This window comes from Aulonocara sp. 'chitande type north' Nkhata Bay, linkage group LG11 (assembly GCF_057382095.1).
Source record: "Aulonocara sp. 'chitande type north' Nkhata Bay isolate Kocher_YH1m ecotype deep benthic linkage group LG11, A_spYH_male_GT1.1, whole genome shotgun sequence".
Lineage (NCBI taxonomy): Eukaryota > Metazoa > Chordata > Actinopteri > Cichliformes > Cichlidae > Aulonocara > Aulonocara sp. 'chitande type north' Nkhata Bay.
The window spans coordinates 39089748-39161836 of record NC_141354.1 but is presented as its reverse complement, the minus strand read 5'-3'; the positions used below and the strand labels follow the sequence as shown (position 1 = coordinate 39161836).

The window sequence follows — 72089 nt, the reverse complement described above, 5'->3', positions numbered from 1 at the left end:
GATAAATATAAATCAAGTTGGCGCTCAGCCCAGCAGCTAGATTTATATTTAAAAGACACAAATCTAATCTGGACATTTACAAAAAACGAAACAGCCTGCCTAAACCAACAAACGAACACTTCCAGGACGTTCGCTCTTATCTGAAGCAAAGAATTCCAGCAGTATCTTCCCTCTGAAGACAGATTAATGAGAGGATGATGTATCCATACACCAGATATTTGGCTGAAATGCTGCTCAGTAAATCACTGACTCCACGTTGAACTCGGTCATCTACTTTTACAGACCAGTTTCTGATCATCTCGGTCTTTGATGGCAAAGCTGTGTGAGCTTAGCAGCTGCAGGGCACCGACATGTTCATCGGCCTGGATCTCCCTGAGCTGTCCAGCACCATGACCAGCCAGCTTTATTACAAATAAATTACACAACAGTGAAACTAAAGATGTGAAAGTTAGCACCATCCAAACACCATGATGCACAAGCATCGTGGTGTTTACTACTCATGGTATGAGCATCAGTCGTTACCGTAACAGACGGCACAGCTCTTGACCCTCCTCAGGTCAGCAGCCGGCTCCTGTGGCCTCCTCAGCACCGTGAAGATGGAGTTTCCTGTGTCGTCAGCCTGAGAGGAGACAGCAGCTACCGTTACCGACCGCTTCGCTCGTTCATGACAAACAGAATTCCTCTTCGGTCCATCTGTCTTGTATGTGCTTTATAACTGACAGCCATGAGAGAAGGCTTCAGGCACCGCAGCTGTTTCTTCCTGTTGTACACTAACTTCTGGCTACACACTGTAAACATAACTGGAGCCGCACAGGGAGACTAAGTGCACAATGAGCTGGAACGACTTTGTGCTTGCAGGCCAAACAGGCTGGGAAAAAGGCCCTCACATCATGTGCTGAGAAGAGTTTAAAAAGGGGATGATGACCTTTAATGAAAGATTGATAGAAAGGGTGTGATTAAGGGCGGGTCTAACTTTTGATTAAGAAGTTCCTAGCCAAGGTGTGTGTACCATCCCTCACTTTCTCACTCAGATCCACTCCACACTGATCATGTCAGAGACACTCCTCACTTTTTATCACTAAAACATGGTTTATGATGCTTCGTCTCTTCAGTGACACTTGTGCTTTCTTTTTCTAAATCTCAGATGAAACATTGGAGTTTATCAGCCGCTGTTAAGCCAAACTCGCCTCCATCGCCTGATTAATCGCAGGAACGTTCTAGTTACAAATGACTTCTGTTACTCAGTAAAATCCTACAAGCAGTTGGAGACATCCGTCCAAAACAACAGTTTCAGATAAAAAGGTGCAAATATGTTACTCTTGTCCCGATGATCTCAGTCAGTCGGCATCTGTGGACAAAGTCTTTGCACTGTGCTCACCATGTTTGTTCTCACTAAGAGGAGACGTACGTACCGTGTGAACAAGCTGTGTGAAGCAGAAACATATTCACTTATCACAGCGCAGTCTAAGGAGCTTGGAAAGAAAAGCGTGTGGACTTCTTTAAGTTGCTTGAAGACGCTTCACCTCTCATCCAAGAAGCTTCTTCAGTTCTAATGGTCAATTTGGTCTCTCGACGTGGTGTTTGCTGTACAGTGCAGCGAGGAATGCCCAGACCTCTACACTGGAGAGACCAAACAGCCACTTCACAAGCGCATGGCACAACACAGAAGAGCCACCTCCACAGGACAAGACTCAGCAGTCCATCTGCATCTAAAGGTCAAAGGTCACTCTTTCGAGGATGCCAATGTTCACATTTTGGACAGAGAGGACAGATGGTTTGAAAGAGGAGTGAAAGAAACCATTTATATCCACTGTGAGCGACCATCTTTGAACAGAGGCGGGGTTTACGACACCAACTCTCTGCCATCTATAATCCAGTTTTGAGATCCTTCCCAGACGCCTTAACGCCCACTCACATCCTGGGCCATCTGACCTCAGGAATTCACATGATAAGGTGGGGCCAGGTTTCACAATGAACACACCCGAAACTCTGGCTGATTGGGACTAGGGTTGCAAAATTCCCGGAATTTTCAAAGATGGAATCTTTCCATGGGAATTAACGGGAATTTATGGGAATAAACGGGAATTAACGGGAATTTATGGGAATAAAGTGGGAATTTTCAAAATTGAAGGTTGGCTCTTCTTAGGGAACTTAAATATAGTTGAGCAAAGTATATTTTAGCATAATATTGACAAAAACAAACAAATGCAATTCAAATACACTTGAATATCCATGCCATTCCTTAATCACATGTACAGAGCACAAGCTTGCTGCATGGCTATTGAGACCACCTACTGGCACTGTGCATGCCTCCATCACATGTACACATGGACCACACTTTTGAGCCTGAAGGACAAAGAGTATTAAAGGCACACATTTGAGCCTGTGGACTTAACAAGTGAGGTAAGTTTTGATGATATTATGGGAAAATATATTCATTAAATGTTTAAATTGTGAATATCACATAAAATGTATTAATCTGGTAGATAGCAATCTGATAAGATGCTAAATAAAATGCTAGCATCTGATAAGATGCTAAATAAAATGCTAGCATCTAATCAGATGCTAAATAAAATGCTAGCATCTGTTAGATGCTAAATAAAATGCTAGCATCTGTTAGATGCTAAATAAAATGCTAGCATCTGTTAGATGCTAAATAAGCCATAGCTAGTATAACATAAAGAAGATGCTAGCTTCCTCATTTGGTTGTTTTGTTTTGAAGATCATTCCAGTTGTTTAGCTAGCCTTACTATTTATATCTGTTTATTATCATATTGCAATTGTATTATTACGATCTCTTGCATTGCATTAGCATTTTTACAAGCTCTTGTTTTATTTTACAGAAAAATGCCACGTGCGCTATCTGATGTGTGGAGACATTTTACACCAGCTAATGTACAAGGGAAATCTGTATATATGTGTAAGTATTGTGATAAGACGTACGTGAAGAATGCCACAAAAATGCAGCAGCACATTGCAAAGTGCAAAAAAATTCCTCAAGGCCCAACACATGCAGCAGCCAGGAGTTCCACTCAAGGGGAAAATGAATCTGTTTCAGCTGTATCAGAGTCAGATACCCACTCATCAGCTCCTGGTCCCTCTGGCATCAGAGGATTCTTTGATTTTATGGATGACACTAGCCAGAAAAACGCAGATGAGTGTTTCGCTCGTGCAATCTATGCAACTGGCTCACCCCTGATGCTGACATCCAATGTGTACTGGAAGAGATTTTTGAATGTTCTCCGACCAGCATACATTCCCCCAACCAGACATGCATTGTCTACTCATCTACTGGATGAAGAGTTCAGTCAAGTTCAAGCAAAGGTGAAACAGACCATTGACCAAGCTGACTGTATTTCAGTCATCACTGATGGATGGTCCAATATCAGGGGACAAGGAATTATTAACTACATAATCACCACTCCTCAGCCTGTGTTCTACAAGAGTGTAGACATAAAGGAAAACAGACACACAGGCCAATACATTGCAGATGAGCTAAAAGTGATCATCAATGACCTTGGACCAGATAAGGTTTTTGCACTGGTCACTGACAATGCAGCCAACATGAAGGTTGCCTGGGCACATGTGGAGGAGACCTACCCTCATATAACTACTATTGGCTGTGCAGCCCATACACTAAACCTTCTCCTAAAAGACATAATGGCACTAAAAACAATGGACACTCTGAATAAGAGAGTGAAGCAAGTTCTGAAATATGTTAAAGGCAAACAAGTAACTTCCGCTACATTTCTGTCAAAGCAAAAGGAAAAGAACAAGAGTACTACACTGAAGCTTCCCAGCATAACGCGATGGGGTGGTGTTGTTATCATGTTTGACAGCCTTCTGGAGGGAAAGGAGTCTCTGCAAGAGATGGCCATATCCCAGTCTGTAGGCATCGACAGTGACATCAAGAAGGTCATCTTGGATGATGTGTTCTGGGAAAGAGTATCTAGCAGTCAGAAAATCCTCAAACCTATTGCAGCAGCAATAGCGAAGATAGAGGGGGATGGTGCCATCTTGTCAGATGTCCAGTGCCTTTTTGCAGAACTCAAAGAAGAAATCCAGACAATTCTGCCCACTTCCCTACTACTGAAAGCAGAGGAAACGGCTGTGGTCAAGTCATTGGAACAGCGGAGGGAGTTCTGCATGAAGCCAGTGCATGCAGCAGCATACATGCTGGACCCCAAATATGACAAGGGCATACTTTCCGGGGAAGAGATCAACGGTGCCTATGCGGTCATTACAGCCATGTCTGAACACCTGGGTCTCGATAAAGGCAAAGTTCTAGGCAGTTTGGCAAAGTATCGAACAAAGCAAGGCCTTTGGAAAGGGGATGGAATATGGCAGTCATGCCAGCACATATCTGCAGCCACCTGGTGGAAGGGACTATGTGAATCTGAGGCCCTTGCACCTGTAGCCTCCATCCTCCTCCAAATCCCACCATCATCAGCCGCCTCCGAGCACAACTGGTCACTGTTTGGGAACACCCACACAAAGGTTCGCAACAGGCTCACAAATGTGAGAGTGGAAAAGCTGGTCGGCATTCGGGCAAACCTACGGCCCTTTGAGCCTGACACAGAGCCATCCTCAACAAGGCTGGAAAGTGACACTGAAGAGGAAGACTCAGAGTTGGATGCTGAGGAAGTGGACATGTTGTTGGATGATGATGAGGTCCAGGAAGAGTCTATTGACTGAGCAAAAATGAGAAAAGAGGATTGCTTGAAGGAAGATTTGAATGTTTAATGGGGCGTTTTGGAGGATAAGTGGCATTTTTCATTTAACCTTTTGAATGGGACTTTGTGGAGATTTTTGGACAGGGGGCATTTTTGAATGAGCGGGGTTAGGGGATGGTAATATTGAACTCAACATTTCTGTTTTTATTCATCCATGAAACAAGTTATTGAAACGTGTTCTATTCTACTGTACTTACAAATAAATCTGTTTAAATATCTGTTGAAAACATTTTGCATGGAGGTTTTCTTATGATTTCTGTTTATATTTATGCTTGGAAATAATATATTCCCAGTTAGTTCTCCTAAATTCCCATTAATTTCCATAATTCCCATTATTTCCATGGACAGTTTCCAATATGGAATATTTCCAAAATTCCCAAGCTTAACTTACCATGGAAATTTACCGGAAACTTTTCGGAAATTTACCGGAAATTTTCCGCCCCTTTGCAACCCTAATTGGGACCCACACCCAGTTTCACACCTTGGCTCAGGCAATTAGAGGATCATCAGGGGTCCTTTTGTCCCTCTGTGGGGGGAAACTCCCACTAGGTTTATATCTGGGACTCTCCACCATTTGACCTTAGAACTGAAGAAGCTTCTCGGTTGAGAGGTGAAACGTCTTCAAGCAACTTAAAGAAGTCCAGACGCTTCTCTTTGCAAGCTCCTTTGACTACGAGGACTGAGAACCTTCACAGACATATCAGAGCGCTCATACTCTGCAGTTTGTGTTCAGATATAAATGCTTTTTCTTAATTTCCATATTTAGAATGATTAAAATGACCATTGACATGATCATTGTATCTCAGGTTCATCAAAATTTTCTCATGATAGTCTTTCTGGTTTAGCAATACTGTGCACCTACCCTTGTCTGCCGGAAGGATGATAATGTTGTTGACATCACTAAGTGATGTGCCTTCCTCTCCTCCATGGTGATGTTGGATGCTGGGGGCTTTGCATTGCTGAGACAGGCCGAAACTTTCGTCCGTAGTTGCTCTGCTTTCACTTCTGCAATATTGCTGTTTTAAATGGTTGTTTCTGTGGCTGTGATCAGTTCCACTAGCGGGATTTGTCTCGGTGTGACAACAAAGTTAAACCCTTTAGCAAGGATGTTTTTCCTCTGTTTGGCTGTCTGTCAGACAAATTCTTCACCCACTTGTCCACATCCTCAGTGTGGCATCCTTCCCTCTTGAGGACACTCTCCGTATTTTGCTGTGGTTTCCAGCGTACAACAAGTAAGTCAGACTTCCTTTGTTGCCTGGTCTTAGACTTCTTGTGCTGTGCTAGACAAGCCTTCTTGGTGAATTCAAACACCTTTTTATAAGTATTCTCATCTAGAAGCATGGTAAGTCTGTCGGATCCGCTCCTCTTTAGATTTTAGAACGTCGATGGCAAAATGTGTTTGTCTCACTTGTTCATTAAGCAGCTGGTGCTGTGCCTTCTGGAGATGTTATTGCTCGGAGGCCACTGACTGAAGAGCTCACTTGCAGACTTTTAGGAGTAATCCTGTTTTGTCTCAGGTTGAATCTCCGGTGGGTCCTGTAATCTGTGATCATATGTGCCGTTTGCTCATACTGATGTACAAACCTTAGGCAGTCCTTGCCAAAGTGGGTTAACATATCTTGATGCATGCTCAATCATCCAGGTAAGTAAATCCCAAACGGTTGATTCTGGAGGTTTTCAGTGGGAGAAACCAGCCCACTGAAGGAACAATGGGCTGTGAGCTCAGTTCCTTGATCATCGATATGCAAATTGTCATGAACATTGATCAACAACGAATGATCAAAGGCCATGAGTACCATTCACATAGAGTTGGTGAATGGCTGCAATCTGAAGAAGTTGCCTGGATGAGTGATGAAACGTTTCTCCTAGTGTGGAATAAGGGAAATATTTTACTGCTACTCATACTCATCATTATTACCATTGCATTAATCAAATTAATCATTTCAGTAAAACATTTATTGAAGCTGTTGGCATTACATTAACCTTTTTATTACAGGTACAGCTAAGACCATTTTATACACATTGCATTTTGTGCTTATCAAAGAGTTGGAGCTCGGTCAATTAATTGGAGGTTGTGAGCCTCGTTCGGCGCGATGTCCGGACGATCTATTGCGTAAGTGACTTGGACCCTTGGACTTGGGCCCTTACGCCATTTACATCGGTAAATGGTAAATGGCCTGCATTTGTACAGCGCTTTTCTAGTCCTTAAGGACCCCAAAGCGCTTCACACTACATTCAGTCATCCACCCATTCACACACATTCACACACTGGTGATGGCAGCTACATTGTAGCCACAGCTGCCCTGGGGCGCACTGACAGAGGCGAGGCTGCCGGACACTGGCGCCACTGGGCCCTCTGACCACCACCAGTAGGCAAACATGGTTAGTATCTTGCCCAAGGATATTTGGCATGCAGCCAGGGGGCAGCCTGGGATCGAACCACCGACCTTCTGATTAGTGGCTGACCTGCTCTGCCACCTGAGCTACAGCCAACCTTGGGAGGAGGTTTTCTGGACTTTGAACAAGGCTACAGGCCTGAAACAGGCCTGATGTCATGTCATGTCTCAGTCTGGAAAAGATCCACTGCTCCATCGAGAACCAAAAGGGCACATTTGATAAAACACGGGGTCTTTTTCTGGAAAACGCCTCTAAACTTAAGGATGTTCCAGCGGACTAACGGATTTTCTTCTTTATAGTGGTCTGATGTCTGTCTGAGTTAACGGGAATGTGAAGCTCAGTGATGTTGTAGCCAACTTCTGTGTGGTTCTTATGGAAAGGGTTGGTTAATATCATAATCCCTCCTGGGTTGTGGCTTTTGTTATTTTGTTGAGGCCGGGGGGGTTGTTTTTGGGGTTTTTTTTGTTTTTTCTGTTGTTTTTAAAATTTATTTTATATTGTTTTATTTTTTTCATATTTTTTGTTTGTTTTTTCCTTCTTCTCGTTACTTGTCTGGTTAATATATGAGAGGAAAACAATGTTCCAACAAGTTCTGTTTTGTAATTATTATAAACAGTTTGTCAAAGGAGCTTGCAAAGAGAAGCGTCTGGACTTCTTTAAGTTGCTTGAAGACGTTTCACCTCTCATCCGAGAAGCTTCTTCAGTTCTAAGGTCAAATGGTGGAGAGTCCCAGATATAAACCTAGTGGGAGTTTCCCCCCACAGAGGGACAAAAGGACCCCTGATGATCCTCTAATCGCCTGAGCCAAGGTGTGAAACTGGGTGTGGGTCCCAATCAGCCAGGGTTTCGGGTGAGTTCATTGTGAAACCTGGCCCCACCTTATCATGTGAATTCCTGAGGTCAGATGGCCCAGGATGTGAGTGGGCGTTAAGGCGTCTGGGAAGGATCTCAAAACTGGATTATAGATGGCAGAGAGTTGGTGTCGTAAACCCCGCCTCTGTTCAAAGATGGTCGCTCACAGTGGACATAGATGCTTCTTTCACTCCTCTTTCAAACCATCTGTCCTCTCTGTCCAAAATGTGAACATTGGCATCCTCGAAAGAGTGACCTTTGACCTTTAGATGCAGATGAACTGCTGAGTCTTGTCCTGTGGAGGTGGCTCTTCTGTGTTGTGCCATGCGCTTGTGAAGTGGCTGTTTGGTCTCTCCAATGTAGAGGTCTGGGCATTCCTCGCTGCACTGTACAGCATACACCACATTGTTAAGTTTGTGTTTTGGCGTTTTGTCTTTCGGGTGAACCAGTTTCTGTCTGAGCGTGTTGCTGGGTCTGAAATACACTGGGATGTCGTGCTTGGAGAAAACTCTCCTGAGTTTCTCTGATACACCGGCTACATAGGGGATGACAATGTTGTTGCGTCTGTCCTTCTTATCCTCCCTCGCTGGTGTCTGATCTTCTTTTCTGTGCCTCTTTGCTGACTTTAAGAACGTCCATTTAGGATAGCCGCAGGTTTTGAGTGCTTCCTTTACATGTGTGTGTTCCTTCTTTTTTCCTTCAGGCTTAGAGGGAACATGTTCTGCCCGGTGGTGTAGGGTCCTGATTACTCCAAGTTTGTGTTCCAGAGGGTGATGGGAGTCAAAGAGGAGGTACTGGTCCGTGTGTGTGGGCTTCCGGTAAACTTCGATGTTGAGGTTGCCGTTCTCTTCAATGTGCACAGTGCAGTCCAGGAAAGGCAGACAGTCGTCCTTTGTGTCTTCCCTGGTGAACTTGATGTTTTTATCCACAGCGTTGATGTGCGCAGTGAAGGAATCCACTTCTTGTGTCTTGATTTTGACCCAGGTGTCGTCCACATATCTGTACCAGTGGCTGGGTACTCTTCCTTTGAAAGAGCCAAGAGCCTTCCTTTCCACTTCCTCCATGTAAAGGTTGGCTACAATAGGTGACACGGGGGAGCCCATGGCACAGCCATGTTTTTGTCTGTAGAAGCTTTCGTTGTATTTGAAGTATGTAGTGGTGAGGCAGAGGTCTAACAGTGTGCAGATCTGATCGGGGTTGAAGTTGGTCCTGTCCTCCAAGGAGCTGTCTTCTTGTAGTCGTTTTCTGACAGTCTCCACGGCCTCCGTGGTGGGTATGCAGGTGAAGAGAGAGACTACGTCAAAGGACACCATGGTTTCATCTGGATCCAGGGTAAGTTTCTGGACCTTGTCGGTGAAGTCGGTGGAGTTCTTGATGTGGTGTGGGGTGTTCCCCACGAGAGGAGCAAGGATGGTAGCAAGGTGTTTAGCAATGTTATAAGTGGCTGAGTTTATGCTACTGACTATGGGTCTGAGTGGGACAGCTTCCTTGTGGATCTTAGGAAGTCCATAGATGCAGGGTATGGCATCCCCTGGGTAAAGGCGGTGATATGTAAGGCGGTCAATGATTTTGTCCTTTTCAAAGTCTTGAAGGCAAGGTAGCTCCTTTGACTACGATGACCTGGATGACTGAGAACCTTCACAGATATAAACAGTTTGTGTTTTCAGTCTTCTTTTTGTCTGTGTAAACTATATCCATAAAATATTCAATTAAATATTTTGAATAAAAAACTTTGAACTTTGGACGCCCCAGGACAGGAAGCCCCAGAGTCTCCTCTGCTGCTGAGGGTAAACTCATCCGAGCCACCAGCCTCAGATTAGAGCCCAGATAGATGCCACACAGAGCTCCAGTAGCAGACAAATCTCTACAAGTTCAGAGGAGACTGTGTGAATCAGGCCTTTATGGTCAAATAGCTGCTGAGAAACCACGACTAAAGATTTGTTTGGACCAAGAAATACAAAGAATGGACATTAAACCAGTGGACATCTGTGCTTTGGTCTGATGAGTCCAAATCTGATCGCTGAGTGATCGCAAAGGGCCAACAAGAGCTCAGCATCTCTGGGAACTCCTTCAAGACTGTTGGAAACCATTTCAGGAGACGACCTCATGAAGCTCACCGAGAGAATGACAAGAGTGAGCGAAGCAGTAATCACAGCAAAGAGTGGAAATTATGAATAGTCTACATTATCAAACATGTTTTGAGTTATTTCACACTGTTTTGTTTACTAAATAATTCCATATGAGTGTGCACTCGTATTTTTGATGAGAACCTACAATGTAAATAGTTGTGAAAATAAAGAAAAACCATTAAATGAGACGTTAAATTCCCTACCAGCATTGCTCTGGGTCCCTGTGATCCAGAATTACACCTGGATCTCCTGGTTGGCCCTGAAACAACAACAGATTGGTCAAAACATTTACGAACCATCTGCTCTCATATGTTAATATGTGTGAACGGAATAATAAACTGGGAACTTGAGATACAGGGAGCGTTATGTGCTGTTGGCTTTCTCTGTTGTAAAGGAACAGGAAGTAGTTCGACGTCATTTAGATGAAGATACAGAAACCACTTTCTGACTGAAGAGAGTCCGATGCAACAATATTCAATTTGAAAAACCTACAAACACAGTCACTTTTACAGCTGGGTGCCATAGGAAGTGATGTCACGACCTCCAGCTGGCCCTGGTTCCCCAACTGGTCTATGTTTACCCTGCAGGAGGAACAGCTCACACTCTGTTAACATCATGAGCAGTGATACTGTTTAAATCAGTCACTATAGGCTTATCTGCACCGGTGAAGTGACGCACTCACCTGAGATCCTGGAAAACCAGGCATTCCTTTGGGTCCTGGTTCGCCGCCATTCCCCCGGCTCCCTGCAGCAACATTAATGCCTGATTACGAGTGTATATCCTTGTCATCAATATGAATGAATGACAATATTTAAAGTTGCGTACACACACACACACAGCTCCAGTGAATTTCTCTGGAAGTCTCTTTATGAGCTAAGTCCAACAGCTACACCACGCTGGAGTTAAACACATAACTGATGCCAAGGATCATTATTCATGAGAACTCTGTCTACTCGGCCAAAAACGACTGAAGGACTAAGTGTGTGCAGCTGCTCTGAATGAGCCTTTAGTGTTTGCTTCCTGGATGAGAAGTAGAGTAAAAAAGTGGTTAGAGATAGAAGTTTATATATCCCACAGGGACGTGATTAGGAATATGGGACCAAGGTCGTTTACAGCGCTCACTGGCTCAAAATGTGTTTCCGTGCTTGGGATTCGCTGGGTACTACAGGCCAAGCCACTCAACAACCTCACATGTGGATACCCATCCACTCACGAAAGCTCCAGAAATGAGACTTCTAAGAGCTCACAGTTTGATCCCAAGCAATCTTTGGTTCCAGGTGGAGTCCTGAATGCCACTTGGCTTTTGATACTCTCATTGACAAACTTAGCACTGCACCAGTTCTAGGTTTTGCTGATCCGGCATTGCCTTACATCTTCCACACTGACGCCAGTACCTCTGGATTGGGCGCCGCCCTTTACCAAGAGCAAGAGGGGAGACTTAGGGTGATAGCCTATGCCAGTAGGGCATTGTCATCCAGTGAAAGTCGTTACCCAGCTCACAAGCTTGAAGTTTTGGCACTGAAGTGGAGCGTGACAGAAACATTTCATGATTACTTGCATGGAGCAAATTTTACAGTGGTCACGGATAACAACCCTCTTACCTATATCTAGACATCAACAAAGTTGGATGCTACCGGCCATCGTTGGCTGGCTGTATTTCTACATTCTCGTTCAAGATACAGTATCGAGCTGGCAAGCAAAAACCTGAACCTGCTCAGAAAGATGAGGCACTAATAATCAGTTTGCTCAACAACATCTCTCAAGCAACAGTGATGATGAAATATCAGCTGAAGTCGCTGATGCGATTTGCCAAAGCTGTCAGGACCCAAGCTGAGAATAGTTTTGTTGAATCCCTGTCCATCAACACAGTGCTTCCTGAGAATTACTCAGAAGATTCCCATGGACTTCCTGTTATTTCCACCATATCTATTTATCAAAAACAGAGAACCGATCCAACTCTCCGGGAGGTTATTCACCAGTTGGAGTCAGGAGAAAAGGTTCCCCCAACAGCCATGGAAGAGCTTCCTGAAATTCTCCGTAGAGAACTGAATAAATTGGAGCTGATTGATGGTATTCGCTATAGGAAGAGCTCAGTGGCCAGTGGATCTAAGAGCAGACCACAGCAACCTCCAGGTCCAAACTACTTGAAGGACTGTTTTGAGTTGACTGATATTTGTTGGATAAATGTTTTGAAGTTGTACAATCTGTATATTGCAGTTGAACTGTTTGTTAAATCCTAATTGGTTAAATATGTTGTTTTTTTATTTATAAGTTGTGTACACAGGAACAAGAATAACTTGTATTTAGCTTACCTGGCATTAACATTTTAATATTATTTTTGTGATTTCTTGTTGACCCTGTTTATTTAATACAGGCCAGGTGACCCTTTTGGGTTTAAAAAGGATGGCGAGCCGGACTCGTTTTGATACAGATGTGTGTTATTTATGGGGAACATTTTTTGATTTGAGAACCTATATTGCTTAATATAAGCTACAGGATTATTTAGTTGTGTTTGTGCACCCCAACTGGCTTTTTCTTTGTTTTGTTGAAATACATGATACCTGCAAAAGCTTTTGTGTTGTATTTATTAATTATTGACAATCAACTCCAGTAGCCGTTCTTACATCTTCTGATTAATAATAGCCCGATATTTAGCTTAATACCTGATATGCATTCATTCATTAGCGCTTTGTTAGTGTTACATGAGCATACCGTCACGATAGGACTCACCTGTGGCCCAGCAGCACCTGGGAGGTTCTCGGGTTCCTCTCTCACCAGGTGAGTCAGATATCTGTGCACAGTAACAGACCTTCTCACCACCGGGAGCTCTTCTTCCATTACGACCCTGCACAAGAAAGAAAAACATGAATCAAATGTATTTATTAACAGCGTTGTAAACCAGAGCGACCCTGTGCGTCACAAAAAAGGTCTTATAAAATCTTTAAAGTTGTATCTGTGCGATTAAGGCAACAGATTAAAATGTGACTGAAGACTTTCAGCTTCGGTTTATCAAAGGTTTTATTAACTGTTCAGGGATGTCAGACAGTTTCATGCACAGCCTCCAATTTTCAAAAGCTTTAAAAGCAATTGGAAAAAAAAAAGACAATTCAATATAATTAAATAATATATTTATATTAATATAAATATAAGTTTTTAAACTTGGATGAAAATCCAATGACTGCCTGATGTCTCTACAGTCCTGCAGAGACATCCAGGGACAAAACCCAAAAAACTTTAATTGTTAGTGCTTTTAATTGACAGGATTGTGTGCTGGAATTATGTGATCAATATGTTTTAGTCTGCACTTAAAATGAGCATTTGAATTAAAGTTGACAGCCTGTTCATTATTTACAGTCTTGCTGTTGTTGGGGGTGGGGAGGAGTGAGCAGGGTGAGTAGAGGAGGTGTCAGAGGTGGAGCAGCAGCAGTGGGGGTGGGTGAGGGTTGGAGACCGCCTCATGATGAATCAAACCTGTTGAAGTAATGATTCAGTTCGTTTGCCCACCTCGAGATGGCTCTGAGGCCCCTCCAGACCTCACCAACGTTGTTCTCTCGAAGCTGGTTGTCCATCTTCTGCCTGTAGCTGTCCTTCCCTTTCCTTATCAGTCCCCTCAGCTCTCTCTGCACCCTTTCCAGCTCCTCCTTGTCTCCAAATTTGAAGGCCCTCCTCTTCTGCTTGAGGACGGCTTTAATTTCTGGGGTAATCCAAGGTTTGTGAAATGTATTTATGTATTTATTCAAACTGGTATAATGTATACTGTGGTGGAAGGTTGGGATTTAAGAATTTACCTGAAAGTGGAATAATGGTTTAGTCTGTGACAGCTGAACATATTTAAGGCTGTCATTAGAGGGTTGATGTGCTGTGAAGAAGCTCGACAAGTGAATTGTTTGTAAGGAGCTGTATGGCAAATAAATACTTATTGTTCCACTACACTTGCCTTGGTCCATCTTACTGTGTTTCCAGCCGCTAAGGGCCGCCCTGTTACAATGCTCAACTGAGAGGAACACCGGCGGCAGACCCAGAACCAATGAGAGAGATTATATAGATCCGCTTGCCCGGGAATGTCTTAAATGTTCACTCCCCCAGTGCACGAGCTGAATGTGGAGTAGCAAAAGGGTCCAGCAATCAGTGATTAATGACACAGGTTTGATGCTACACTGATACAACGAGCTTTACAAATACTCTGTGAAAGCTGCCAAAAACACTGAGAACAAACAAAAAGGCCCATGAATAAAAACCCTGTCAGACCGCAATACTTCACATACTCAAGACCAGTTATGTAACTAAATGAAAAACATCAGGAAACTCTTAAACAAATCTGTTTATACAAGAGGCCAAGTGCTTTGTAACTGCAAATCAGCCTTCATGTAACAGCATGAACGAGATGTCGTAAGTCTGATGAGCTCACCAGAATCATCTCCAGCATCCATCACTGATCCAGATGGATGTAGAAAAATGAACCTTACAGTTCAGCCCCAACATTTAACACTATAAATAACTGAGACCCCCAAAAGCTGCAGTTCGTCTAATGTCCACCCGATGCTCCTAAAACGAGTCTCCTTACCAGCAGACACCTTCTCGTGCAGTTACCTCTGATCCCCTAAAACTCGACCATAAAGTCGTGGCTTCAAAGGACTACTCCACCAGCCAGTGGGTGATGTCATGGTCACTACTTCCATGTTTTACATGCAGAGTATGGATGTGTCTTACCAGTGTCCCTGGGCTGCCGGGGTCTCCTTTGGGTGCTGGTCTGGTGCCGTCGACACCCGGGGTGCCCCGTCAGACAAACAAATCCAGAGTCGTGTTCGGTTCTTGAGCTTCCAGCTGTTTGTGGAGCTGCTGTCGGCCTTCTGACAGAAGAAAGAGCAGATTTTACATTTTTACTGACATTAAAGACATTTAAGTTTCCTTGTATCTAGTCTGGTCACGTGTATGTTATCTTTCCATTTAGTTATTTTACTTTCTGTGTTTCGTCCTTTTGTCTCCTCGTGAAATCAGTCGTGTTTGTTTAATATCGAGTTCCTGCTCATTACTCCTGATTTGTGCCAGCTGTGTGCACAGCTGTCTGCCTGATCACCCTCACTGTCCCCTTCAGCGGTTTCTAGTTTTAGTGTTTATTCCCAATTACATTTAAGTAAGAGTAAAGCTGCCCTTTCAGTTTCTTATTTTGTGATTTTTGTTTACTCTTTTCTTTGTTTGGTACTTTGGACATTAGACTCAAACTGCTCGCCTGCGTCATCTACCAGCAAAGTCCTGCAGTAGTCCAGAGCTCTCCTATACCCCTGGGAGACTCGTAGTGCAGCCTAGATCCCGGCTAAGAGGTGACCGTGCTTTTGTCCTGGCAGCCCCGAGCTTCTGGAACAATCTTCCTGCTGCTATTCGCGCCTCTAATTCCATCTATTCATTTAACACGCTGTTAAAAACTTGGCTGTTTGACCGAGTGTTTTCAGCTAGTTAGTGCACATCCCCTATATTTTATCCTATAGTATTTATCTTCTACTGATGCTCCACTGTATAAATACCCCCACCTTATATTTATACTCAGTAATTCTCTTTTAAATTATATTCTGAAGTTTTATTGCTTATTTTATCTGTACTTTTTAGGGTTTTTTGGACTCCTATATCTTATATTCTAACCTTGTTGTGAAGCACTTTGATGTTTAAATGTGCTATAAATAAAGTTGTATTGCCTGCGATGCTGTGGTAGATATATCAATATCATATCATATCAAACATCCTTGAAAGAGTAGTTGTCAAACAGCTAACAGATCATCTGCAGAGGTTTATTTGAAGAGTTTCAGTCAGGTTTCAGAGCTCAGCACAGCACAGAAACAGCTTTAGTGAAGGTTACAAATGATCTTCTTATGGCCTCTGACAGTGGACTCATCTCTGTGCTTGTCCTGCTAGACCTCAGTGCAGCGTTCGATACTGTCGACCATAATATCCTATTAGAGCGATTAGAACATGCTGTAGGTATTACAGGTACTGTGCTGCAGTGGTTTGTATCATATCTATCTAATAGACTCCAGTTTGTGCATGTAAATGGAGAGTCCTCTTCACACACGGAGGTTAATTATGGAGTTCCACAGGGTTCAGTGCTAGGACCAATTCTGTTTACATTATACATGCTTCCCTTAGGCAGCATCATTAGAAGACATAGCATACATTTACACTGCTATGCAGATGACACCCAGCTCTATCTGTCCATGAAGCCAGATAACACACACCAATGAGTTAAACTGCAGGAATGTCTTAAAGACATAAAGACCTGGATGGCCGCTAACTTTCTGCTTCTTAATTCAGATAAAACTGAGGTTGTTGTACTCGGCCCTGAAAAGCTTAGAAATATGGTATCTAAGCAGATTCTTACTCTGGATGGCATTACCTTGGCCTCCAGTAACGCTGTGAGGAACCTTGGAGTCATGTTTGAGCAGGACATGTCCTTCAACACACATATTAAACAAATATGTAAGACTGCTTTCTTCCATTTGTGCAACATCTCTAAAGTTAGAAATATCCTGTCTCAGAGTGACGCTGAAAAACTAGTTCATGCATTTATTACTTCCAGGCTGGACGACTGTAATTCATTATTATCAGGATGTCCAAAAAACTCCCTGAAAAGCCTTCAGTTAATCCAAAATGCTGCAGCAAGAGTCCTGACAGGGACTAGAAAGAGAGAGCAGATTTCTCCTGTTTTGGCTTCCTGTTAAGTCCAGAATTCAAAATCCTGCTCCTCACATACAAGGTCTTAAATAATCAGGCCCCATCTGATCTTAATGACCTTGTAGTACCATATCACCCTATTAGAGCACTTCGCTCTCGCTCTGCAGGCCTACTTGTTGTTCCTAGAGTATTTAAAAGTAGAATGGGAGGCAGAGCCTTCAGTTTTCAGGCCCCTCTTCTGTGGAACCAGCTTCCAGTTTGGATTCAGGAGACAGACACTATCTCTACTTTCAAGATTAGGCTTCAAACTTTCCTTTTTGCTAAAGCATATAGTTAGGGCTGGACCAGGTGACCCTGAATCCTCCCTTAGTTATGCTGCAATAGACGTAGGCTGCTGGGGATTCCCATGATGCACTGGGTGTTTCTTCTTCACTCACTATGTATTAACAGACCTCTCTGCATTGAATCATATCTGTTATTAATCTCTGTCTCTCTTCCACAGCATGTCTTTATCCTGTCTTCCTTCTCTCACCCCAACCAATCACAGCAGATGGCCCCGCCCCTCCCTGAGCCTGGTTCTGCTGGAGGTTTCTTCCTGTTAAAAGGGAGTTTTTCCTTCCCACTGTCGCCAAAGTGCTGCTCATAGGGGGTCATATGATTGTTGGGTTTTTCTCTGTATCTATGAAGTGCCTTGAGGTGACTTTTGTTGTGATTTGGCGCTATATAAATAAAATTGAATTGTTCCAACTTAATACCTCAGGCAGCAGAAACCCAAGAAAGAGGAGGGAGACGAGGAACCATCATGGAAGTACAGGCCCCTCACGGTATGTACCACCGGCAGGTAGAGGAGATGGCTAATATCCAGAAATCCTACCAGTGGCTGGACAAAGCTAGACTTAAAGGGAAGCTCTAATAATATCAAGAGCTGGAGAGGATGTGGAGGGTGAAGGTAACAGTGGTCACAGTGGTAATCAAAGCACTTGGTACGGTGACCCCCAAACTAGGCAAGTGGCTCCAGCAGATCCCAGGAACAACATCGGAGATCTCTGTGAAGAAGAGTGCAGTCCTAGGAACAGCTGAGATACTGTACAGGACTCACACAGACAGGACTGGAACTCAAAACGCTGCCTTAATGCTGAAAAACCCTCATAAAAATAACTCAAAAACAAAAAGTAGAAACACTGGAACACGACAAACACACGGCATGGAGAAAGTACGACACAAAAGAGAGCAAAGGCAAACAGAGGGCTTATATACACAGGGAGTAATCAGGGAATGGGAAACAGGAGGGAGACACAGCTGGGAGAGATTAGGACTAACGAGACAGGGGCAGGTAAAACTGAATACACTGACATAGGACTGGGACTATCAAAATAAAACAGGAAATAAGACACAAATCACAAACACTCAAACGTGACACTGAAGGATAGACAGAAGGAATATAACCCATGAAACAGAAGACAGTGACTTAAACTAGAGGCCAGAACAACAAATGACACAAAGAGAACAAAACCCTTAGTGCACTGTATTGTTAATTTGAAGAAAGAAAGACAAAATCTGAGATCTCACAGTACTATTTCAGGATTAAAGAGTAAACAGTATTTCAACTTTAACCCTGAAATATTATATAATTTTATAATAATTATTATTATATAATTTATTTCATTACTGAAATATTTTTATTTTCAAAATTAACAAAAATAAAAAAGATCTTTGATTAAAGCACAAAGATCTGAGATAACAGTTGAAACAGCATGAGGGGCATAAGGCAGTGTCAGTCCATGCAACATTCATCAGGCAGCACATTCTCAATGAATCCCAATCTGAAGAGGCGGCTGCACAGGCGTGCCAAGGTAAGAACCACGCTCGTCTTTTTGGGCTGAAGCGTTAATGCCCGTCTGCTCTGACACACCGTGAGCTGCTGCAGCTCAGTCTGTAGGTTGAGCTCCACTAAAAGTCTCAGCAGACAAGCAGCTGCTTTCACAACATCACAGCTGGAATCACACAAAACTGACCTGTGATCAGACATCATCAGGTGATATTTCAGGAGGAGACAGACGGTAAACTGCGCATGCAATCATTTCCTCTCTGACACAACAGGAAATTCCAAACTTCCCAAATTGACTCAGAAAAATCTGCATATTTTCTTTGACCGCAAGATCAAAGAGAAAAAGACGTGAACCCACTTACAGCTCTGCTGCAGCAGCATCAGCACCTCTGCAACCAAACAGCTGATCCAGAGCTGCAGCTCAGGGCTGCTTTTAGAGGAGGAGAGGGGCGATGGCGGGGGGGTGGAGGAGGAAAGGTGGCACCTCCTCCGGCTCCTCCCGTCATCTTCCTCATTAGAGGTGGATTTACATGTTTGACTTGTGAATCAAAAGGATTTTCTGGTCACACTGAAGCATCTGTTGTGAGTTTTGGAGAGAAAGCAACACATCGTCTGCACATAGACTGATTTTATGTTTACATTTTATGCCCTTAATCACTGTATTCTGTCTAATTGCTGCTGCTAGTGTTTCGACAAACACTGCAAACAGTGAAGGGGAGAGTGGGCATCCCTGCCTGGTGCCCCTCAGGAGACAGACGCTGGACGATGTTTGCTCATTTGTTCGGACACAGGCTGTTGAGGAGTTTTGTGTAAAGTTGCAAATAAAAATTTCCAGTTAACTCTTTAAAATGTGTGTAGAGACACGGGAGCAGAGAGCACGAGGCAGTTGGGAAGAAGACGTGGCACGAGAGCCAATGAACTGTTTACATCGCTGTAAATAAACGCACTCGTCATCATTAAGAGTCCTGCATCTGGGTCTTCACTCCCACATCCCCACGGTTGGCCAGCGCTAACCGTGACAAAGAAAGAATATTCCTTACTGTTGGGGTGAAGGGAGCGCCAAAGTCGCAAAGCCAGCATCGCTCATCTACAGTTTGATTATATTTGTGGACTGCGCTGACTTCCTGCTGTGTTGAGCCTTTCTCTCTATTTAGTCCGAAGATGAGGTCGAGTGAGTAATTTAGGTGTTCAGAGAGTGCAGTGGAAGAATGAGGCGTCGTCAACATTTGGGCCATATTCACTTACGATACACAGCTTGTTGTCAAGTATAGATCATTTAATAATTATGAATATAATCTCTTGATCTATGACTGTGAGTACTTTCAAATCAATATTTTTATGTCTATTGCTAACCCCTTTGTAGCTCACTACATACATACAGGCTGAGAACACGTTAGGAAACCTGTGACAGGCCTGTGGGTCATGGTCTCGGTCATATCACCCAGTGTTTGGAGTTCCTTGTGTCCTTTGTCATGTTGTGTTACTATTTGTGTTTTAGGTCCAAGGTTTATTCAGTTTATTAGATTTCCCCTCGTGTCTTTGCCCTCTGTCTCATGTTCCTCTGTTTCCTGTTTTATTGTGAAGGTCTCGTGTTTCCGTGTTTGTTCCTCGTTATCCGTCTCTCATGTCAGCGTCTCCCTCATGGTTGTGTGCGTTTCCCAGTGTTCCCAGTATCGTTTTGTATTCCCTTTTCCATTCTGAGCAGTAAAGCTGTATTTTGAGTTCATGTTTCAGTGCATGAGTCTGCGTTTGGGTCCGCTCTGTGCTGCCTGCACAGTTATGTGCCTGTTGTAAGACAACGTCTGCCTGGAGTTTTTCACGCTGGTTAAATATCTTTCTGTGCATTTTTAATGGGGCAAAACTGGAATTCACAGACTAATGAATAACATCACATTTCATCTTTACAGTCTGTGCAAAGTGAGGGACATGCCTGCTTCCTGATGATGCTCCCTTTGGCTCGTAGCGCTGCTGGTGGACCGTCCTGGAGCGGTGACACCGCCGGCGCTGAAGGTCATGTGACAGCCTTCAAACCCAAAGACGCATGATTTTCTTTTACAAAGGCTGGAATCCAATAAAACAAAAAGACTTAACACAAATGAATAATCACACTAATCTTTCTTTGTATTATAGAAATAAAATAAGGTGGAATAAAATCATTACTTTTGCTCTGTGGGCCCGAGTAGTGTAGTCAGTGTTTCAGGATTGCTGAAGAATCCCACGAGGCAGAGCAGCATCGTCCTGTGTTATGTATCATGGTATTAAACCTGCTTTTTACCAACAGAGGGGGGAAACTCCTTTCAGGTGAGTTACTGTTATTACTTCTGTGCTCACATTTGGAAGTGAAATGTAATGTTTAAAGACAGCAAAGACGATTAAAACCACAACTTGTCTAATAGACACCAGTTTACTGAGCTCCAAGTCTTAAAATGATCAAATAAATAAACCATGAGACTTCAGGCTGATGGTGATGTTTGTGTTTCCATCTTTCTTCACAATAAAAAATGACCTGTGATAAAGTCTTTGAGCGTGTGATCACAAAAACATCAGATACCAGTCTGGAGGATAACTCCAGCCTTCACGATGGTGCATCCCAGTAAACGACTCTATCATCCTGTCACTGTTATGTAACTCGTTGTACAGTAAATTATCCAAAGGAAAACCCGTTAAGTTCAAAAACTGTTGTATGAAAAGACTGTTTTTAACAGGAAGCGATGGAGCTCAGAGCAGCGCAGCTTCCACTGCCGCACGCTGCAACGATCACTCGATGCAGAGACGTGTGGCGTCCCTGTGCTGCAGAGTGGGCAGCGTCGCTGCTGAGCGCTTACCAATAACTCATTTTTACTGAGTGAGGGAGCCTGGGCCTGCTGACTGCTTCTTAGGCATTGCAGCGCCACCTTGAGGCAGGAACACAGCACAGCAGTACCGTCTTTGACCTGAACGCAGAGGTTGAACCTCGCGTGACAGGATCACTGAATATTTCATATGAGCTTTAACATATCAGGTGGATAATGTTTTAAACTTTGTTGTGCTGCGTTTATCTGTTTTAATGTCAGGTTTGGGTTGTTTTCACTGAAATCCTGAAGAGGCACACAGACACGGACACATGTCGGACTTTTATCTAAACACAAACTTTTATTCAGAAACAAACAGTACAAAATACATGCAGCTGTTTCAGAGGAGCTGCTTCAAGGCGCCTGCGAGCTTTGGAAATATTTGGATTTTAAAGGCAGGTTTTAATATTTTCAACAGCAGGGGGCAGCGTTTCTTGAGCTGGCGTTGTTTTAACTTTAGTTTTTGATGTTTCTAAATTTTCTCACAGATTTTGTTTGCCCGGCTGCAGCTGCAAAGGCACTGCACCAACGCCTGGTAGAAATTTGCATCACAGTCCTGCTTCCTTTGGCATCTGTTAAACATAATTCATAAAGGTTTTAGGCATAAAATCATTTTTCAACACATTCTCGTGATGTCTTTTCTTGGAAGCATTTAAAGTATTTAAAAATGAAAATACCTTTAAAAATAGCACCCTGTGACATAAAAAAGATTATTCCATTTCAGTAAAGTAGTTTCAGAGGAGTGAACTAAACTAATCATACATGGGTGGAGGACAAGGCGGCTCCTTGTGTGTGTTTAAGTCTTTACACTTTAACTGCCCAGAACAAAACCCACTGTGGACGAAGCTGCTCTGAGGTCGCTCTGCTGCTGTGTCAGCTCTCAGTGCAGATCGGTGGCCCGGCGCCTCATCTGTGCTTTGACAGACAAACTCTCTCGCATTCTGCCTGCGTCGCAAAGCGGTTTTCGTTGCCTCCGCAGCCGCTGTACCAGAAACGGGAGCAGACGCTGCGTTTGTGGTCGAAGAACCACCTGACCGTGTAATTCACACAGTCGCCAGCATCCTTGCCGAGGAAGCAGATGCCTGCAAGAGGTGACAGGAGCGAGGAGGCAAAATCAGCTCACAGAAAAACAAACTCAATAAAACAGAACAGAAGAATAGAAGAGCCCTTTATTGTCATTGTACATGTGCAAAATTATGGGCGCTCTGCAACGGAGGAAGAAAATATATCAATAGTAAAGGGCTTCAGGAATACATAGCAGACAGATCGGGGTCAGCAACCTTTAACACCCAAAGAGCAGTTTGGACCCAGCTTGTTGTTACCATAGTTCATGGAGGAGCTGCTCACTTACGTTTGTGGATCCAAAGATCCATGCTTGGCCTGCCTGGGGTTGAAAGCCTCGATAAATCCACGGCGCTTCGGCGGGTACGGTTATTTTGAGCGATGAAGAATACTAACATATAATTTTATTTTTGTATTTCAAGATCACGATAATCTTCCAATTGCGAACTACAAGTTAAAAAAGAACCAAGACAATTAAAATACACTTCAGTTACTTGTCATTTTTTTCCAAACCACGTGGAGCCGCAGTATAAGGACTAAAGAGCCGCAGGTTGCGACCCCTGCTCTAGAGGAATGTGAGTGTGTGAGCGTCCTGAGTGATGAGGGTCACTCAGACCATGCCTCAGATTGGTGGGCAGGGGTCGGGGAAGAAGCTGTTAGTGAGTCTGGAGGTGTGGCAGCTGACTGACCTGAGGCGCAGACCAGAGAGCAGTGGGTCAAACAGGTGGGGGGCGGGGTCACCTGTGATGGCCCTGGTTTACTTGAGACAGGAGGATCTGGCGATGGCCTCCAGGTGTGTCAGAGGGCAGCCAGTGATTTTTTGGGGGGTGCTAATGACCCTCAGTGCAGCCTTCCTGCTCTCAGTCGTGGCCCCTGAGTACAAACACCTGGCAGGAGGATCACGCTCTCCACTGAGGAGGGTAGAGCAGCAGCTCTGGGCCTTCTTTGCCAGGGTGTTTGATTTGATTTTTGCAGACTATTATTAAATGCATAAACAATGAAGAGTGAACTGAACAGGAAGTCTGAGCTCGGATATCTGCCGTCTGCTCTGAAGGCTGGGAAATATCAGTCGTTGTCCTCACACGGTAGGCTAGCAGGACACTGGGCACAGTTTATGTATCGAGCTGCAAAGTGCAGCTGTGCTTCTTACTAATAACACTGTAACCTCCTGACACCCAGCACACTCGTTTATGTCCTCTGAAGGGGAATTTATTTTAGTCTGTATCTTTTGACCGGTTTGAGCTACCCCACTAAAAGACTTTCCCTCAGTTCTCGGCTGGTTAAACTGAAGTAGGCTGAATGTTTGTGGCTCATGTTTTGGTCAATGTCTCCCTATTTGATGATTGCAGACTGCAGGTGCGATGTCACTGAGATCATCTGCGTTCCTCAAACTCAGCGTTCTTCCCGTCATCGTAGCGAGGAAGAGAAAGGACAGTGTGACTGAGAGCAGGTGGATGCTCACCTGTGGACACAAAGCTGTCCAGCTGCTTCGTCGGCTCCACGTCCACATCTGTCAGAGACCAAACAGTCAGCAGGGAGTGCGAGCTAAAGCTGCAGAGCTTCAGTGAAGCAGGTTTCATTAGAGCACTTTACAACACCACAGGCTGAGTTACACCCACAGGGGAGAAATAAACAGCAACACAGACGGCCATAAACAGGCCAGTGATCCGAGTGTGTGCTTGTTAATGATGTGGACTCACTGACGACTGAATGTGAACCATTCGTGGTTAAAATCTGTTTGTTTTTAACTAATTAGAAACATGTCTGTAAAGGTTCTCAGTCATCCAGCTCATCGTAGTCTGAGGAGCTTGGAAAGAAAAGCGTCTGGACTTCTTTAAGTTGCTTGAAGACGTTTATGCTTCTTCAGTTCTTAGAGCAACTGGTTTAAGCCCCGGCCTAAGAGGGGACGACGGACCCCCTAATGATCCTGTACCTAATCACACGAGCCGAGGTATGAAAACAGGTGCAGGTCACAATCAGCCAAGGGTTTGGGTGAAACCTAACTCCACCCTATCATGTGATTTCATTCCCGACGCCTTAACACCCAATCACATCCTGGGCCTTCTGACCTCAGGGAATCAGCCTCTTTGCTGATTTGATGAAAGCCCAATTAGGATAACCGCATGTTTTAAGAGCTTTCTTTACACGTGTGGGTTCACCCAACATCTTGGTTGATTGTGACCCCCACCCATTTTCACACCCAGGCAGAGGATCAATAGGAGGTCCACGACCCTCGTAGGGACACTCCCACAGGGCTTAAAAATCTGGGACGCTCCACCAGTCGCTCTGAGAACTGAAGAAGCTTCTCGGGTGAAACGTCTTCAAGAAACTGAAAGTGCAGATGCTTTTCTTTCCAAAATGTTTTTGAATGTTACTGAGCACTAATTAGTGAGTGTGTGTGTGTGTTTATGTGTGTGTGTGAGTGCTCTACCTGTGAGGTCAGCTCCTGAAAACAACCTCTTTCTTTTGCTCAGAGTGTTGATGACGCTCAGGTTTCTTGCCAAGATTCCCGTCTGCTCCTGGAACCAGTTTCTCGGCTGATCGGAAATCTCCAGCTCCCAGTCTGCTGAGCCCTGACTGGACACAGAGCAGCGGCACTCGCTGAGCCATCACAATAGCTTTCTGAATAACACGTTTAATTATTGCTGCTCCGAAACTGCTGTTTACTAACATTTATGTGCTTTATATTTCAAGGCATAGAAATACTACAGAGAAACCCAACAATCAGACGACCTCATATGAACAAGAACTTGGCAACGGTGGGAAGGAAAAACTCCCTTTTAACAGGAAGAAACCTCCAGCAGAACCAGGCTCAGGGAGGGGCGGGGCCATAAAAAACAAACTGGAGTCTATTAGATAGATATGATACAAACCACTGCAGCACAGTACCTGTAATACCTACAGCATGTTCTAATCGCTCTAATAGGATATTATGGTCGACAGTATCGAACGCTGCACTGAGGTCTAGCAGGACAAGCACAGAGATGAGTCCACTGTCAGAGGCCATAAGAAGATCATTTGTAACCTTCACTAAAGCTGTTTCTGTGCTGTGCTGAGCTCTGAAACCTGACTGAAACTCTTCAAATAAACCTCTGCAGATGATCTGTTAGCTGTTTGACAACTACTCTTTCAAGGATGTTTGATATAAAGGAAGGTTGGAGATTGGCCTATAATTAGCTAAGACTGCTGGGTCTAGAGATGCTTTTTGAGTAAAGGTTTAACTACAGCCAGCTTGAAGGCCTGTGGTACATAGCCGATCATTAGAGATAGGTTGATCATATTTAAGATCGAAGCATTAATTAATGGCAGGACTTCTTTGAGCCGTTTTGTAGGAATGGGGTCTAAAAGACACGTTGATGGTTTGGAGGAAGTAATTATTGAAGTTAACTCAGAAAGATCAACTGGAGAAAAAGAGTCTAACTTAACATCAATGGTACTAAGAGTAGCTGTAGATAATATTACATCTGTGGGATGATTACTGGTAATTTTTTCTCTAATGATAAAAATGTTATTTGTGAAGAAGTTCATGAAGTCATTACTAGTTAAGGTTAAAGGGATGGTTGGCTCAACAGAGCTCTGACTGTTTGTCAGCCTGGCTACAGTGCTGAAGAGAAACCTGGGGTTGTTCTTATTTTCTTCAATTTATTTGTGAAGAAGTTCATGAAGCAATAAAGAGAAACTTATTCCAGTTAATTAGTGCCAAACAGTAAGAGATGACATTGTCTCCAGCTTATGGGTTATCTGCTTTAAGGTGTGTTTGTGTGAGCTACACAGATGTGTTGTTGATGACAAAGCTGTGTGAGTCAGTGTGAGTCAGTGTGAGTCTGTGTGAGTCAGTGTGAGTCTGTGTGAGTCTGTGTGAGTCTGTGGAAGCTGTGGCTCAGTGTGAGTCAGTGTGAGTCTGTGTGAGTCAGTGTGAGTCTGTGTGAGTCTGTGGAAGCTGTGGCTCAGTGTGAGTCAGTGTGAGTCTGTGTGAGTCTGTGTGAGTCTGTGGAAGCTGTGGCTTAGTGTGAGTCTGTGTGAGTCTGTGGAAGCTGTGGCTTAGTGTGAGTCTGTGTGAGTCTGTGGAAGCTGTGGCTTAGTGTGAGTCTGTGTGAGTCTGTGTGAGTCTGTGTGAGTCTGTGTGAGTCTGTGTGAGTCTGTGGAAAGTGTTACCTGTTCGTGTCCAGAGTGTCGCCTGGCTCTGACAGCTGGCTGCAGGTCAGTTTAAATGGGAGTGGAGGATAAGTGTTGAGTCCCTCTGAAATAAACCCGAACAGCCCGTCAGTGTGTGTCTGGTTACAGACGACAGGGAGATCTGAGCGTGCTCTTACTGTTGAGGGCGGAGAGGAAGACCCTGATGAAGCGCTGGGCGTAGCCCTGCTCGTCGGCCTTCAGCCTGTCGAGTCTGATCAGGTGCTGCTGTATCGGCACGCTGGCCAGCTCCTCCACCTCCATCCGGTTGTAACGATCACCCACCGTCACCACAAACAGCGCCACCCCCTCACACTTGGCCTTCTGGGAGATGTAGCGCAGCTTGGCCTGGTCTCTGTAGGCCGTCTTGGTGCCCACCACAGTCAGGACGGCCCTCTTGCTGCGCGGCTGGCCGGCCTTCAGCAGCACCTCCCTCAGGGTGTAGTCCAGCATCTGTCCCAGCGCCAAAGAGCCGCCCTGCTGCTGCATGTTCTGCATCATGTACGTCTTCATGTCTCCAGCGTTCTGGTAGGTCTGCAGGCCGAACTCCACCTTGGTGCTCTGTTGGACCAGAGCTACTCGGGCCTGGCGGCCGGCTCGGCGGGGCTGTGGACTCACGGCCAGCTGCTCCACCACAGAGCTCAGCAGCTGCCGGGCACCGGCGTATTCATCGGCCTGGATCTCCCTGGAGCTGTCCAGCACCATGACCAGGTCCACATCCGCCTGCTGAGGCAGCACTGGTTCCTGGATGAAGGCGCACTCCTCTGCACGCCTGCAGGGGTCTGCAGAGACATCAGCAGCCACTGAAAACACCTTTATTCATCCACATACGCTGCTCGTGTATTTAACGTTAACTTCATTGTAAAAAGTGATTTTTCTCATGTATTACCAAAACTGAAACAAAAAAGTCTGATATTGTGTAAGTGTTTTTCATCCAGGGAAGGATTAGACACCTAAAGGCATAAAGTTATGTATCAACCAAAGTCTCTGTCAGTGTACAGAAGTTAAATATTTAACTGTTTTTCTACACGATGAACAAAGAAAGAAATGTGTGAAATCACAGAAAAAGTTCTGGAAGTTTTGTTTTTAACTGCAGTCGTATAAAAACCTTTCATTTGTTATTGCTTAATGACTCAGGGAGGTTTTAATCAGCAGGGAAAGTCGTAAAACTGCAGCAACTTGTTGGCGGTGAGCAGCAGATCCAACAAGTTAGAATCAAAAATGGCTTCAAGTGCACATTCAGGGCTGTGAGACTCGCAGGGGAGAACACGCATCACGTTTAAGGCCTGGACAAGTTGAATCGTTTTGTTCTCCATCGTGGAAAAATGGCTGAAAATAAAACCAGGCCAGCTTTAAAAACTCTGCACTCAGCTCTGCGGTCTCATCCCTGTGTTTCTGTCTGTGCACTCGGCCTGAAGCTACACTTGCTGCCTCGGAGTGTCGGCCCCCTTCCTTCTGTCACATATCGGTATAAATAAAGTCCCACCCCTACCTACTATCACAGTCACCTGCTGCAGAGCCGATAATGGCATCAATAAAAGTAGCCGCACGTCCTGAGAGCAGTGAGATGTGGCGATTTACATTTTTAAGAGGACTGTAAAGTCAAGCTTCCTCATATTCACTTTGATCCCACACAGCTCATCTAACTCGAACTAAAAAAGTGTGCAGTGCAGATGAGGTATGAGCATCAGTCGTTACCGTAACAGACGGCACAGCTCTTGACCCTCCTCAGGTCAGCAGCCGGCTCCTGTGGCCTCCTCAGCACCGTGAAGATGGAGTTTCCTGTGTCGTCAGCCTGAGAGGAGACAGCAGCTACCGTTACCGACCGCTTCGCTCGTTCATGACAAACAGAATTCCTCAACGACTGAAGGAAGACGACAAGCAGCTTAAAGAAAATGATGTTTTATTAAACTTTCCCTCTTCGGTCCATCTGTCTTGTATGTGCTTTATAACTGACAGCCATGAGAGAAGGCTTCAGGCACCACAGCTGTTTCTTCCTGTTGTACACTAACTTCTGGCTACACACTGTAAACGTAACTGGAGCCGCACAGGGAGACTAAGTGCACAATGAGCTGGAACGACTTTGTGCTTGAAGGCCAAACAGGCTGGGAAAAAGGCCCTCACATCATGTGCTGAGAAGGTCCCAGATGTATTGGCTCAAGTGAGAGCAAAGAGTTTAAAAGGGAGATGATGAAACCGTGGAACCCTCCAGAAGTCATCACACTGTAAGGTCTAAAAAGGAAACGGGGACACCCTGACTGTAGCATCAAGAGCCAAATGTTTTTTAATCCAAGGCAAACACTCCGATAATCTCAGGGCGCCGTTGCTGTAACAGTGCTTACTGATTTATGAAGTCCCATCTTCATCCAAACCAGATATTACGATATCGACTCCACACTCCTGTATGTTCACACTGAGAGGCATGGTAGGTTTTGTGGACAGATAGGGTGGCACGCTCGCTGCATTATTGCATCACTTCCTGCTCCTGGTGCACCACATCAGTGGTGCTTGTTCAGTTGTCTAAAGAGCAGCAACATCAGCAGTAACTGTCTGAGAAGCTGGCTCTCTTCTGCTCACTTTGTCGGTTGTCCAATTATTCCTTTGCCTCCTTTAGCACCTGGTTGCCTGGTTGTAGCTCTGGAGGCCTGGCTCCCCACAGAGCCAGCCAGGCCCTGTGGTGCTTTGCAAAGGTACTGTTGGCCTGGTTGACTGTGTCCAAAGTGGGAAATCAGGCCAGTTTGGTGACTACGAGGAGGAAGTGTAGCCTCAAACAGAAACCTTCAGTACGTTTCCCTGTGTACAGACTCCCTGGACTGCTTCCTGTGTGGTGAGTGTCGGAGAGAGAGGCTGGTCGCGTGTGTGGATTGCCTGAAGAGGAATGAGCACTTTGCCCCTGGATTTCCCTGGAGCCCTGACCCCTCACCTTTTTGTATATACACCCGGTGTGCATCAGAGTCCTGCGTGTGAGTCCTCCACCTCAATCGTAACAGCAGCTCCCATTTCATTTATTAACCTTTTCATCTACGCTAAAAAAAAAGAAAAAAAAAAGAGGCAGCACGGTGGCACGGTGGTTAGCACTGTTGCCGCACAGCAAGAAGGTCCTGAGTTCAATTCCACCATCAGGCCGGGGTCTTTCTGTGTGGAGTTTGCATGTTCTCCCCGTGTTTGCGTGGGTTCCCTCCGGGTACTCCGGCTTCCTCCCACCGTCCAAAGACATGCAGCTTGTGGGGATAGGCTGATTTGACAATCCAAATTGCCACTAGGTGTGAATGTGAGTGTGAATGGTTGTTTGTCCCTGTGTGTTGGCCCTGCGACAGACTGGCGACCTGTCCAGGGTGTACCCCGCCTCTCGCCCTATGACAGCTGGGATAGGCTCCAGCGCCCCCCGCGACCCTGAAAAGGATAAGCGGAAGCGAATGGATGGATGGATGGATCTACGCTAGTCCATGCTGGTATCAACATACTGAGTTATCCTGACCCACTGAGTCACAGCCAGACTCCTCATCGCACAGGCCGAGGAGGAGGAGTGGCAGCACTTCAGCTTATTAACCAACCAAAGACACAGTTTGAATTCATTTAAAAAACTGTTAATAAGCAGTTCTCATTTGTTATAACAAACAAGACATAATATTTGGTTACAGATTATTACTTCAGTACTTCAGACTAAAGAAGAAACTGATAGTTGGGGTGACCCTGAATCCTTGTCGGTTGTATACAATAATGTCCAGCTTATGAGTTTTCTGATCAAAGCTGTGTGTTTGAGCTACCCCAGGGAGTCACGCACTTCACATTCCAGGCTCTATTCTTTCTACAGAATCCAGAGTCAAGATAAAATGATTAGCAAGACACCAGAACACTTTTCTTAAAGGTAACGCAGTTTGCTACTTGATTGCTCCTGGGAAAAAGTAATTTGCTTCACTACCTGTTACATTAAAAAAAGCTGTCTCACAACCACAGTTTAGTAACATGAACCTCAGGCTGCACCAAAGCAAATCCCTAACGAGGACTAGGGTTGCAAAATTCCCGGAATTTTCAAAGATGGAATCTTTCCATGGGAATTAACGGGAATTTATGGGAATAAACGGGAATTAACGGGAATTTATGGGAATAAACGGGAATTAACGGGAATTTATGGGAATAAAGTGGGAATTTTCAAAATTGAAGGTTGGCTCTTCTTAGGGAACTTAAATATAGTTGAGGAAAGTATATTTTAGCATAATATTGACAAAAACCAACAAATGCAATTCAAATACACTTGAATATCCATGCCATTCCTTAATCACATGTACAGAGCACAAGCTTGCTGCATGGCTATTGAGACCACCTACTGGCACTGTGCATGCCTCCATCACATGTACACATGGACCACACTTTTGAGCCTGAAGGACAAAGAGTATTAAAGGCACACATTTGAGCCTGTGGACTTAACAAGTGAGGTAAGTTTTGATGATATTATGGGAAAATATATTCATTAAATGTTTAAATTGTGAATATCACATAAAATGTATTAATCTGGTAGATAGCAATCTGATAAGATGCTAAATAAAATGCTAGCATCTGATAAGATGCTAAATAAAATGCTAGCATCTAATCAGATGCTAAATAAAATGCTAGCATCTGTTAGATGCTAAATAAAATGCTAGCATCTGTTAGATGCTAAATAAGCCATAGCTAGTATAACATAAAGAAGATGCTAGCTTCCTCATTTGGTTGTTTTGTTTTGAAGATCATTCCAGTTGTTTAGCTAGCCTTACTATTTATATCTGTTTATTATCATATTGCAATTGTATTATTACGATCTCTTGCATTGCATTAGCATTTTTACAAGCTCTTGTTTTATTTTACAGAAAAATGCCACGTGCGCTATCTGATGTGTGGAGACATTTTACACCAGCTAATGTACAAGGGAAATCTGTATATATGTGTAAGTATTGTGATAAGACGTACGTGAAGAATGCCACAAAAATGCAGCAGCACATTGCAAAGTGCAAAAAAATTCCTCAAGGCCCAACACATGCAGCAGCCAGGAGTTCCACTCAAGGGGAAAATGAATCTGTTTCAGCTGTATCAGAGTCAGATACCCACTCATCAGCTCCTGGTCCCTCTGGCATCAGAGGATTCTTTGATTTTATGGATGACACTAGCCAGAAAAACACAGATGAGTGTTTCGCTCGTGCAATCTATGCAACTGGCTCACCCCTGATGCTGACATCCAATGTGTACTGGAAGAGATTTTTGAATGTTCTCCGACCAGCATACATTCCCCCAACCAGACATGCATTGTCTACTCATCTACTGGATGAAGAGTTCAGTCGAGTTCAAGCAAAGGTGAAACAGACCATTGACCAAGCTGACTGTATTTCAGTCATCACTGATGGATGGTCCAATATCAGGGGACAAGGAATTATTAACTACATAATCACCACTCCTCAGCCTGTGTTCTACAAGAGTGTAGACACAAAGGAAAACAGACACACAGGCCAATACATTGCAGATGAGCTAAAAGTGATCATCAATGACCTTGGACCAGATAAGGTTTTTGCACTGGTCACTGACAATGCAGCCAACATGAAGGTTGCCTGGGCACATGTGGAGGAGACCTACCCTCATATAACTACTATTGGCTGTGCAGCCCATACACTAAATCTTCTCCTAAAAGACATAATGGCACTAAAAACAATGGACACTCTGAATAAGAGAGTGAAGCAAGTTCTGAAATATGTTAAAGGCAAACAAGTAACTTCCGCTACATTTCTGTCAAAGCAAAAGGAAAAGAACAAGAGTACTACACTGAAGCTTCCCAGCATAACGCGATGGGGTGGTGTTGTTATCATGTTTGACAGCCTTCTGGAGGGAAAGGAGTCTCTGCAAGAGATGGCCATATCCCAGTCTGTAGGCATCGACAGTGACATCAAGAAGGTCATCTTGGATGATGTGTTCTGGGAAAGAGTATCTAGCAGTCAGAAAATCCTCAAACCTATTGCAGCAGCAATAGCGAAGATAGAGGGGGATGGTGCCATCTTGTCAGATGTCCAGTGCCTTTTTGCAGAACTCAAAGAAGAAATCCAGACAATTCTGCCCACTTCCCTACTACTGAAAGCAGAGGAAACGGCTGTGGTCAAGTCATTGGAACAGCGGAGGGAGCATGCACTGGCTTCATGCAGCCAGTGCATGCAACAGCATACATGCTGGACCCCAAATATGACAAGGGCATACTTTCCGGGGAAGAGATCAACGGTGCCTATGCGGTCATTACAGCCATGTCTGACCACCTGGGTCTCGATAAAGGCAAAGTTCTAGGCAGTTTGGCAAAGTATCGAACAAAGCAAGGCCTTTGGAAAGGGGATGGAATATGGCAGTCATGCCAGCACATATCTGCAGCCACCTGGTGGAAGGGACTATGTGAATCTGAGGCCCTTGCACCTGTAGCCTCCATCCTCCTCCAAATCCCACCATCATCAGCCGCCTCCGAGCGCAACTGGTCACTGTTTGGGAACACCCACACAAAGGTTCGCAACAGGCTCACAAATGTGAGAGTGGAAAAGCTGGTCGGCATTCGGGCAAACCTACGGCTCTTTGAGCCTGACACAGAGCCATCCTCAACAAAGCTGGAAAGTGACACTGAAGAGGAAGACTCAGAGTTGGATGCTGAGGAAGTGGACATGTTGTTGGATGATGATGAGGTCCAGGAAGAGTCTATTGACTGAGCAAAAATGAGAAAAGAGGATTGCTTGAAGGAAGATTTGAATGTTTAATGGGGCGTTTTGGAGGATAAGTGGCATTTTTCATTTAACCTTTTGAATGGGACTTTGTGGAGATTTTTGGACAGGGGGCATTTTTGAATGAGCGGGGTTAGGGGATGGTAATATTGAACTCAACATTTCTGTTTTTATTCATCCATGAAACAAGTTATTGAAACGTGTTCTATTCTACTGTACTTACAAATAAATCTGTTTAAATATCTGTTGAAAACATTTTGCATGGAGGTTTTCTTATGATTTCTGTTTATATTTATGCTTGGAAATAATATATTCCCAGTTAGTTCTCCTAAATTCCCATTAATTTCCATAATTCCCATTATTTCCATGGACAGTTTCCAATATGGAATATTTCCAAAATTCCCAAGCTTAACTTACCATGGAAATTTACCGGAAACTTTTCGGAAATTTACCGGAAATTTTCCGCCCCTTTGCAACCCTAACGAGGACTCACATCTCTGAGATCTTTCTCTTAGCAGAACACGAAGCAAAGACTGATTCTACTTTAGAAACGTGAGCAGGTAGACAGGGAGGCTGCAGCCCGACTGCTGTTTGTTACCTGTGGAAGGTAAAGTCTGTCTGGGCAGCATCAGCAACAGGTTTCCTACAAAAGCTGTTTTTGGTCCCCATCCCCAGATGGTCTCAGTCAGGTTTTAAGTCAGACTAAATGAAAGATGATTTTGTGCATGATGGTGCAGTTTAAAGTGTTCAGGTTAATTCATCAACATCGTTTTTTCCAACAACAGAAAAACTATGAAACATGTTTGAGAATTCATTTGTAATGTATCGTCTAATTTTAGCATGTTCACCATGGACCTGATGGAGGCTAAATCAAACTCACCTCCATCGCCTGATTAATCGCGGGAACGTTCCTCAGGGAGATGATTGCTGGGACGATGTTCAGAGCCCGGTACTCCATAATGGCAGCAAGAATGTCAGTGTTGTCCTGAGACGCTCCATTGGTGAAAAACACGGCCACCTTCCTCACCATGAACCCAGCTCGCACTCGTTTGAAGATGTTCTGACCCACAAAGCGCATGGCGGCGCCCAGCTGGCGTTTGTTGGACGTCTTCTCTAGGGCGATGTTCTTCACAGCTTCTATCAGCGCAGTCTTGCGATGGTAGTCCTGGAAGTGGATCAGGTACTTGGTGTAGGCGCTGTATCCAACCACAGCCACGCGAGCGCCTTGTGGACAGTTGCTCTCAGCGATGCTCAAGTCCTCCAGCAGGTGGAGGAGGGCGGAGCGCTGCCTCTCGAGGGCCGTCGGAGTCACGTCGTCAGACATGTCCAAGCCGAACACCAGCTCGGTGGGGTAGGCCGGACATTGTGACTCACCTGGAGGAGGTAACGTCAGGAAGAGCTGAAGTGAAACGACCGCGGTGTTGGAAACACGCTCAGGCCGATTAACAGATACTCAAAGACGACTAGTTACAAGTTACAAAGGACTTCTGCTACTCAGTAAAATCCACCAAGCAGTTGGAGACAGTTTCAGATAAAAAGGTGCAAATATGTCCCGATGATCTCAGTCAGTCGGCATCTGTGGACAAAGTCTTTGTGCTGTACTCACCATGTTTGTTCTCACTAAGAGGAGACGTACGTACCGTGTGAACAAGCTGTGTGAAGCAGAAACACATTCACTTATCACAGCGCTCGTACTCTGCAGTTTGCTTCCACAAACGTTCGTTTTAGTTTCCATCCTCTACATAAAAACTCATAAACAAACAGCTGATCATTGTTTTGCAAACGTGTTTAAAGCGATGACACTTACCACAGTTGTCCCTGATTTTGTTGATCAGTTCGCATTCCTGAGACGACAGAAAATGTTCTTTGTAACAACATATTTATTTTAAGCAGGTGAAGCGATTTAAAGGTGGACTTACAGACAGGCCTCTGCTCCCAGGAGGACCTTTCGGGCCCTGGATGGAGGAAAAACAGAGATTATTGTAAGTTTATTTGGGAGGATAATCAAATGTGACTTTTATCTGTGGCTTCCACAGGGTGATGACCCGCTTCCTTTACATGGTGCCGGTTTTACGTTGATGTGGTCCCTCCCTGACAACGGAACAGGATGCAGCGTTACTGCTGGAGTCTGCCAGTCATGGATGGATCTTGTGTGATGTCTGTTCCTATGGACAGTGATCCCAGCAATTTGTGATGCTGTGTCATTACCAGCTTTTTGAACTGAAATCGTCCATCAGTAACCAGGACGTGCTCACAGCCATCTGCCTCCAGCTCAGATACCATCCTGCTCTGTCACAGCAACCCTCTGCATGATCTCGCCAAATACATCCATGAAACCTCTATGAGGTCTTTCTCTTTTCATCCTGCCTGGCAGCTCCATCTTTTAATATGTCCTCTGTCTAATTTAATTTAAAAACTAAATGAGCTTTTTCTTATTGAAAGATTTGCTTAGAAGATAACATCATTCAAAGAATTATTAGACGTGCTAATGAGAGTGAAGGTAGGCAGGTGAAGATGCAGTTTAAACGTACTTTGTGTCCTGGATATCCGTCACCTCCAGGCTCACCTGGCTTTCCTGGCATGCCTGAGTTCCCCTGTATGGGTCACACATAAATCACAGAAGAAGCAAAAAGCCAACGTCTCAGTGACGCGACATCAAAGAAACCTTTCTTACCCCACGACCCCGGTTCCCCTTGGATCCTGGATGCCCTTTCGGTCCCTTCGCACCGTCGTCGCCCTGAAGACAAAATGCCGTGTCTCAATCACCACAGAGTCCAACATACTTCTAGCTTACTTTGGCTGAACCACATGGTGGCATCAAAGTTTTAGTGTGTGGAAAATGGAAGGACTCACCGGTAAACCAGGGTAACCAGGAAAACCAGCATCTCCCTGTACAGAGAAAGGAAGAAGCAACGATTTCACGATTAAGACTTTCTAAAATGTTCGGCCACATGTGTAAATCTGTTTTACCCACATCATTGTCCAGCTGAACAGCACCAAAGACATCCCCATGCCTATGCAGATGATACTAAGCTGTATTTTTCCACTAAGCCCCCAAATCTCAACAGCCTCCCAGACCTCAATCACTTCACCACTGCCAGTGAAAAATGGACGAACGTTCCTTTTTCTGAATCCTGGTAAAACTGAGGTTCTTCAGGTTCTTATGAAAACTTGGGAGGGAACATTTTGGATTGTGCCAGCACAGAGCTTGGGTGCGGGTCACCAGTGACACAAACCACGGTGTATCCTGAGAGAACCAGAACATCTTCTCCTCCATCAAACGAATAGCTGAAACTAAAACCATGTGGCGTTCTTCTTACTGCTTTTCATTGTTGATGAAAACAGAATTCATTCAGTTTTTGTTGGTTGATGTCAAATTAAGGTTCAGCTCTACCTTTGAACCTTTCGGTCCTTCAGGTCCAAACCCGTCACGACCATCCAGACCCTGAACACAGAGAAAGTCTTGCATGAGATAACTGCATTGAATTACAGATATACACAAGCTCAGCTCATGTTCGGGATCCTACCGGCATTCCTCTGGGTCCTGGTGGTCCCAGAGCACCCTTCACACCTGGTTCTCCTGGTTGGCCCTTAAATAACAACCATGGACATTTCTCCATCAGAATTTACACCCCCATCCAACAAAACCCTGCCAAAATATCTTTCCATTTATAAATAAAGAGTACATTATTTACAGGCTGAATCCAGTTTTATTCACATTTTAAACGTTTAAACTGCTGCTGTGGTTTATGGCCACGATCCTGGGCCATTTGACCCAGCGTTTTGAGTTTTTATACATTTGGATGTTTATGGTTTATGTTTAAGTTCATCAGGTTATCTAAGTTCATTTCTGTTATACTGAGGTTGCTGTTGTTTATTACAGTCCCCTGGTGTCTTCACCCCGTGTGTTTAAGTCTCCCTCAGCCTTCACGTGTTTCATGTCTGCGTGTCATTATGCTTCCTGTTTTATTTTGAAGAGGTCTGGTGTCCCATGTTCATTGTGTTTAGTTTCACTTCCCCTGTGCCGTCATTGTGTTTCCGCTTCATCACCTCCTGTGTGTATTTAGTGTGTGTTTCCACTCATTCCTCGTCCAATCGTCTGCTTTGTTTCCATGCCTCTAGGTTTATGGATTCATGTCAGGTCTTCAGGTTTCTAGGTCCTTGTTCTAGTGTTTTTATATTTAGCTCACCCAGTTTAGGTTATTGTTAGTTTCTCCTTTGCCTTTTGTTTTTGTGCTGTTTACTAGTGATGTGACGTTCTGTATCGAGGCTTCGGAGCGTGTGTCGAGTAATGGAGGGGGTGTTTCCGCGAAGCGCGTATCGAGGCTTGCTTCATTTATGGGAGGAGCTGAAAATGATGACGTCCGCAGCCTCGCTGCCCAGCTGTACCACGTGACTGGTTCATGAAGTGGTTCGAACTTTGCCGCGAGCTATGACAGCGATATAAACCCCTCAGACTTCATTCAAAATGTGGGTGTTTGATGGAGAGTTGCGGTTAGAGAGAGTTTGGAGACCGTTTGGAGGTTTATGAGAGTGAGGAGAGAAAGTCAGGAGAGAATGGAGCCAGCTAAGAAGAGGAGGATGTCCTCCCCTGTGTGGGAACATTTTGATCTTATTCCTCCCAACAAAGTATGTAAATTTCTACAGAAGATGTATTGTCATGATACTGATGGTGCAATAAAACTTATGTTGAGCTGTCTTGACTTTTGTACAAGGTGAAGTGTTTGCTATGTGCCAGGGAGCTGGGATATAACAACAACATCCATGCTTAGGCACTACAGAGCTTTGCATGAGAATAAGGGGAACACCGATTGTGGAGCAAGACCAGGTGAGCCATCAAATGCAATGATAATATAGCATGCAGTAATGTTACTAAATGATATAACAATATTATACAACTGTTATAAGTTACGTGTGTGATATTTATATTTGTGCTTTGTCTTTATTGTCTTTCCTCAGGAGAACAATCTCAAATAGATGAAGACCTGGTCAGCATGGTGATTGAGGACTCCCAGCCATTTAGCATTGTGGAGGACAAAGGATTCAAAAGATTTGTTAAATCATTAAATCCTAGCTATGTTCTCCCCACTAAAAAGGACGTAAAAGCAGTGAAAATTTAGTTTTTACAGAATAAAATGTGAACAGGCAGGACTGAGGGTCAAAGCCTCAGTGTGTAGCTGTCCATACCTCAACGTTACAAAAGCACAACTACTGTCCACACCCCAACCACACCTCACCTCACAGTAAATGATCATTTCCATTTCAAGCATTTCCAAATAATCATTTCCCATACTGCCAGTATAAATATACACAGTATACTGCATCACTACAATATACATGTTTTACACACTCCTTTTGTTGTTGACATTTACAGGCTGTGTGCAAAATGCCACACTCTTCAAATTCATGCCAACTAATATTTTTACGTCCAGTAGGTGTCCTGCTAGAGCAAATGAAGCTTCAAGAAGCTTTGCGCTGGGGTGAACCAATTGGATGAAAAGCTTCAGTGCTTCATGAAGCTTCATCTGCCCATCACTACTGTTTACCAGCCTACAATAAACAGCTCGCTTTCAGCTAATATTAAGTCTGTTTCCACTATTATCTACTCACATTCACACAGTTTGCTTCAACCAGACTGTGACACAAAATCTCATTGGGGCCATTAAAGCTTGTAGTTGGATAGGGGTTGGGTTTTGACTTCTACCCGCTGGCTACATGGGTATTCTGGTTAAAAGCTTTCCTGAATGCAAAGAAAGGAAGCGATGTCACCCACCTTCTGCCCATTAGGGCCAGGACGTCCAGGTAGCCCTGGTTCTCCAACAGATCCATGTTCACCCTGTGGAGGAGCAGAGCTGCCACTGTTCACTCTATTCACATCATGCAAACACTGAACACTCTTTATGTTGCAGCCACTGGAAATACTTCTAAAGTCTTTAAATGTCTAAATGTTTAAATGACCTTTAAAGCAATAATAATAATAAAAAAAGCAATGTTGGTATTTTTCCTCATGCAAAACTCCCTTTAATCAGACACATGCTTCATTAGAAAAACACAATCAGTACATCATAATTGAACTCGTTGGTCAGTGCATGCATACAGCCTAGTTGATGAACGCACCTGATTTCCTGGAAAACCAGGTGTTCCTTTGGGTCCAGGTTCCCCATTGTCCCCAGCAGGGCCCTGCAGGGTCATCACAGTTTGATAACTGGTGATTATTTACACCTCTGCTCTTCCAATCAATGATGACTGATGGATAGTCTGCATAGCTGTACACTAGTAGTCATCTGTAGTGTACGCTGATAATAATATATATGTCACTACACTTTATTTGTATTGCTTCTAAAACAAAGAAGTGTTGAAAAATAATAATAAAATTAGGAAATTAAAAGAACAAGAAAAAACAAGGGCGCTAGGATGTCAATCCTGGAAAACATTCCATCAAACAATAATTACAGAGCTATGACAAACACAGCAAATCAGTGCAATCTGATCAGACAGCGTGTGGTTGTCTGCATGCGCCTGCCAGAATCCTTTCTACGGCCAAACTTCATGACGTCATGCATGAAGTACATCCTAGTACAGATGCCGGGAGTCTATGTATATATAACAGGATACTGGAGTCAATTCTCTATCATCTCACACGTCGATTTAATCAGTTTCTGTTTGACAGCTGTGTGACAACCCGAAGGATGCGGCCTCCGAAGGATGCGGCCTAGGTTTTGGGACACAGCTTATGGAAAGACCAGATGTTTTTCAGTCACCAGGGCCTGAGGCTAAGTAATTCACCTGGAATAATTTTGTGTGTCCCTGACCAAATGGCGTGGAACACCTGCCTTAAGAATTTGGTTGGTGTCATTTAAGCACTGTGTGCCAGGAAGAGGGAGGAGCCAACGCAGGACTCAAAACTCAAAAGAATTAACTAAGGCAGGCAAAACACCAAATACAAAACTAATACCAAGCAGAGCTGCAACTGCATCCTATCTGTCTTTGTGGTTTGACAGAGAAAAAAGAAATTCATGAATAGTTCCACTGAATTTCTCTGGAAGTCTGTCCATGGGCCAAATCCAGCACAAATCTGCCAAATCCAGCTGAGCGAAAGCCAAAGTGTAACCGGAGTGATGCAAAAACACAGACTAAACTGGCACCTCTCGAGTCCTGTGGGGATTTCTGCCTATTCAACTAAAACAAAACTTCTAAGGAATAATGTGTACAGTTACTGTCAATGATCCTTCAGGAATTTAATGCTAAATTCAACCAGATGCAGCCTGCGGGAGAACATTTACAGCTTACTGCCTCAGCTGTAAACTCTGTTAGCCTGGCTCTGAATCACGGCTCTTGAACAGTTGAGACTTCAATATTTGAAACAGCTTATTAGTTCCAACATATCGAGGGGTCTTACAACGCAGTGGAGATCCCTTTACAGGCCCAGCGACTTGAACATGATGCGTAGTGGTTACATACAGTTGTGGTCAGATGTTCATCACGGGCATGAATTTCAGGTCATTTTGGATTTTTAATGATTTCTTTAAACCTTTTCCAGTGTGCAACGATCGTAGAGAGTGTGCATTAGAGCAGGGCGATATGACCAAAAATATTTATCACCATATGCATTTGAAAATTTGCAATAACGATATAACTGACGATATAATTGACAAGAGACAAATTGAGATGAGAGATGAGATGAGATAGCCTTTATGTGTCAGTTGCAGGTCTTTTGCCCACAACCGAGATGACAGACCTTGCCGACCGTACATACAATACACAAACCTCTCCTATCATTTCAATCCCAGCGGGCAGCCTTGTGGGGGTTTGAACAGCCGGTTCCGCTTTCTTTATTCTTCGATAAGTCAGGGCCAAGCCAGCTCCGATCAGCCAGAACCCTGTTATCATGGTTCCGAATAGGTAGATATCTTCAGCACTCAGGCTCACCCAAGCCCAAACTTCTCGTTGAGAAAGGGGTGTCAGTTGCATTTAGGGACCAGTTGATTAAATCCATAATTCCTCTTTTAGGTTTTAGAAAACAGACTGTGAGAGAGTGTTCCAGGGAAAATACAAAAACAAAACACGAGACTAGACAAGGACACAAGCAGGGAAGATGAGGGGGAGGAGAAAAAGTGCGTCCGCCTCCTCCGAGAGCCAAAGAAGAACTCCTCAACTTTATTAGTGCAAAAAACAAAACAAAAAAAACCCCATCAATGTGTTTTCACTTAAACAAGCAGCTGTTTTTTATCTGCATTAAAGTTATATAAACATTTAACAGTGCAAACTGACAGTTTAACCAAAAGGCGTTTCCAGTGGAAACTGGCCGACATATCCTCAGCATAACCATGTATAATATCCACAACACTTAAAAAGAGGTCATACACACGCAATACGGTAATATTATGTTGAAGCACAGCACGTATCACTCTGCGAGGCTCCGCCTACGACAGCCGTAATGCTCCAACAATCCATCAAGCGGTGCGGCTTTGTAGCTTAGCAAAGTCGTACTGAAACATTTGACAGATTTTCGAGCGCCGTGCACATAAAATCGTTTCGAGGTCAGTAAACACAACCAGAGTTCATACATAAGGCACACGGGGTTATAAGGGGCTCTGTCGACTTTCAGAGAAATCAAAGGATTGATTTTAAGTGCGCCGTATTTTCCAAACAACACGGTAATAACGACGGCCCGCTAGCATGCGCTACCAAAAATAGTGCTTTGTTGTGTATCTGACGGACGAAAGCTAAACCAGTTCCACACCAGTGAAGCTGCAGCATTTTTACAAACCAGTTCTGGTTCATTGTTTCATTCAACGATCTGCTTTCACTCTTCTCCTTCTGCGTCGCCGCCATGTGCGTATGTAAACAAAGGCACTGCACATGCGCGTTTTACCCATATTCTATCGCCATGTTTCATTTTCTTATCGTTGCCCAACATTACACCGGTATCACCGTGAACGGTATGATATGGCCCAGCCCTAGCGTGCACCAAATGGATTTTCTCTAATGCACACAGGCTCAAATATAAACAAACATACTAATATTTGGCTAAATGTCTCAAAGTTCTTCACAGACGCTCTTGGTAGCTGTCGATAAGCTTCTGGCATAATTCTGGCTGCATGTTTCATCACTCTTTTTATCAGAACTGAGGACTTGACCAGAGGGTGTTCCCACTCTGAATGACCGTCAGCGTTCCCACAACATTCATAGTAAGAGCAGCGATGCGAGAGGAAGGCTGAGTGCGGGGAGGAGGGGTTAAACTACAGCAGTCTTTTCTGAGTTAAATATGTTCGGTCTCACAATTAAGGTCAACCTGCCGTGCGTCCAATCACAAAGCAGACCGTCACGACAGAACCGGACTCTCACCTGTGGCCCAGCAGCACCTGGGATACCGGGAGGGCCTCGATTTCCTTTCTCACCAGGTGACCCCTGCAAACAGAGTCAGACGTCTGTGTACAGTCACAGATATACGGTATAATCCTGATGCTGCTTCATATCGTCTTCTACCTTCTCACCACTGGGACCTCTTCTTCCATTACGACCCTGCACAAGAAAAAAATGTCACCATCATCATGCTGAAGTCTTTCTGCAGCACAGAGCAGCACCTTCCTACCCGAGTCTCTGTGTGAGGATCACTGCTCTTCATGAAAACAGCTTCTCTTAGAGAGAAACAGAAGAACGATTTTTCTGAGAAATCTCACCGGGTTTCCATCTAGTCCACTGTCACCCCCGTACCCGTCTGGACCAGGACCACCCTGTGGATTAAAAAACATTCTGATAACTGCATCCAGCCATCTGTCCTTCTGCCCGTCCATCCACAGAATTATATACTTTGGTCAAAATATTATAATTATATATTGTGACCATTTGGCCTGGCTTTCCTCAGACCGTACACCAGAGAAGGTCAGGGCTGCATGGTGTCAGTCACTGGTTGGTAATTTCAACATTTTGGTCGTTGTATCCCGAGTGAGCTACTCAGGACCAGCTCATATAGTCTTCACTCATTTGTGATGTACATCAGGTGGGCTTATTGATTTAAAAGTAAAATTAATCACATTTTATTCAGAAACACTTTAAATTAGCAACTGGAACCATAAATCCACCAAAGAGTGTTCAGCGCTCCTTTTGTCATAGACTTCTATCCAATCAGACCAGAGGACTCGCCCCCTGCCGACCAGGTTAGGATGCTTCTGTATTGGCTTCACATTCATGTTCGATCACTGGCCACATATCTGATCAGCCAATCACGTGGCACCAAATGAATGCATATAGGTGTATATGTGGCATGGTTGTTGGTACAGGACGGGTTGGTCTGACTATTCTGCTGATCTGTTGGGACTTTCCACACAATCATTTACAGAGGAAGCTCTGAAAAGACAACATGCAGTGTCAACAGCAGATCTCTGAGAGAAACGACCTCACTGATGTCAGAGGTCAGAGGAAACGTCTCTAAATCCACAACACATTAAACTTGAAGCAGATGTGTACTGCAGCAGAAGACCACACCACGCACTCCTGTCAGCTAAGAACAGAACTGACTGTCTGATCCAATGGCATCCTCTCTTCTGAAAAGAAAGTGACAGGGTGTCACATGCTCGCCCCGCGTCCTCCAGCTCACTTCCACAGTCCGAAGGCATGCTCGTTAGGTTAACTTGTGATTCTGAAGGTGTGAGTATGAGTGTGAATGACTGTGTGTCTCTCTGGGACAGACTGGAAACCTATCCTCGGTGAACAACAGGCTCTGCATCCCCTGAAACCCAACAAATACTTTAGTATCAAAAACGCACAGTTCCTCTGATGCCCAGAAGAGGCAGCAGTGAGTCAGTCTCCATAGACACTCGTGTTGGCTGTAGATCAGGAGGTAGATCAGGTCATCTACTAACTGGAGGTTTGGGCAACATACTAACCCGAGCTGCTCCCTGATGCATCGTCAGAGGGTGAATGTTAGAGAGTGAAAAAGTGCTTGTGTGAATGAGGCATGTTGTACGAAGTGCTCTGAGCATTCAAGTGCTAATTTAGAGGCAGTCCATATTAAAAAGTTTACAGCCTGATAAGAAAATCAGCTTTAGTCTCTGTAGATAATTTACGGTAAACTAGTGGCATCATGGCGGCTAACGTTCAGCTTTTACATAAAGATGTGGACGTGTCTTACTGGTCTCCCTGGGCTGCCGGGGTCTCCTTTGGGTCCTGGTCTGTTGTTGTCGACACCCGGGGTGCCCTGTCAGACAAAAACAGTGTTCGGTTCTTGAAGTGGAGCTTCCAGCTGTTTCCCAGCTGCGATCAGCTGTCGGGTTTTCCGACAGAAGAAAGAGCCGATATTACAGTTTTAACTAGGGCTGTGCGATATGACCACAATCTCATATCCCGATATCTGACGTTTATCGTCCGATAACGATATAAATCACAAAAATGTAACATTTATGTAAATTCTGTGAATCTCGGGCAGCTCGACTTGCGTGAAGTGTTTCCAGCTGTGCGTCGAGTGTTTTAACCGATGCATGAAACGACACGTTTTAGACATAAGCTGTAACGGCCGCCGTTTTCTTTGTGAGTATTTATTACACGGCGTGCTGCAGGGAAAAGCCTGTTCTAACGTTGGAGTCTAAGCTTTATTTTTTAGCACCTGGCGGCTCTTTTTTGCTTCTCATCTGTAAATAATCTGCTCTTTCACGCGATTCAGTTTATTTTGAAAGGTCTCAACAGGATCTTGAGCTTTATTGTGAAAGGTTTATGTGGAACATAAACAAGCGGATACGCGATGCTGTTACCGTCGTTGTTGCTAACGACAACGCATAAAAACAGGTGCTTGTGCGTCCGTAGTGTGGTTATATTACATATAAGAGTAAGACAGAACTTTAAGAAATGAATATAGCCACTGCAGTGATCAAAACCATGAAAAAATGTTGCCATAAACACTTTATTTTGCGACACCACGAAACAAACGACAGCGTAAATGAAACGATAGACGTTTTTATATCGTCATCGATATATATGGTTATATCGAACAGCCCTAGTTTTAACTGACATTAGTGACATTTAAACGTTTAAACACACAAAAACATCCTGAGAAAACATCGACATGCAGAGTTCTGTGATGGGTTTTTATGGCAGCACGACGTTTGTGGATTATTGTTGTAAATAAAGTGTTTTATGAGTGAATGTAGTGTGTGATCACACCAGGCTGGAAAAGCTCTCGATAAATCCCAGCTTATTTGTATTTGTTAGACAGATCAGACGGGCACAGACAAACTACACGATCAAATATCTTCACCATAATCTTTGTATCATAAAAATATGTGCAGAAACTAAAGAGTCATTATTTCAGGACATTGTTCATATTCAGGCTGTTGAAACAGGTTTTCTTTGTAAAAACAAAAAACCTGAAATATGAAAGGTTTATTTTGCTTTAGCAGTCTGATCGACCTGAACTTGACCTGCCTCCTCCTCTTCCTCGTCCCCCTCCTGCTCCCACATATTAAATAATTAGGAAAAAAAGTCCATGTGACTGCCGACCTTTCTGAAATGAAAGCACCGAAACTCACCGGGTCTCCTCTCAGTCCCTTCTGTCCTTTCAGCCCCTCCTCGCCTCCTGTCCCCGGGATGCCCTAAAGATGATATTTCAGCCTGTCAATCAACCTACCCAGAGGTCAGAGGTCAACAGCTCACAGCTTCATTTTTACGAGCTGAAGTCAAAACACATTTAAAAAAACGAAAACAGAAACAATAACAGTAAAATGGATCAATCGTTTCATTAGGTAACAACGATCAGAGCTGATGCAGCACGAAGCAAAGAAACTTTGAGTGGTTTTTGTTTACTGGGTTTCCCGGAGGTCCTCGTTCTGCTTTCAGTCCACCGAGTCCCGTCTCTCCCTGCAAACAAAACCAGAAGAACGCGTCATCTCTTCTTCTTCCACAGTCACGTGACATAAACCATCATACTCTCCTACCATGATTTGTAAATCACTAGGATAATACAGCATGTGTAAATGTTAATATAAAGAATAATTTTCATATGTAATAATTCATTTATCTAATTTAAACTTATATGTATAATTTAATCCACAGTTGCATTCAAATGATTATATTGAACAGCAGGAGCCAGGTGATGATAAATTCACTGCTCATCAGCAGGTGTCAGCATGTCTGTCACAGCTGTGTTCAGGTGTGTGTTAACACAGCACAAGGAACAAAGGCCTCAGTCAGCAGTGGGACATTGTCCTCAGCCCAGATGTTTGTCAGGCTACATTCTGTTTCACAAAGAGGAGAAAAATCATTACAATATTAGCCTCAGCTAATGTTAGCAGCTAACATTAGCTGATGTTAGACATTAGCTACATTAGCTAACATTAGCTGATGTTAGTCATTAGCTACATTAGCTAATGTTAGCTGATGTTAGTCATTAGTAGGGTTGCCAACTCCCTGAAAAATAAATAAGGGACACCTCGTGGCCAGGGCCGGGCAACCCAGTTGTCTTCACCCTAGACTAACATTAGCTAACGTTAGCTGAGGCTAATGTTAGCCACTCCAGGGCCTCCTTGACTCAAACCAGTGTGTCCACTGGCTTGCAGGTGCCCGACACAGAGTAACGGAGTGCGCGCTGTGCCAGGATTTATACATCAGGGAAACCAAACCCCCCTCTGGCTTCAAGACAGAAGAGCCACCTCATCAGCCCCCCCCGCAGCTGAAGACAGCTTCAACTGTTTGTGTGTTGAAAAATAGTAATTTTCTTGTTTTAACAATAGAAATAATTATTAGTTAGATTACTGGTTAGTGAAAAAGTAACGGTGTTAGCAACGCGTCACTGATCAGAAGGCCTCAGTCACAGATGTTCATACCTGCTCTCCATCGATGCCGTTCAGTCCATCCTCCCCGTCGTCCCCCTGCAGCGTTGGAGCAGAATCAGCTGTTACGTCTCACTGCTCAATCTATGATAAACTGTCACTTCTCCAGTAAATGCAGCAGTGTCAGCAGACCTCAGTCACTCACCTTGTTGCCCGAGAGGCCTCGGTAGCCCTGCAAATACAAACAGCAGATTTAATGGTTAAAGCGCTCATGTTTGACTTTTTCAGCCCGGCTTCACAGGAATCTTTCAGTTATTTGGATTCGATTAAACGTCTGATATATTTAATATTTGTGTGATATATTTATAACAAACTATAAACAAACTTGTCAGGCTGAAGGACATCACGTCTGACACTGTGGTCAGCAGCACAGGAGCACCACAGGGAACTGTGCTGTCCCCTCTTCTCTTCACCCTGTACACCTCTGACTTCTGCTACAACTCTGAATTATGCCACATTCAGAAGTTTGCAGATGACACAGCCATCATGGGGTGTATCTGGGATGATCAGGAAGAGGAGTACAGAAGTCTGGTGAGGAACTTTGTCGCATGGAGTCACACAAACCACCTGCAACTCAACACCTCAAAGACTAAGGAACTGGTTGTGGACTTCGGGAGGTCCAGAGAAGGTCCACTGCCGGTTCAGATAGAGGGGGAGGAGGTGGAGGTGGTCAACAAGTACAAGTACCTCGGGCTGTGGGTGGACAACAAACTGGACTGGTCATGCAACACAGAGCACCTGTATAAAAAAGCCCAAAGCCGACTGTACTTCCTCAGGAGGCTGAGGTCTTTTAACATCTGCAGGAAGCTCCTGAGGATGTTTTACCAGTCAGTGGTTGCTGGAGTACTTTTCTATGCTGTGGTGTGCTGGGGGAGCAGCACAGCAAAGAAGGACTCATGCAGGCTGGAGAAACTGATCAGGAAGGCTAGCTCTGTGGTCGGCATGAAGCTGGACACTCTGGTGACAGTGGCAGAGAAAAGGACACTAAAGAAACTGATGGACATTATGGACAATGCTGGGCATCCTCTGCACACGGCCATTAACAACCAGAAGAGTCTGTTCAGTGACAGGTTGCTTCTCCCCAAGACAAGAACTAACAGACTTAAAAACTCCTTTGTCCCACACGCCATCAGACTGTTTAACTCCTCTCTGGAGGGGAGAGGGAGGGGAAACAGGAGGACAAAGGAGGGGGGAACAACTAAGCTGTAGTGCCTCTGCACCTCACTGTGCAATACCTTTGTTAATAGTCAACGGTGCAATAGACTCCATACTTGAAATGTGCAATTCATATCAGAGGACATAGTGGTGGTAGACAAACAGAAGCAGACGGCCGTAGTGATCGACGTAGCGGTTCCGAATGACAGCAATATCAGGAAGAAGGAACACGAGAAGCTGGAGAAATACCAAGGGCTCAGAGAAGAGCTCGAGAGGATGTGGAGGGTGAAGGTGACGGTGGTCCCCGTGGTAATCGGAGCACTAGGTGCGGTGACTCCCAAGCTAGGCGAGTGGCTCCAGCAGATCCCGGGAACAACATCGGAGATCTCTGTCCAGAAGAGCGTAGTCCTGGGAACAGCTAAGATACTGCGCAGGACCCTCAAGCTCCCAGGCCTCTGGTAGAGGACCCGAGCTTGAAGGATAAACCGCCCGCAGGGGCGTGCTGGGTGTTTATATATATATATATATAAATATAATATTCTGTAACTCTGTAACTTCTGTCGGTGCTGTGCTTTTTTGGAAACCGAATTTCCCAGAGGAACCCACCCGAGGGATTAATAAAGTTTTATCTTATCTTATCTCTTGTTTTTCATGATAAGAACAAAAGTTAATGCTAAAAATCAGTCGTCACACAGTCTGACATGAAAAACATCTCCATGAACTCGTCTGTTCGACTGCAGCGTCATTTTCTCCACGTGATGGAGTAATGATCAGACTTCAGCAGTGCTCCTCTCAGAAGTATGACACATCGCGTACCTTCTGTCCTCTGCTTCCAGGACAGCCCCGGATCCCCTGAAGTCCAGGAAGTCCAGGAGGACCGCGCTCGCCCTGCAACACAAAAGCAAAGTCAGCGCACCTGGTTCGAGCTCTCAGTCTGCTTCGTCCTGTAGGTCCATCTTTCAGTTATCAGGTTATATGAATATTATCTCAATAATACATTTGCATTTAAGTAAAATGTAATTGCCAACTGCTTTTAGGTAGCCCCCATAAACAGGAGCAAGCAGCTGGCAATTGTAGGAAAAAAGAACTTTAACAAGAATTTTAAACTTTAACAAGAAGAACACAAACTACAAACTAGAAAATTCAAAATAAATAATTAAAAGCAAAAATTTTTAATGGAAATGAATTCAGGTTTGAAGTTTTTTAATCAGGTTCAAGATCCTTTATTTGTCACATGCATAGTTACACGCAGTGAAACGTGTGCTGACGCGCTGCTCGACTGTGCAAAAGCAGAGAACATTATGTACAAATAACTGAATAAAATAAAACAATCTGGAAATTTTTACATTGAAAATCTGAAAATGTAGATTGTGCGAGTGTCTCATTTACAGCGGAAAGAGCTCGTGGTGGGATGAAGAAGAAGCACTTACACTGACTCCTTCTTCTCCCGGGAAACCCGGATGACCCCGCTCTCCCTCCTCACCCTGTTTATAAAGCAAACAGAACCATCAGAAAGAAAGCAAAGGGCTGGAAAAGCCTTCAGGACACATTTCACAACTAATTAGATTAAGTGGCAGCTGGTCAGTAACGTGATATATTAAAATGATATTTTAGTTATTAGAGTTTATGATATTTGGACAATCGTGTCATGGACACCAGAGCAGCTCCGGCTGCCGTCCACATGAACAGGTTAAAGCTCCATCGTGCAGAGAGGAGCTCGTTTAAAATGGACTGAGGCACAGTGGAAACTGATCTCAGGTCAGACCCATCCATGTGTGGATGGGTCTGTGGGAGAGGGAGCATCCGCCCTGTGGAGCTGGCAGCTGGCACATCTGGACAGGCTCCGTCAGTGCTGAAAGCTATACACAGGTATCAGAGCAGCAGCTGCTCCGTGCAGACGTGTTTTTCATGTTTGAGTGGGATGATGCTAAAGCGCAGAATGCATCTGTTGCATCAGCACGCCTGCAGTCCAGACCTCTGGCCTGCTGCTCAGTTTCATGCAATGATGAATTTTTGCAGTTGAAACGTGAGATATGTTCTCTGTGTTCTATAGTGAAACATTCCTGGTGTAAAGTTGGGGTTTCACACTCACCTTTGCCCCTCGTGGGCCTGGAAGACCACGGGGGCCTTTGTCTCCCCAACATTTGCACATCACTCCGCAGCATTCCCGGGCTGTCACGGTGCTCTGCAGTCAGACGAGGGGGCGAAGGACATACATGAACAATGCACGATCTTTGTGAAGATCTTTAAGAGGCAAACGTCGGTTACTGAACGTTTTGTCTTCAGAGAATCAGGACTCATCAAAATATTACTCGCTATAAACTTTAAGAGGAACGATTATGTCAGCAGGAAAAATGGAAACAGGGAACTGGTCCAATCACAATCCTCCCGTCAGCCGCCTCCTGAATGGCTGATGGGATTATTGTCCCTTTGATTTCTTTGTTGCTTATGTGACTTTTCTTTCAACCTACCCGCATGTTTTGCACTTGGGTCCTCTCATCTCACCTCATGACTCCTTTACTGGTTATTCTGAATAAAATTCACTCACATTTTTTACATTATATGAATAACATGAACGTGGCTCCTTTTTACTCAGACTAAAGATTAAAACTTGCTTTATTTGTCATTTAGAAAAGGTAGAAACGCACTCATGAGCAATGGGACTGACTTACAATCTGTTGGAATATGGTGCTGCCGATGCTCGGCATGCTGATTATGAGCTGATCGGTGTACCCGAATCCGCGGCCAAACTCCACCTTCTGTAGCTGAATGTGGTCAGTGCCCCTGAGAGCCACGGCCAGCAGGGCGCTGACTCCTGCAGACAGGACAACAGACTGGAACGGCGTGGCTTCACAAACACAGTGCACGTACATTTCCACTGGATCTGAATCAAGCAAACTGATTAGGTCTAGAAATATTTAGTAACTTCTCCTCGTAGATTAGATGGATCCAGTCTGATGGTGATCCAAGTGCTTCTTACCCCTCAGCTGTAAAAGGCATTGATGTGAACGCTACAGCTCGAGCTTCAAATTGATATCATAGCTGCTTCTATTAAAATCTTTGATTAGTTTGAATCTCAGTGACCTCAGAGCCACAGCAAGTCTGATGAAGATCTTGCGGATGTAATAACTTGAGAACAAGACGACGTAGGAAATTGATATCTTAGGTGTGTCTCCTCAGAGGCCGAGGGGTTGCACTAGTATTATATTCAGTTCTTTCAGCTCTCTGTCATTCTACACAAACCACTTTTTCCTGGTTGTTTAGGAAAGTTCTTGTGCTTCCGCTTGTTCTGCTCCACGGGACTTCCTCGTAGCCCAGAATTAAAATTAAAGCATGCGTTTTTATGTTTTAGGACACACATGGGACACTAGCCCATACATCTAATGTAATAACTGAAGAATTTGTGTGCTAACATCAGATCAAAGTGCATGGGGATGTCAATTAAGATGAGCAATGAAAAGTAAAGATGACACAATGAGAAAACCAGAAGCAAAGTTGGGAATGAAGTGATCTTAGTAAATGCATGTTTTTACCAGACTCTCGCAGCAGCTTTGATTCCCGCTGTAGGCTCATGACGTTTTCATTGAGTCCATCAGAGAAGATCATCAAGACCTAAACGACAGAGTAAACCACGTCCGACAGTTTAATGTGGATGATGCCTCATGAAGTGGTAATGTTCAGGGCTGAACGATGAAGTCATAGCAGAAGCGCTAAACACTGCAGCTCCTCTAATGTCCACTAGAGGCTCCAGCAGTGAGTCAGTCCCCATATACTCCCGTGTTATAAACAAAGCTCTTTACCATTAGCAGTCTTCATGCTGGGTAACAGTAATTAATGTAATTGAATGTAGTGTCCAGTATTTGGCTACCCAACAGCCACGGCTGCAGTTTATGTGCTAAATTTTAACAAGATGAAAAATAGCACCGTTGCATGTTAACAACACAGGATATCAATTCAGTTACTCGGATAATTTCATGGTGAAAATGAGAACTGAAGGATTCTGAAAGGTCTAAACTAGGGCTGCCAGCGTTAATCTCCTTAAAATGACTTTAACGCCATAACCACATTAAAGCGGCAAATCTCCCTTAGCAAGTTACCGCAGATCACCCCACGGCATCAACGTGTTAGTGCGGTTAGCTCATTAACGTGTTAGCACCGTGCAGCTCACTAGCGCTAGCTCACTAACAGAGATTTGCTGCAGTCATGGTGTTAACATCACTTTAACGAGATTAACGCTGACAGCACTCATCTAAACATGTCTCACCTTGACAGTAGCCTTGGATTTGGTTTTGAACTTCTCCTTGTAGAAATTCAGCAGCTCAGAGTTAAAGTAGGTCGGCTGGGACAACTTCCAGCTCAAGACTTTCTTCAACACGTCTTCACTGAAGTCTGCAAAATTTGTATCATACAAGGCCCTGCCATCACTGTCTACCAAATGGAAGGCGATTTGGGTCTTGACCGGGGACTGGGGGACGCCAGTGCAGCACAAGTTTTCTTCTGTTGAAATATGTGAAATATGATGGACAATCTCTTCCAGGTGTTGGATGTGGTCACTGATCAGCATGTTGTTGGATCCACTCGTGTCAGTAATGTCGAATCCTATTGCAACGTCGATGGTACAATCTGAACATGGGAAGAAAAGCAGGGAAAGGATGTTTGTCTTTGACCTTTTATAGCTAAAGACAGTGACATGTGGACAAGAGGGGCTCACTTATCAAACAACAGGATTAAACAATCAAAGGTACTGATGCTCATGCTGGTACTGCTAACTTTAGCCACATTAGGCAATAGAGTGGATACTGGATGATTTATGTTTACTGTGAATGCAGCACCAGCAACAGTCTTTAAATGATAAGAGGGAAAACATTAGGCATTGTGAGATCATTATGCTATTTTATGCCATATTATGGTTGAAGCTATAAGAATGTGAGAAATGGTCAGGTCACATCTCCCATCCGGATGGTTTATGCTCAAAAGTGTTTGTATGGAATAAAGAGATTGTTGATTGAGCATTTATACACCGAGTGTTGTTCTTCCTTCAGCCCACAGATCAAAAAATTGGAATATTTAACAGCATCTACAATAACAACAGCAGCTCTCGACAAACCAAGCACAAATTACTCAAACCGAAGACTGGGTGTGTTCATACTCGAGGACGTGCATTTCACTTACTAGAGTGGGGTGAATGCACGCAGCAAACCACCACCGGTAGATACTTGCAGGGCTGGACTGGGACAAAAAATCGGCCTGGGCATTTTGACTAGAGACGGGCTCACGAGGTATAGGTAAAGCCATAAAGCCTTTGAATGAAAACAAACACTGTTGTGACAGTGATTCTGGTATATATGTATCAATCTAATAAACCTACACCATCCTCCCTATTCTGGTATTCTAAACAGTACTTAGCTGAAACCAAAAGACTGCTTGGTCAAGTTAACCTCCTGAACCATCTATAACCAAGGGCATAGATTTGGCATAGACGGAAGGGACATGTCCCCACCAATATCCAGCGATTATTGAATTGTCCCCACCAATAATTTGATCTCTTCCAGTAATGAAAAACAAACCCGATTGTCTGTTGCTGTAACAGTAGTTCATGTTTAGAATAACAAATCCCAGCTCACTGACCTGATAGGGGCAATAGTGTGCCTGTATAAGAGGTGCTGGTGTAGTATAACTGAAGTAATGTTGTTAAGTCCTTAAAGTCATATTCTTTTATTGTCATGACTGCATTTGAAGCTATTTTTATTTTTGTATGTTACCTGATTTATATGGAATATGGCTGAAGTGAACTAAAGCCTAAAATACTTAGTCATTTGTTTAATAGTAATTTAACATTATATAATTCACATATAAAACTATGAATTTTAATTTTAAATGGTTTAAAAGCAGGTAGAATAGGCAAGTACATTTCTCCTTTATTTATCAAGAAGCAAAAACAAAAAGGAAAAAAAAAAAGAAACAGGGCAGGGTTGGGTGGTTGAATCATCCGTCCCCCCCAACACCAAAAACAAATCTACAACACATGGTGGAAACCTGAAATCCAGACAGAGAAGACTAGAGATGACTTACATACATTTGACCAGAGATGAGTAATACTTACTTTACTCATTACTTGAAAAAAGTAATCGGGATTACTATTGCAAAAACAGTAATTAGATTACCGTTACTTTCCTGTAGGAACGCTGCGTTACTGCGTTACTAAAACCATAATTTTTTTGCGAGAATGTCTCATGACAGTAAGCGAGTGTGACATTCGTGACAACAGCTGTGTGCAGCGTTTAAAGCGTGGAAGTACTGACCTTACTTTGAGTTTGATTCCATAAAAAGTGACAAAAACATTAGTGTCCGCTGTGCGTGGGAAGAAAACTTCTTTTTACAGCGAAAAAACCCCTAAACTTCCAAACAAGCAACTCGCGGATTCTTCCACTGACCGCGGCACACCTGCACCAGGGTAACCCTCCGCCTGCCCCACTCCTGCTTTACAGGTGAAAATAGAGCAACAGGACCGCTAGTCTTTGACTTTATTTATTTTCTGCTGTGTTTTACTTGCATCTATTTGAAAGACTGAGTGTAAACACAAAAAATATTTTATTTTATGAGCTGGAATGTGCAGAAAATAGGTTTAAATGTTAAACTAATTTCTTCCAGTCAGAGAATGTTGCAGATAATTAAATGTTTGCTTGATGCATAAAGTTAAAAGATTAAAATTAATAAAACAAGTTTTAAAAAGAGACTTTTCCATTTGATTACATTTTGTATGATGGATTATGTAGAAAAAGTAGAATTGGGCTGAAAGATCTATCACTTTATCACCTCTTCAGGCTGTAAATCGTGTTTTTAAAAAGTAACTAAGTAACTAAGTAATTAATTACTTTTGAAAATAAGTAATCAGTAAAGTAATGGGATTATGTTTTTGGGGAGTTACTGATTACCTTTTTCAAGTAACTTGGCCAACACTGCATTTGACATCACATGACTACTTCGATCATAAGATTCAGATAATTATTTAATAAAAACGAGACATTTTAAATGAGAATAAGAAAGAAAAGTACTTCTTTGTGCCCCCCTCTCCCTGTTAATGCCCTACCTGCCCCCCGACAACACTTTGCTAGACCCGCCCCTGCACAGTTACCAGCTGTCAGCTACTTAACTTCAACTCATCCATGTCACCTAAAAGGTAAACCTGTTTCTCCATCACCTGTTCAGCTCTGATGGTTCAGTAAGGACGTCTCCTGGTTTCATCTTCATGTTTCCCTCTCACCACATAACCAAACCGACATCATGACCAGCAGCTTTACAGCTGTGGCTCCAGCAAACATCAGCTGATACTAGAAATTAATATTAAATAAATTCCAACAACAGCTGATCAAGCTTGAACGTGCTGCTGTTGTTTAGCGCAACATCTGCTGGTTTCCTCTTTCTGGCGCAAAGTGGGCGATAAACAAACAAGAGAGCCGATCAGCTGATCATTGATCAGTTTCATGATTGAAGTAGAAACAGGAGAGGGAGGGGGGAGAATGAGAGAAGAAGAGGCAGCTGTGCAGCAAAGACAGAATAACTCCAGCTTTGTGTCTTTTTCATTGTAGCTGAAGTCCGGGACAAATCGCTTCCTTTTCACCTCAGTACCATTTTCTTCTCTTTGTCTACGATAAGATTGCTTTCAGAGTCGTTGCCCAAGCAAGGGGGAGGGTGCATCAACCTTCTTGGCTATAACTGGTCCAGCCCAGAGTCAATCATGACCAATAGGCTACCACCTTTCACTCTATACACCGTTACAAACAAAAATGGCCCATAAAAACGAAAAATCACCATCGGGCAGTTGCCCGGTATGCCCGATGGCCAGTCCAGCTGTGGATACTTGTCCCCTGAACTGTGTGGTGTGAAAGCAGTTGCTGTTATAAATGGTGCCCCACATTACGTCACCATTTAAAATATGGAAATTGGATCTTCTGACTGTCTTGGTTTAGTCTCTCTTTTAAAGGATTCACTCAAAGATTTTCTGTTCGCCTAATTATGAAATTACTAGTCATGTACATCTCTTTTTTCCAACTTACCAATTTTTGGCTCAGTGTCACAGATTTCATCAATGATCTTTGTCTTGATATTTGCCAAGCTGTCGAAGTTCTCGACATCAAAGACCTTCTCTGGTGTGCCAGTGATCTGCAGGAGCTGTAGGTAAAAGACATCTCCAACAGCAATGGCGAATACTGTAACCCCCATTTTCCTGAGCGCTTCTGCGGCATCCTCCACGTCATCATGAGAGTTACCATCTGTGATCAACACCAGGTTCTTGGGAACACCTGTGCGGCCTCCATTTGATTCATGAAAGTAGTCCCTAATGTGATCCAAGGCTTTTCCAAGATTAGTGTTTCCACCGTTATAGTTCATGTTAAGGATATGCTCAATCAGCTTCGTCTTGTCGTTGTACGTGTTAAGGTAAAACTCATGTTTAGGATTATCACTGAACTGTGCAAGTCCGACATGTGCAAACTCTTTTCTGACATTAAAGCTGTCCACCACACTTGCTGTGAAGTCTAACATAATTGTGTGCTGGCTTTGGTTGATGCTGCTCGAGTAATCGAGTAGGAAGACCAAGTCTGTCTGGTTGCAAACTGCCAAAGAAAAAGCAAGAAAGAGACATTTGATGCCATTAATACACAACTGTGCTGTGAATTTAACACTGTGGCATCGTCAGGCTTCCATCAATCAGCCAACCAACAACCTGATGCCATCTTTGGTTAGACTTTTGTATCTATTGTGACACCGGAAGAAGGGTTGACCAAAAAATTAGACATTAATGAAAAACTTGGGAAACATTAAACATACATATATTATATAATTATTATAATATATTAATCAGAATCAGCATACTTTGATTCCTAGGGGAAATTATTTTATATCATATAATATAACAAATGTCCCACGTGTGGGACTAATAAAGGTTATCTTATCTTAATATAATATAATATAATATAATATAATATAATATAATATAATATAATATAATATAATATAATATAATATTATATAATATAATATAATATAATATTATAATTGTCACAGTTTGCCAAGGCAAACTGCGTGGAGTGGATCCAGGTGCAGACATTCTCAAACTCAAACTTAACTGATGATGAACCATTTATTAAAGCAGACAGAACAGTACAAAATAAAAGGGCGAAAACAACACAAACTAAGCAATAACCTAAACTGGGTAAACTCAAAAGGAAACACGAACTATGAAAAACCCTGGCAAACAGAAAACCAAACTCTAAACATTGCAATGATGATGATGAGGATGAGGATGTATGAAAACCTGAACGCAGGACTTGGCATGGGAACAACACAGACGATCCGACAAAGAATGAGAAGGCACAGACTAAATACACACAGGAGGCTAAGAAGAAGTGGGAACACACGGGGAACAGCTGACACACATGAACACAACGACATAACGACATGGAAGAGTAAAACTGAACACGATGAACACAGGAACACAAGACCTCTTCAAAATAAAACAGGAAACATAAGACGCAGACATGACAACCTGAACTTGACAAAGTAAGACAGACATGAAACACATGAAGGGCAAGGGAGACTTAGCAGGGGAGTAAGACACAAGGGGAATCTAATAACAAAGAAGTATAACAACCTAGGCATGAAAAAAAATGAACGTAGAAAACCTGAAGGGCTTAAACTAAAACTCAAAACGCTGGGTCAAAAGACCCTGTGGAGGACCACAAGAGCCACGCGCGTCGAAATAAAGATTTCTGTGCTTCAATAATGAATTGTAGAATAAATTCTGCATTTGTAAATTCATTTTGGAATTCCAATTTAATAAACTGCATTTCAAAATCCATTTCCCTTTCCTGTTCGCTCCGGGATTAGCTGCTGGATTAGCTGCTGGATTAACAACTTCATTTTAAAAATCGTGCGGCTATTCAAATTAGCCACACCGTGGGATGTAAGGAGCTCTCTGATTGGTTGGACAGACCTCTCTGTATGCTCTGTGATTATAAAGGCCTTAAATTCTGTGATATATACTGTCAATGATTTTCACAGAGGTCCTAAAGTACTTAAATCTCTGCTGATAGTCTGGTTGTTTATATTTTCACATGTTTTTGTGTCTGTAGGGCTGTTTGATGACGTTTTGGACTCCACAAATGCAAAATTTATTCTACAATTCATTATTTAAGCACAGAAATCTTTATTTCGATGCTCGTGGCTCTTGTGGTCCTCCATAAGACCCAGGATCGTGACAATAATATAATATAATATATAAAGCAGCTTGAGGTAATTGCTATATAAATAAAACTGAACTGACTCAAAGACAACTAAAGGGAGCATAATAATTCCCTTTGGGACACTCTTACCTCGCTTAGTGGAATTGCAGAACACAGAAGAAATGTTCTGGTACAGAGTTTCCAAATCCTTAAAATTATCGACAAAGAAAACTTTGGATGTGTCACCACCAGCCATGGTCTCCAGCTGGTCCCTCTTTGCGTCCTGCACTCCGATACTGATGACTGTGATCCCATTTTGTCGCAGAGCATCAGATTCTGCTTTCAGTCTGTCAGAGTCTCGAGCTTCTCCATCTGTGATCACCATGAGAATCTGAGGCATTTCTTTCCGACCACCATGTTCAGCGTTGAAGTACGGCAGCGAGTATGCCAAAGCAGCACCTGTGTGGGTGCCTCCGCCTGGTTGTACCAGCTGCTGCAGAGCTTCAAGGACTTTTCCTTTGGAGTAAATTTCATTTAGAGTAAAGCTGGATTTGGGTGTGTCAGAGTAGAGAATGACTCCAAAACGAGTCAGATCTTTACCAACTGTGGTCTGGTTCACAACTGAAGCCATAAAGGTGTGCATACTTTTGAACTGTTCCTTCTTTATGCTTTCAGAACCATCAACCAGAAAAATAATATCAGCCTTTACTGTCTTTTTACAATCTGGATGAAGGAAAAAGAGAGGAGGTTAGCAAAAACAGAACTTTTTGTTGTCACAATAAAAACTAAAATAGCAAAACAAACATTTTAAAAGTCATTTTTATTTTACCAAATCAATCATTAACCATTTGTGCTGAGGTATTAATGGGTTTAATATTTTAAAAACTTTTTGAGTTAATTGACTGAATGATTTAGCACCTCCACAGACTCCACCTTTGGTTGTACCTTTTAGACAGTCACACATCACAGATGGTTTTAAACAGCCTCTCTTACCTTCCTCACAGAACTTCAAGGCCAGCTTGGTCTCTAGTTCCTTCAATGCATCAAAGGTATTCTCAATGAAGACCCTCTGCGATGAGCCACTGATCTCCGACAGTTCCTGCTTGTTAGCCTTATCCACTCCAATGGCATAGATCACCACTCCTTTGGCCCTCAGAGCATGAGCTGGTTCTCTGACGCTATCTTGGGATTTACCGTCTGTTAGAACGACCAACCACTGCTTCATCCAAGGCCGCCCTCCTCTGGCTGCATCAAAATACTGTGAGACTTCTGTGATGGCCCTGCCAGTGCGAGTGCCTTCTTTCATCTGCTCCATAACATCGATGGCGTTTAGCATTCCTTCCAGGTTGTAGTGTGTGGTGAGGTCGAACTCCAGGCGTCTGTTGCTGCTGTACTGCATAAAACCAACATGCACCTTATCCTGTCCAATGTTGGACTTGCTAATGACAGATTTCGTGAAATTTTTCATCTTTTGGAAGTCTTCCTCAGAGATACTCTCAGAACTGTCAGTTAAGAAAAATATGTCGCTTGGTATACAAGCTGTGGATGAAAAACAAATAGAGGTTAGTGTGGTTTTCTCTTTTTACAGTTATTTCCCTACCTAAATCTAGAATTGGCAATTTTGAACATGTGAAAGTCCCATAAAAGAAAGAGGAAATCATGTATACATCTAATCAAGTTTTTGAAATAGTTTATGGTCCTGTTCTCTATCCTCTCCTCTTATTATCTCAATGATGTGTGCTACAAAGCAAAGCCCAACTTAATTTAACTCACTTTCCGAACAGATCTCTCTGATGACGTCATTTTTGATGGTTTTCAGGGCATCAAAATTACTGACAAAAAACTTTCTCTTTGGATCCCCAGCAATCTCATTCAGCTCATTATCATTTGAGGCATTCACCCCGATGGCGTAGATGATGACCCCCTGCGCCCTCAGTTCTTCTGCAGCATCTTTAACTTTATCTTGGGATTCTCCATCAGTGATGGCGATCAGGTACTCGGAGACTTTGTAGCCACGGCTCGTCTTTGCGTTCTGAAAATGTCCTTTCATGGATGACAGTGCTTTTCCTGTGTTTGTTCCACCTCCTTTGTGAAAGATTTCCTTCACAGCCTTTTCCATTGTCTTAGCATCTGAGTGCTGTGTTAGGTCGAACTGTAGAGAGGGGGAATCTGAATATTTAACAAGACCCATGCGAACATGGTCTGGCCCAATACGGAAGGTATGAAGAAACTCAATGATAAACTTCTGCATGTCTGAGAAATCTGCATTTTCAATGCTCCCTGAGTCATCCATCAGGAAGAAAATGTCAGCCAGGTCCTTTTTATCACATGCTGAAGAGAAGAACAAAGAGTTAGATCTTCTCACACAGTCAAAGAAAGCGAGTTTGAACTGAACATTCAGAGTCTGAAATGTTTGAGAAACCATGTTTACACCCAGCATGTTTTACAGGCTGCTTATGAACAACTATAACTTAATAATGGATGAGCGGTTTCTTACTCTTTTTTCTTATCTGGGAAATTTATCAGGTAAGATCCAGTCACCCACCTTGACATACCTCTAACACTAACACAGAGCATTGCATCAATAATGCTACTACAAAAGTTAACATTTCTCAGGGAAAACTAACGGCAACTTATCAGGAAAGCTTAGTTCAAACCTTCTTTAGTCTCTGCATCACTTTCCTTGTCCTGGACCCCGATCTGGAAGATGGTGTTGCACAGGGTTGCCTGCAGAGTTTCTTTCAGGGGTTTCAGCTTGATGAAACTGTCCACAGTAAAAACAAACTTAGACTTGGGGTAAGATGCCATCTCCAGCAGTTCGGCTTTATTGGCGTCTTTGATTCCGACAGCAAAAACTGTGACACCAGCTCGACGGAGAGCGATCGCAGGTTCCTTCACATTATCCTGGGATTCACCGTCTGTGATTACCACCGCTACCTTCGGGACATCCTCCCTGCTGCCCTTTTTTTCAGTGAAGATGTTTTTCAGGGTGAAGTGTAGGGCAGCTCCAGTGTGTCTATCACCTTGACGGTAAGGCAGGAAGCTGATGAACTGCAGAATGTCTGCCTTGTCTCTGAATGAGTTGAGGGAGATGTGTGCAGTCGACACGTTGTTGTATGTAACAATGCCTACTCGGATTTTAAATGGACCAGTTTCCAGGCTGCTGATGACCGAGCGCAGGAAGTCACGTATCAGCCTGAAGTTTTCCTCTCCAATGCTTCCAGACTCATCAACAATGAACACAATGTCTGCCTGGTTAGCCGTTTTGCAATCTGTGAAAGGAGCAGACTCAGTTTAGTCAACCCAACTGAAACTGTATGTGATGTGAATCTGAAGCCTAGACTGTCACATGTACCCCAATCAGAAAACATGGGTGAATAAGGAAGTGCGGCTTCTACTAAAGGCACGTACCAATACCGTCAGATCAGGGGACGCTCAGACCTACAGTACGTCCAGGAATGACCTGAAGAGGGGCACCAAGAAGGCGAAGCACAGCTACAATCCGAAGAACACTTTGTCAGCTCTGACTCACAACATATGTGGATGGGCATTCAGGCCATGTCTGACTACAAGCCCAGCAATTCCACACAGACAGCCATGGATTTGTCCTTCCTCAATGAGCTAAATGACTTCTATGCTCGTTTTGTTAATGACAACAAAGAAAAAGAAACCCTACCCCCTGATGACAGCATTTCAGGACGTGTGCTTTGAGCATGTGCAGAGCAGCTTGCAGGGCTCTTCACAGACATCTTTAACCTGTCGCTTGCCCAGGCAGACATGCCAGCGTGCTTCAAGACCATCTTCATCGTGTCAGTGCTAAAACACTCATCACCAACTAGCCTGAACCACTATCGCCCTGTTGCTCTCACGCCCATAGTTATGAAGTGCTTTGAGCAACTGGTCCTGGCACACCTCAAGGCATGCTTGCTCCCCACACTGGATCCTCACCAATTTGCCAATCGAAGCAACAGGAGTACAGAGGATGCTGTACCCACAGCGCTGTGTACTCTCACACCTGGACAACAAAAATACTTATCCAAGAATGCTGTTTATTGACTTCAGCTCAGCATTCAGTACAGTTATTCCCTCCAAGCTGATCACCAAACTTGTGGATCTTGGAATCAGCAGCTCCACCTGTACCTGGATCATGGACTTTCTGACCAACAGACCCCAGCATGTTAGGTCAGGGTATAACTGCTCTGCTGTGTGCCGAGCCCGTTCCTCTGACTGCAGACCTAGGTGAGTCTGCTACAGTGAAGAACTAAAGCTGTGTGGTGCTGACAATAACCTGTTCCTGAGTACCAGCAAAACCAAAGAGCTCATTGTGGACTTCAGGAGAGAGGAGACAGACACCCATGTCCCCATCTACATAAATGGCACAGCTGTTGACCGGGTGTCTGGCTTCAAGTTCTTGGGGACCCACATCTCTGAGAATCTGTCCTGTTCAACTACAACCTCCAGCCTGGTCAAGAAGGCCCATCAGTGCCTCTTTTTCTTGAGGACACTGAAGAAAAAACACCTGTCTGCTGTCATACTGAGTAACTTCCACCACTGAGTGATAGAGAGCATCCTGTCCAACTGTGTCACAGTGTGCTGTGGGAATTGCTCTGTTGCTGACAACAAGGCACTGCAGCAGGTGGTGAAAGCTGCACAATGCATCACAGGGACTCCACTTCCTGCCACTGAGGATGTCCACAAGACGAGGTATCTATGCCGAGCACGCATCATTCTCAGGGACTCCTCTCATCCTGCCAATCAACTCTTCCAGCTCCTGTCCTCCACAAGGCGCTACAGGAGCCTTCAGACTAAAACCAGCAGGTGAAGGCTTGATGCTGGTTTTAGTCTGGAAAGACTAAAAGAATAATTTGTCCTCTCAGCCGCAAAAGAATCCGGGTCACAGGCACCAATTATTAAATTCTGTTCTTTTGAATTCTTTTGGCGACAAAGAAAGACTTACGACTCAGAGTGGTCAAGTTCGAAAAATGATCTCTATTGTATATTTCTGGAAATGGAGACCTGTCACACGAACACACACGCTTAGGTCTGAAAGCATTACAAGCCAGCATGGTTATGTAGTTCTGCTGCACGTCACACACACACTCAGTTTACTTAGTTCCGCTTTTTCTATACTTCCTGTTTTCTGCACAAGACGTGCAGTCTACCCTGTGACTTTTGGCCTACAGTCTAACTCACAGGGGCGTTTTCCTGCACTGGACTCTATAAAACAATATAAACAGAAAATAAGCATTTAGAATATATATTTATATCGTAAAATTAGGAAGAGCTTCTTCCCCACAGCTGTCACCCTACTGAACTCAGTCCGCCGCTGAGCCTTTCCATCCACACTCACTTAAACCTCTACACTCCACCTTCCTCCTATCCTTCCCACTGATAATTTCATTCTCAACATTCACCATATGCTTACATTGGTTACTGCTACAGTTTGGGACACTGACATAGAATAGTCTCTGGTATAGTGAGTACACTGTTCACTATTATAGTCTTCTCCCACTGCTGTAGATATACTCATACCACTCTGTAGATCAGTTTACCTCAAATCTGTCATAACTATTTCCATCTTTTATCCTACACATATCTGTATATAATCTGCTCCTATTGCACTTACTGCTTTTGCATTTCTGATTAGATGCAAACTGTGCTTCGTTTTCCTGTGTAATGATAATAACGTTGAATCCTGATAATGCTGCAGGCAGATTTCAGGCATGATTGAGTTTCACTCAAACAAAGCATAAAACCTAAGCAAAATATTAAAATGTTAGCCTCATGAATAAAAGAACAGAAATGGGGGATTTCCTTCCTTCATTGAGTCTTTTTATGGTCTACTGTGACATGCGAGTGAAAAGGCTAGGCTGACATGTTCCAGATCCAGGTTTTTGTACACCTGGATCACAGTTGATAGTAACGGGTCTTAAACTACAGTGAACGGCTATTTAGTTTTAAAAGAGCAAAGGTACGTTGAAAAAAAAACCCTCAGATGATTGTGTGGAGACTTTCTGCATCGTTAGTTGGGATGATCTGACTGCTTCCTCTGGAAAACTCTGGCTTACTTATAATAAACCATCGTTGCATTTATAGCTGCTTCAGAAACACTGCTGTGTAGTTACTGATGATGATGATGATGAACTGATGGCGGCTTTCTCACCTTCAGTGACAGTCTCCACTCTCCGGGCCGTGAGCAGGTCAATCAGCAGAGTTACTCTTGAAGAATCAAAGATATAGCCAGGGCTGGCAAAGCGGTACAGAGCAGCCTTTGTCGCACCTGCGTCCATCCCCACAATAATTACCCCCTCGTCTTTCAGATTTTCAGCAGACCAAAACACAGGATCATCCGAGTCTTTTCCAGCCACTACAACCAAATACTGTGGGGTTCCCTGTTGTGCGCGGCCTCCTGCCTCAGCAGTGAAGAAGTTCTCTTTAGCGTAGGACAGAGCTTGTCCAAGATTTTGTGGTTGGCCTGTTTGTGAACGCAGTCGGAAACGTCGAGCAGCGGTCACGATCTGCTGCTTGGTTTGATAAGTGTTGAGACGAAAGTCAACTTTGACGTCCTGACCGTACTGGGCCAAGCCGACACGGTAACCAGACGCTCCAACTTCCAGTCGATTCAACAGTCTGGAAAGCTCATTTCTAAACAGGGTAAACTGATTGGAAGCTATTCCACTGTCCACCAGGAAGAAAACATCTGCAAACCTGTCGACCAAAGCTGAGGAAGACAGAAGCAAAAGTGTTTTAGTACAAGTTCATGTTCAGTATACAACAAGCCTAGCGCTCATGTGATCTACTACCTGTCATGAACTGGCTGTGCGCAGGCTGGAGAGGACCCAAATGCGAACTCTCGGAAGAGAGGACGTGAACTCAAAATATAACTTTATTTTCTGAACGGAAAAAGGCAATACAAAACTAAACTGGGAAATTCTACTAATACTAGACCCAGGAAAACAGGGAGAGGCACACAACCATGAGGGAGGATGTGACATGGAACTGAGGGAGACGCTGACATAATTACACAGAAGACAGCGAGGGACGTGGGAGCACACGGGGAACACAGCTGAGACCAATATTCATAACAAGACAGGGGAAGAGCGAACAGAGCATGACGTACAGCGACAGGAGACCATCAATGTAAAACGGGAAGCACACAGAGACGCAGACTGGAGGGGCGAGAGAGCACAGAGGAGCACGAGAGAGAGAGGACAAGACGAGCTGGGGAACATAGGAAAACATGACAAAATCAAACAAGGAGAAACACGGCGCAAGCACTCATACAACTAAATGAATATACACAGAAGGAGACACAGGAGTCAAGACACGAGGGGAATCTAAAAGGTTAAACAGAACAACCTAGGTTCTATAGAATAAACACAAGGAACCTAAAACATAAATAATAACACCAAATGACGAAAAACGCAAGTGAACACAAAACACTGGGTCAACAGACCCAGGACCATGACACCACCTCACAGTGCTCAGAGGCACAGCTGAGGATGGACCAAGCAAAATGTGCATTTTCAGCTTTCTGTTGATTCTTGTGTCAAAACTGTATTCAGGTGCTTCTTAGATATAATTAATCGTGCAATAAAGAGATCACTGTATCAACCAATCAGCTTTCTTTACCTAGCGTCTGATCCTCCAGACTGAGACAGACCGTTTTCAGCAGGTTGTTGGTCTGGTCCTGGAGCTTCTGGTAGCTGACAGTGGTGAGGACGAAGCGCTCCGAGGGCCAGTTAGCGATGGTTATAAGCTGTGTCCTGCTGAATTCTCCGACCCCGATGGCGAACACGATGACACCGTGCTGCCTCAGTCTCCTGGCAGGTTCCAATACGTCATCTGTTGATTTGCCATCTGTGATGACCACAGCAATCTGAGGCACACGGCGCTCGGCTCGGCTGCCGGCCTCTTTGGTGAAGTACTCCGTCCGGAGGAAGTCTATGGCTTTTCCGGTTTTTGTGCCGCCTCCTCGGTGGGCAAGGTTTTGCACTGCAGCCAGCAGGGAATTCTTGTCCCTGTGATCCGTCAGCTGGAACTCTGGATAAGGATCATCGCTGTACTGCACCAAACCGATCTGAACCTTGTCGGGGTCGATTTCAAAGCCCTGGATGGTTTTGCGGAGAAATGTGCGGATCTCCTGAAAGCTTTTATCATTGATGCTGGACGAGCCATCAACTAGGAAGACGATGTCACCGACGGTGACGTTTTCACACTCTGGATAGCAGCAAAAGAAAATCAGTGTTCATACACAAGTATTACAGGGAGATGACACACAGTCCCAGAATAACATTATCAACTGTAGAATAAGGAGGGGAGGTTTTTCTCATTATCATTTAATATTTTAATATGGCATTATTAGTTCATTAGAAGTATATAACTAGGGTTGCAAAATTCCCGGAATTTTCAAAGATGGAATCTTTCCATGGGAATTAACGGGAATTTATGGGAATAAACGGGAATTAATGGGAATTTATGGGAATAAACGGGAATTAACGGGAATTTATGGGAATAAACGGGAATTTTCAAAATTGAAGGTTGGCTCTTCTTAGGGAACTTAAATATAGTTGAGCAAAGTATATTTTAGCATAATATTGACAAAAACAAACAAATGCAATTCAAATACACTTGAATATCCATGCCATTCCTTAATCACATGTACAGAGCACAAGCTTGCTGCATGGCTATTGAGACCACCTACTGGCACTGTGCATGCCTCCATCACATGTACACATGGACCACACTTTTGAGCCTGAAGGACAAAGAGTATTAAAGGCACACATTTGAGCCTGTGGACTTAACAAGTGAGGTAAGTTTTGATGATATTATGGGAAAATATATTCATTAAATGTTTAAATTGTGAATATCACATAAAATGTATTAATCTGGTAGATAGCAATCTGATAAGATGCTAAATAAAATGCTAGCATCTGATAAGATGCTAAATAAAATGCTAGCATCTGTTAGATGCTAAATAAAATGCTAGCATCTGTTAGATGCTAAATAAAATGCTAGCATCTGTTAGATGCTAAATAAGCCATAGCTAGTATAACATAAAGAAGATGCTAGCTTCCTCATTTGGTTGTTTTGTTTTGAAGATCATTCCAGTTGTTTAGCTAGCCTTACTATTTATATCTGTTTATTATCATATTGCAATTGTATTATTACGATCTCTTGCATTGCATTAGCATTTTTACAAGCTCTTGTTTTATTTTACAGAAAAATGCCACGTGCGCTATCTGATGTGTGGAGACATTTTACACCAGCTAATGTACAAGGGAAATCTGTATATATGTGTAAGTATTGTGATAAGACGTACGTGAAGAATGCCACAAAAATGCAGCAGCACATTGCAAAGTGCAAAAAAATTCCTCAAGGCCCAACACATGCAGCAGCCAGGAGTTCCACTCAAGGGGAAAATGAATCTGTTTCAGCTGTATCAGAGTCAGATACCCACTCATCAGCTCCTGGTCCCTCTGGCATCAGAGGATTCTTTGATTTTATGGATGACACTAGTCAGAAAAACGCAGATGAGTGTTTCGCTCGTGCAATCTATGCAACTGGCTCACCCCTGATGCTGACATCCAATGTGTACTGGAAGAGATTTTTGAATGTTCTCCGACCAGCATACATTCCCCCAACCAGACATGCATTGTCTACTCATCTACTGGAAGAGTTCAGTCGAGTTCAAGCAAAGGTGAAACAGACCATTGACCAAGCTGACTGTATTTCAGTCATCACTGATGGATGGTCCAATATCAGGGGACAAGGAATTATTAACTACATAATCACCACTCCTCAGCCTGTGTTCTACAAGAGTGTAGACACAAAGGAAAACGGACACACAGGCCAATACATTGCAGATGAGCTAAAAGTGATCATCAATGACCTTGGACCAGATAAAGTTTTTGCACTGGTCACTGACAATGCAGCCAACATGAAGGTTGCCTGGGCACATGTGGAGGAGACCTACCCTCATATAACTACTATTGGCTGTGCAGCCCATACACTAAACCTTCTCCTAAAAGACATAATGGCACTAAAAACAATGGACACTCTGAATAAGAGAGTGAAGCAAGTTCTGAAATATGTTAAAGGCAAACAAGTAACTTCCGCTACATTTCTGTCAAAGCAAAAGGAAAAGAACAAGAGTACTACACTGAAGCTTCCCAGCATAACGCGATGGGGTGGTGTTGTTATCATGTTTGACAGCCTTCTGGAGGGAAAGGAGTCTCTGCAAGAGATGGCCATATCCCAGTCTGTAGGCATCGACAGTGACATCAAGAAGGTCATCTTGGATGATGTGTTCTGGGAAAGAGTATCTAGCAGTCAGAAAATCCTCAAACCTATTGCAGCAGCAATAGCGAAGATAGATGGGGATGGTGCCATCTTGTCAGATGTCCAGTGCCTTTTTGCAGAACTCAAAGAAGAAATCCAGACAATTCTGCCCACTTCCCTACTACTGAAAGCAGAGGAAACGGCTGTGGTCAAGTCATTGGAACAGCGGAGGGAGTTCTGCATGAAGCCAGTGCATGCAGCAGCATACATGCTGGACCCCAAATATGACAAGGGCATACTTTCCGGGGAAGAGATCAACGGTGCCTATGCGGTCATTACAGCCATGTCTGACCACCTGGGTCTCGATAAAGGCAAACTTCTAGGCAGTTTGGCAAAGTATCGAACAAAGCAAGGCCTTTGGAAAGGGGATGGAATATGGCAGTCATGCCAGCACATATCTGCAGCCACCTGGTGGAAGGGACTATGTGAATCTGAGGCCCTTGCACCTGTAGCCTCCATCCTCCTCCAAATCCCACCATCATCAGCCGCCTCCGAGCGCAACTGGTCACTGTTTGGCAACACCCACACAAAGGTTCGCAACAGGCTCACAAATGTGAGAGTGGAAAAGCTGGTCGGCATTCGGGCAAACCTACGGCTCTTTGAGCCTGACACAGAGCCATCCTCAACAAGGCTGGAAAGTGACACTGAAGAGGAAGACTCAGAGTTGGATGCTGAGGAAGTGGACATGTTGTTGGATGATGATGAGGTCCAGGAAGAGTCTATTGACTGAGCAAAAATGAGAAAAGAGGATTGCTTGAAGGAAGATTTGCATGTTTAATGGGGCGTTTTGGAGGATAAGTGGCATTTTTCATTTAACCTTTTGAATGGGACTTTGTGGAGATTTTTGGACAGGGGGCATTTTTGAATGAGCGGGGTTAGGGGATGGTAATATTGAACTCAACATTTCTGTTTTTATTCATCCATGAAACAAGTTATTGAAACGTGTTCTATTCTACTGTACTTACAAATAAATCTGTTTAAATATCTGTTGAAAACATTTTGCATGGAGGTTTTCTTATGATTTCTGTTTATATTTATGCTTGGAAATAATATATTCCCAGTTAGTTCTCCTAAATTCCCATTAATTTCCATAATTCCCATTATTTCCATGGACAGTTTCCAATATGGAATATTTCCAAAATTCCCAAGCTTAACTTACCATGGAAATTTACCGGAAACTTTTCGGAAATTTACCGGAAATTTTCCGCCCCTTTGCAACCCTATATATAACCAGCTTTGCATTAAGCATGAATTGAAGTTTTTGATCTTACATTATTCTTTGCATTACAGTGATGGTGATAACTTTAGTTTGATCTTTTCTTACAGGTACCAGAATAATAACATGATTTTCCATTGCAGATGTAACCATGATCATTCCATACACATTGCAGTTTGTTGCTTATTCTAGAGTTGTGCTCAAGGTAATTAAAGGTTAAAAGCTACAGCCAGCGCGAGTCTGGCTGATCTATGGAGGGCAAAGGCTTTGAGCTTGGAAGGCCGCACGCGCTTACACAGCACTTATAAGATGTTATTCTTGGTGATTTTGTGCTTAGTCATGTTTTAATATGTTTTAAGTAGAAGTAGCTGATCCAGCAATATTCATTTAATATTATATACTTGATTTAGAGCAATACACACTGATGGTCTTAATAAATGAAAGAGTCCTTGTAGCTGCCATGTTGTGTCTTAGCAGGGTACAGACGGTTCCAGGAGACGGGGGCAGTTAGCGTCTGCCCTCGGGAAGGAGACAATGTTATTCTTTGTGTTAAATAAAATTGTCAACATTGATTGTATTACACCTGTCACTACGCATGAGGGGGCGTTCTAATACCCTGATTTCATAAAACTATGGTGATGTGTTTTTTGAGATGAGATCTGAGACTGTCTGCATACAGTGTCCATCTCCCACGTGTGTGATCATTAAATCATCGTTTGACTCAACCCGACCGGACCAGTGTTGTTATTGTGGGTTTTTCCTCTGGTGTCCATCCCCAATATTTTGAACCTTAACACAACTAAGCTCCATTAATTGTGATGAACTCATGAAACAAATGTTCTGTCTCCTGTTCTCTACTATTAATCCCACTAACCCTCTACGGCACACGCTATGAGCTCACCGAGGAATCAAATAGTCATGATTTGTTTTTGGTTTTTTGCTGCTTACTATTGGATGCTATACCATTGTGAAAAACGGAAAAATATCACACTTTAATGGAGTAAACAGAAATATATCAGCAGAAAAATGAATTAAATTGGTGTCTCAATTCCTTTAGAAAGGATAAAATAGACTTTTTAGTCTGGAAGCAACACCGTGCCCCTGATAGTTAACAGTTTGTCTTTGAAAGCAATCACATGAAATGTACAAAAGCACATGAGCACCTGGATTATCCTGTATCTAAACTCAGGTTTCAAAGACACAGCCCGGCATGCTGCGTTCAAGTACCGACCTCTGACTGTCTGAGCAGCGACGCCACAGAAGAGTGCCGCCGTGATGAGGCTGAAGAGAAGACCTGCCCTCCCCGTCATGTTGGGACCGCTCACGTAGTTCTCTCCTCCTACACCAGCAACAAGACGGAAAGAGTGCCAACAACATTGTAGACATTATAAATTACGTGAACTTGCTTTCACGCATAATGACGTGACTTTATTTTTTAATCAGTTCATTTCACGAAGTCTAGTCGTTTGTCCAGATGAAGCTTTGCAAACCTAAGCCGTGCTGCCGTGCTGCCGTGCACGTTTTTGGAGCGAACGTTCTCCTGTGACTCTGCCCACGGGCGGATCTACAGGGCTAGCATGGGCTGGCATGTGCCTCCCTAAAATAATAATAAGCTAGCATTAACACTTTGAGCCTAGCTACAATTAACAGTTAATGTGAACTCTAAAACAGAACATATTACATAGTGAGCCCCTCCCCCCCACCCCTCCACCAATGAAATGGTTCCTCCTGTAGCTCGGGACCAACTTTACATCTTTATGTGAGTAACAGCCGATGCTTGTGGTTGTCCCAGAGCGCATTTGAATCAACACCGTGGGCATTTCCAGATTTCACACACGAGGTTTATTGTTCCAGTCTGGAAATGGAATGAAGGTTATTGCTGTTAATGCCGGCGCCTCCAAATCACATGACCGATGTATAGGCTTTGGAGCGTGATGTCACGGG

The 72089-nt window shown here is 43.7% G+C and overlaps 1 protein-coding gene across 1 annotated transcript; it reads right to left on the bottom strand.

Moving 5' to 3' along the window:
* Nucleotides 1–21711: 21711 nt before the first annotated feature.
* On the bottom strand, nt 21712–71486 carry LOC147319840 (collagen alpha-6(VI) chain-like). The gene is made up of 39 exons (XM_086312629.1): nt 71377–71486; nt 66221–66808; nt 64752–65309; nt 61246–61860; nt 60362–60919; nt 59582–60127; nt 58739–59311; nt 56423–56980; nt 52630–52988; nt 51899–51977; nt 51038–51180; nt 50458–50550; nt 49796–49849; nt 49182–49253; nt 47356–47382; nt 47205–47249; nt 46186–46239; nt 45912–45974; nt 44522–44587; nt 43071–43124; nt 42877–42912; nt 42736–42798; nt 39505–39567; nt 39161–39223; nt 36915–36977; nt 36782–36832; nt 36241–36276; nt 36062–36124; nt 35919–35981; nt 35307–35342; nt 35195–35231; nt 35028–35039; nt 34268–34761; nt 28367–28463; nt 26809–27450; nt 26651–26735; nt 24927–25072; nt 23958–24005; nt 21712–22515 (listed from the first exon to the last, which is right to left on the bottom strand). The coding sequence occupies exons 1-39, from the start codon at nt 71453–71455 to the stop codon at nt 22340–22342; spliced, it is 7458 nt and encodes a 2485-aa protein (XP_086168755.1). The 5' UTR covers nt 71456–71486; the 3' UTR covers nt 21712–22339.
* Nucleotides 71487–72089: the final 603 nt, after the last annotated feature.

Excerpts from the sequence above, each read along its gene's own strand:
- LOC147319840 (XM_086312629.1), bottom strand. The coding sequence starts at position 71,455 with ATGACGGGGAGGGCAGGTCTTCTCTTCAGCCTCATCACGGCGGCACTC. Across the intron at positions 56,981-58,738 it reads CTGCAATTCCACTAAGCGAG|TTTGCAACCAGACAGACTTG; the intron begins GTAAGAGTGTCC and ends TTTCTTTGGCAG. Across the intron at positions 28,464-34,267 it reads CGATTAATCAGGCGATGGAG|GCTGACGACACAGGAAACTC; the intron begins GTGAGTTTGATT and ends GTCTCCTCTCAG.